This window comes from Ictidomys tridecemlineatus, unplaced genomic scaffold (assembly GCF_052094955.1).
Source record: "Ictidomys tridecemlineatus isolate mIctTri1 unplaced genomic scaffold, mIctTri1.hap1 Scaffold_75, whole genome shotgun sequence".
NCBI classification, from domain to species: Eukaryota; Metazoa; Chordata; class Mammalia; order Rodentia; family Sciuridae; genus Ictidomys; species Ictidomys tridecemlineatus.
Window position 1 is genome coordinate 282,521 of NW_027525461.1, and position 60,948 is coordinate 343,468.

Genomic DNA, 60,948 nt, shown 5'->3' on the forward strand with positions numbered 1-60,948 from the left:
CCATAATTGCAAATCCTAGGTTTGAAAAGAATCTGTTCTTATTCAGACTGGGGTTCCAGTCTTTAGTGACATGGAATGTAGACTAGAACAGTACTTTCTGGATATCTCAGTGTTCTTTATGTTTGCATTTTCACCATTTTAATTAGCCTGTAAAACCTCCCTTTTATGCCTCTGAGGGGAGCTGCCTGAATCCACAATACTTTTACTATGTATTTCCATAATACTCTCAGTCACTTAAGAAGGTGAGGGTGGGGCTGGACAAAGTGCACCATTACTAATTGTTTAAGAAAATCATCCCTTGCTTGAGCTGCATGGAATGCAGGCTGAGGGGGAAACCTGTGTGAAGTTTCTCTTTCCCACACAGGAGAGCATCTCTAACAGATGCTGTTCACAGTCACATGCACTTGGTCAGGAACTGCTGCAGTGAGCTTGGCCAAAGTCCTTTGGATTCTAGGCTGGGGGTATAGCATGGTGGTGGAGTGCTTGCTAGCATGCACGAGGCCCTGGGTTCAATCCTGAGCACCACAAAGAGAGAGAGGAAAAGGCATTTGGATTCTGCAGACAGTGAGGTGCATGGAAACCATGTGCACCTTGAAGCAAGCGTTCCGACTGAACCCTCCCTACCTGAGGCATTCTCTTCCTTGTCCCCCATAGTGTCACAGTGTCCCAGGGATCCCAGTCTCCCCATCCACAGCATCCTCTGTCCTGAGGTACCTTAGTCAATGGTCACCTTTATCACAAGGTGACCAAGGTGGTTGCTGGAGCCTGAGTAGGATGGTGGGAGATGGGGTCTGAGAGGTTTGCGAGACTTGGCCACAGAATGCAAGGACTGAGCCCATCCCTATGTGGGAGCCATGGAGAGCTTGAGCAGAGACAGGATCCAACTTGTGTCTCTCACATCATTCCTCTGGCCCTGTGGACCACCGTGCCCAGTGGGTAAGATACCAGTGTGCTCAGTGGGTAAGGCCCTGCAGCAGTCTATGAGCAAGACCATGACTTGGTGGGGAAGGGAGCTTTGTGCTCTAGTCACGGGTCTCAGTAGAGATCATCTGTTTTGCCCACAGTTTTGGAGGCTGTGGTGAGCAGGAGGAGTCAGGGAAGGGTCCCAGCCCCCAGAAGGCTGGTTGCCATGTGCTGAGGGAGAAGAGGGTGGGAAGGAACGTTGAGGGGCGGGACTCAGGAGCTGAGTTTGAGGCAGCCAAGTGACACTGGTAAGGGGCGAAGCGTGTGCTTGGCATATGGAGCTGCTTGGAGTCTGAGCCTGGGTGAATGAGAAGAGGAGTGTTGACTAGTGCTCAGGCAATGACAGGGACAGAAGAGGTCAGGGAGAGCAGGGAAGGAGTGGCAATAGGATAGGAATAGAGTCAAGGGGGAGTGGGATCCAGAAGTAGGTCTGTAAGACGAGCTGAGAACGAATCCTGATCTAACCACCTTGAGGTCGCGGCAGCCCCTGAGAAGGACAGCGCCAGTGTAGTCGCCAGTGTGGTCTTGGAGGTGAAGGCTGAATATCCACATTCAGGAGAAAATGGGAGACTGGACACGGTGAGCAGGGCACACAGTTCTATTAAGATTTGTAAATAGAGGACGAAAGGGCCACAGCTGCAGGATTGAGCTTTGCCCTTAAAACTGGGATTGAGTGTGAATGTGGCACTTAAATGGCTGGCAGTGGTGATTTCACAGCCAAAGGAAAGGTCAGGGGCAAGAGGGAGAATTGCTGGATCGGCGTCCTTGGGTGGCAGGGCAGAGGAGCTGCAGGTGGCTCTGCAGAGATTACCGGCTTGCCCGTGGTGGGAAGGCAGGACCTGCTTGCCCATGGCGGGAAGGCAGGACCTGTGAGCAGATGCTGTGGGGGCAGAGGTGGCTTGGAGGTGTGAGAAGTTCCCTTCCCGGTGTTCGGTTTCTTAGGGAAACAGGAAGTCAGTCAGTAGTAAGAAGGAGAAGCTGGCAGAGGTGGAGATTTGGAGGAATGTGGGCTGGGAAGGACTTATCTGCATCCCAGATTGCCTCATGCCTAGAATGAAAACAGGAAAAGTACCCTCTGGCCTACCTGGTGCCAGGGAAGCTCAACTTGATGTTCTCTGGCCAGCACAGCCTGGCGAATCTCCATGTGGGTGTCACTGGATTTTGTTGCAGTGAGACAGAAACAAATCTGTGGGACAGGCAGAGAAATTTAACTGCTTCTCCTGGTTCTATCAAGCTGTGTGAAATTCGCTTTTCCTTTTTACATCCTTGGCTTGCTTATTAGGATGGTGGGCAGCTGAGTCTGGCCAGCTAGATCCAGGCACTGTCCCTGGTCTGGCTGCAGTGATGGGTGGATGGGATATGTGGACAGACTGCTGGGCGTGTTAGGAGCCTTCATGAGAGGCAGGGCTGTTGGGAGTAGCCGACACACACTTAGTATGCAGGAGTTACAGGTTGTCCCCACACCAGGTGAGAAAGGCAGGGTCTCCTGGAGGTCAGCGACCGCCTGTGGAGGGTGAAGCCCACCCTGTGGCTGTGTGCTTTGGAGGCTGGGCAGGGAAGCAGTGCATACAGGAGGACTTGGGGAGCGTGTGCTGGGTGGCTGGGGGATGGTGGGCTTTAGCTTCAGACCTGGCAGCAGGATCAGTGAACCAGGTGTCAGGGACACTGGGAAGCCAGAGGAGACGTAAAAAAGCCTGACTGTGAGGAATGGTGAGGATGCAGGCCCTGACACAGAGTCTGGAGCACTGGGACCCAGCTGCGGCTGTCACAGCCTGGGGCAGAAGAAAGGCTACCATCACATTCCCGACACTTGACTGTGCTCCACACACTCCCCTACAACACAGCACCGTCTGGCCCATTTGTCATCAATGCTGAGCCAGAAAACCCTGGGTTTAGGTGTGGCCATTTGGGTGACTGGCCGGGGTAGGGCCAGTCTTAGCCAGATCACCAGAAAAGGGAAGGTAAACACAGAAACCAGGAGCTGACTAATGGCCAGGGCAAATGGCCAGGGCAGCCAGAGCGCCTTGGGGAGGACGATGGTCAGCAGGGGATGAGGGAAGTGGGCTCACTGGTCGGAGTCCCTTTCTCTTCCTGGAACTAGCCGATCGTCTAGATTTGGACTCAGTCCTGGCTTCAAGAGCTGCGTGTTCCCATTAGCCAGAGTGATGGGATGGTTCATATGAAAGGCACGAACTAGTAACCAGCTTTGGTACAACTAGGTCAGGCCTGGCCTAGAGTGCCTAAAGCCGGTTAGGCATATTGGATAATATTTCTGCTCAAAATCATTAACTGTAAACGTGGCTGCTTGGCCTCGAGCCCACAGCTCTGCAGCCAGGCCTTGATCTGGCTCAAGAATCCCTAGGAAACTTGTTTGTGACTTTAGAGCCTGGCTTTCCTTGCACGGCTTTCTGTGGAGACAACTAGTCAACAGGGCAGAGTGAGTCAGGGCTGCTAACTAGCCTCTTCCTGCATGAACTGGTTAACTGGCTCTCCTGGCTTCCTGCTTGGTTCTGAACTCCAGTGCCCGGGCCTGCTTTTCTGTTTACCCACAATAGCAAGGGACTTCTTTTGTTTGCTTTTAGTCTGAAGGAAGGGCTTGTTTTGATGTTTGGATCACAAATAATAATCTATTGTTCCCTATAATAATAATCCACCCTCTTTTAGCAGAAAAAAATCTGCTTGATGTAGTGTGGCTATCAGTTTATTTAAAAGAATAGCCAAAGTGCCCACTGTGTCCTGAGAATAAATATTTGGAAGATGGTTGGGAGGAATGGGGGAGTGCCCTCTTCTCTCTAGCCAGAATCATCCTTAATGCCTCAGTAAGGCTCTGAAACTGACCATCAGTCCTGGTGACAGTATCGATCCTTTTCTGCCTGTTATGTTTTAAGAATCATCAGAACAATGCACATATTCACTACCAACAGCTTGTTTTAAAATATCTTATTTTGAAGGGCTGGGTGAGTTTAAGCTAAGAATTTTAAAGAGCCTCAAGGAGCAGCCGAGCTCAGTGTGCCAGCGTGTGTTTTGCCCACTGAAGCTTTTCCATTAGCTGAGCCCAGGACATGGCAGCGAAAACATCCATCACTGGCTGCATGAACACAGCTCTGTTCTCAGGATCTGAAATCAGAGGCCACTGCAGGAACTATTATGGATTGCTGCTAAAATGGGAATCTTCACTCAAAAAAACAGACTCAAACTAAGTGAAGGTTAGAAACAAACGTATATGGCCCTAAAATTCTTAGCTTAAAACATATAGTCCAATGCTTTAAATGTAGGTGAAGAAAGTTCTGGGGGTCACAGTGCAAATCTGAGAGCTGCTTAGAGGAGTAGGATGTGCCTCACTTTGCCGCAGACAGGCCACGGGGGCAGCTGCCGGCTCTCAGTGGGTGAAGGAGAATTCTGGAACTCCATGCGCCAGGGACACCATGCCACAGAGGCCATGTGGGAGCTGAAGTGAACTTTGCCAGCTGAGAGGGGCCGTCTGAAAAGTCTACACACTGGTTCCAGCTGTAGAGCATCTGGCAAAGGTAGAAACAGGCCGAGAAAGGTCACCAGGGACTTGGGGGCAGTGAACCAGGGCCCAGCTGTAGAGATACTGTGTGTGGCACTGTGACAGTGGACACATGTCATCGTACCCAAAGAGTACACACAGAGTGGCACTCACATGAGCTGTGGGCTTTAGTCAGCAATGCTGTGATGGGCTTGCTGACCAGCTGAGAACAACGTGACTAACGGGAGCCAGTGGGGACATTTGTGAGAATTCTCCACTTCCTATTTAATCTGTAAACCTACAACTGCTTTTAAAACGTCTGTTGGTTCTGAAAACATAAATATTAGGTTTAGTAAAACTGATAAAACTTACACAGAGATGAAAAATTGTGCTCTATATGTGTAATAGGAATTGTAAAGCATTCTGCTGTCAAAAAATTTAAAAAAGAGAGTACCAAAAAAAAAAAAAAAAAAACCTTTGAAAACTTAAGACCATCAGCAGTTACTCTGTAGGAAATCTTTAGAATATCCTGCCAGAAACGTATAGTTCTGTTTTGCTTTTTTTTTTTAATCTTCTTATTTTTTTGGTGGAATATTTGTTTTGAAATGGCGGTCAAACCCAGGGTTTTGTGAATGCAAGGAAGACGCTTTGCCACTGAGCTACATTCCAGCCCCTGTTTTACTTTATTAGTTTTAGTTTTGGGACAGGTTCCATGGGTGTGTGGAGCTTGCTTGCCCTGCCCTGGCCTCCTGAGTCGCTGGGCGTAGGGGCGCGCACCACCCTGCTCTGCAGTGTGGTGTGACAGCAGTGAGTTCCTGTGTCTGTCTACCTCCTTGTGTCTTCTGTGTCACCTGGTGAGTGTAGGCGTGATAGTCACACTAAGCCTCACTCCTGTGCTTTCCTTCTCTCCAGGGACAGCTGGTGTGTCAGCCTTGGAGGCATATACACCCAAAGAAATCTTTGCGGCAAACGGGACACAAGGGAAGCTGCCGTGTGCAAGTTCAAGTCCACTAACGTGACTGGTGGGTTGACGTTCGTCTCCTGGAGCTACCAGCCCGAAGGGGCTGACACCACAGTGTCGGTAGGAGTGCCCTCTGCCCCACAAGGCCTGCCGCAGGCTTCTGTCCTACTGTCCTGTGAGGACAGTCCATTCTTCGACTGCCCTTTTCCAGAATGAGTGTGGTCCTGGTTTGCTGTAGGCTGCAGGCTGTACTCCAGGAGAACATGAGCAGCGTCTGTCCTGCTCCTGGTGCCCACTTCCCACGCTCCTCCACGGTCAAGCCCTGTTGTGAAGTCCTCTTCCCTGCAGGGTGGCCTGAGCTGACTGTGTTCCCTGGTTGTGGTGTGCCTGAAAAACACTTGCCCGGTTTCCATTTCGGCTGTTTTAGGCATTCGCCTTGCTCCCTTCCCACCTCCTCCTGAGCCCACAGGCTGACTGTGGGACAGGCATGTAGGATCATCAGGAAAGGTCCCAGCACGGCTTTCCTCTCACCTTTGGACGCCTGGAGAGGCAGCTGAGGGTGGAACAGGCAGGGCCTGTGTGGGGGGTTAGTTAGAAACTGGGCGGGTGCAGGGTGGGTGCTTATTAGACCTGGGCTAGTGGTCTGTAAAGTGGAGGTGATGCCCCAACGTGGGGCGCTGGAGGAGGAAGGTCATCAGGAGGACCTGGGGAGTGGGCCCTCAAGGCACCACCCCCATGCACCTTGTTGTGTTGCTGTTGTCCTGTCACACATCCTTGGAACTTCGCCCCTACTTCAGCAGTGCTACACATTTTAGGTTGTGAGCACTTTGCAGGGACAGAGTCCATCAAGTAAGAACACCCACAGAAGTACCGTGGTTTGAACATCGCAAAGTCCACGTGCTGGGAATGTGACCCGTGTTCCTGCGTCAATGGAGTGAGAGGAGCTTGGGTTCCATCACAAGGTGGAGCTCTCCATGGCCCTAGGGCTCCAGAGAAGAGGAAGAGGGAAGATCTGGCACTGGTCTATCTCACCAGGCAGTGCCCCCAGCCATGCCCTGATGTAGCAAGAAGTGCCCACACCTCCCCCTGGAGCTCCGATGGAAAGGCCGGCAGCAGTGACTGCCTGCTGGCTGTTGGGGTTGCCGAAGTCCGTGATCTCGGGACTTAACTTCTGGTGTTGAAAATATGCCCTCTGCCATTGCTGAAAGGACAGAGGATTGCCAGTCACTTGTCTATAGATCATGAGCTGCTCAGGGTCTCCTTTGGGGAAACTTCAAGTACATACAAGATAATCCTAGCGAGTGGAAGAAAAACACCATTCTGTCTGGCCAATTGGCTTAATTTTTGCATGTGGTATTGCCAAAGCCATGACCTCTGTCCCCCAGGTGAAAGCTGTTGCCCTGCACTGGAACCTAAACCTGGTTTGCAGATTCCAGGACTTAGAAAAGGAGGACCTCTGAGTGGCCTGTGTGGGAGGCGGGGAAGGATGAGGTAGAGTCAGGGTGTCAAATTCATTCAGCTTCCTCACAGGGCCATGTGGGTGTGCTTTTGGGTGGGACAGAGTGCAGAAGGCATGGCCTAGTGGTGTCTGCAAGGAGCTTCCCCTCAGGTAGCTATAAGGGTGAGAGAAGACTCCATGTAGAGGTCTCAATGACCAGGGATGGAGTCATTCAGTTGCTCTAGACAGGGAGAGGGGTGCAGCCATCAGCGTCGCAGGAGGACAGACTCCATGCATGTGTTCTCTCAACAGACTGCAGCAAACTTGTGAGGCCTTCCCTTTGCTATTCTCTGAACAGGGGGCTGTTCAGTCCACAGACAATAAAGCAGTCCAGCCACATTGCTATCCTGCCACTCAGGAGCTGCACAGGAGGATCATGAGTTCAAGGCCAGCTGCGACAGTTTGGAGAGACCTATCTCAAAATAAAATAAAAAGGGCTGGGCATGCAGCGTAGTGGTTGAATGCTCCTGAGTTCAACACACAGTGCTACAAAAGAGAGGAGAGGGGGACAGAGGAGGAGAAAGGGGAAGGAACCACCGTGCAGTACCCCAGTGCTGGAATTATCCCTGTTGTGTGGGTTGAAGAAGACCTGCATAATCCAAGGCATAATGTTAAGAGCATTGCTGGAGCTGGTGAGGTGCTGCACTCCTTGGGAGGCTGAAGCAGGAGGATCACGAATTCAAATCCAGCCTCAGCAACTTACCAAGATCTGTCTCAAAGTATAATGAAGCCTGGACTAGAACTCAGTGGTAGAGCAGCCCTGGGTTCAATCCTCAGTACTCCCCCCCACACACAAATAAGAATGTGCTGTTTCTGGTTCACATTTTTACCTAATCAATTTATACTCACAGTTAACTACAGAATGCAGTTACTGATTAAAGGATTCTTTATTTCTAAAATATTAGGATGCATTTAATCAGGGACCAGGTAGCCCTTGTTAGGGCCCAGCACACCTTGGATGGCTCTCCTGGTCTGTGGACCTGGGTCCCCGCGTCTGACGCGCACTTGCCCTTCCATGCTTCTCCTTCCCCCTTGGCTCCTGTGCTCTCTGGAGCAGTCTGTGTGGAGCTCTGGCCTGCTCCCTTCCCACCTCATCCCTTCATGCTCTGTTTCCCTCCTCCTGAGCTCTAGCCTTGTGCCATCCTTACCACCAGATGCCCCAGCTGAATACAGTGAAAACAGGTGTTTTGAGAGGAGATAGACCTGTCTTACAACTGGCAGCTTGAACTTTTTAAATACTGGTTGAAAATGAGACCTGGTTTTTCTTGTGAATTTTTACTGTTTTATTCCTGTCTTTCACTAGGTCATCTTCATCAATTCAGTTCACAGATGTGATTCCTGCTGTGTGTTAAGGAGTGCAGAGAGGCACATCTTGTCCCCTCTCTTCTAAGGTCACAGTCCAATACAGGACACCTGCCAAGAAAACCCACTGCAGAAGGCGGCTGTGGGCAGCATCGCAGAGCTGCTACCACTGCTGGCCCAGAAATGCCAGGCAAGGGCAGAGATGCTGTGGGAAGGGAGGCAGACTTCTTGCTGGAAGGGCTTCTTTCCTGGGTTGAGAGTTTGTTTATTGCCTGGCAAAGAAGGGAGTGAAGGGCTTTGAGCAGGCAAGACGTGACCATTCCTGAGAGGCATTCAGTAATGGAAGAGCACGAGCCTTGGCATCGAAGCTAGGCTTGAATTCCATCAGGAGGGCCTGTGACCTTGGGCAGATTGCTGTGTTTCTGCTGGTGAAGTTCCAGGGTGGCCATGGGAGTGTCAGTCGAAGAGGTGCACATTCCTCCTGTTTCTGCGTGGCTGGCAGCAGTGCACATTGCCTTGTTCTGGAGTTTCTTGGTAAGGTGACTGGCTTTGGAAGACCGATGCTGTTCCCCTCTAGAGGGAGGTAACATTTGCTTACTGCCCAGTGTAGTAAAGACGCTGTGACTTTGGGGTGAGAGCTGGGCTTGCCTTTTGCCCACTATTGAAGATTTGGACTTGAGGTTGGGTGTGGCAGGGCACACCTGTAGTCCCAGATGCTGGGAAGGCTAGGGAGGGGATCACTTGGCCAGTTCAGGACCAGCCTGGACTGCAGCAAGACCCTGTTTCAGACAACAGACAGAGATCTGGGCTCCGTCTTGGATTCCTCGCCAGTGATGCAGGCTCTGCATGTGCAGCATCCACCCAGGCCCCTCTGGGCCATCCCTGGGGTCTTGGAGGCAAGGGGAGCAGGTCAAAGCTTCCTGCTGCGTCCTACATAATAAGGCTCATCTCCGAGTCTTCTTCATGGAAGGAAGTCTTCCCCGGAACTGCCCTCCCACACCCCACCAGGAAATTTGTTAGTTTGCAAGTAGGTTAAAACCTCAGACCCTTCACAGTTTCTGATGAGTATTTGGGTCAGCTTAAATGCAGGGTATATATTGGATAAATAGAAATACTAACAGTTATTTTATTTCTGCTTGTTGGTGATCATTTAGCCATTTTATTTTTATTTTTATTTTTCTAGTTGTAGATGGGTACCATACCTTTAGTTATTTACTTATTTATTTTTAGGTGGTGCTGTGGATTGAACCTAGGATCTCACACCTGCAGGGCAACTGCTCTCCCACTGAGCCCTAACCCCAACCCTCATTTAGCCTAGAAGGTAGATTAGCCTCCACTCAGACTGGAGTCGACCAGTTGAGAGGCCACTCTGATGAGCATGACTCAGGTATTGCTATGGAAATGTGGAGACAGGACAGGGAACAGCAGATCCGGCAGCAGGGTGGGAGTCACCTGGAAGAAGGCAGGGATCAAGGACCGCTCCAAGGCTGGTGGCTCGAGTGAGTCTTTTCTGTCTGAGCCCATTTTGTGCTGGATAACATGTAAGGAACTAAGGTTATTTCCTATTGATGGAGGCTGGGCAGACCAAGATCAAGGGCCCAGCACCTGGCGAGGGCCTTCTTGCCATCCAGCTCCATAGCAGAGGGCCGAGGGGCAGGAGCATGTGCTCTTTTGGTTGGACCCCTTATCATGTCATGGGCCTGTCCCGAGGGTGGAGCCCGCACTTCCCAAGGCCTCCTGCTCGCCCCCTCTTGACACTTTCAGCACGAGTTCAGACAGCAGCCTCGGTAGAGATGAGATGAATAGGCAGAAGTTTACAGCAGGTGACAAGCTTGGAGGGCAGGGCAGCCACCCGTGAAGTGGTGGGCCATCAGGTGAGAAGTCTGAAGCACAGGGACACTGTTGATGCCAGGCCAGGACATGAGCACTCACAGAGTAGAGGTGGTTATGAGGTCAGGAGGTGGGTAGGGTTATCTGCCAAGTCACTGTCCCCAGCACCACGTCACTTGTCCAGGAGGAATGAGAGCACAGGCCCCCAGCACAGCTGCTTGGCTTAGATCTGAGCACTGGGACGGTCCCCTTCCCATGGTTCTGGGTCTGAAGGTCTTTGAGAAAGTTCACTGCCAAAAGCAGGTCTGAGGAGAGCATGATGACACTGGAGGATGGGGCTGGAGCTCAGCCTCCAGAGGTGGGCACCTCTGGCTTGGGTTTCACATCTGAGACCTGTTGTGGGCATGGCATTTCTTCCATGTGGAGTCATGTGTGGTGAAGGGGATCAAACCAGGGCCTCGTCCATGCCAGGCAAGCACTACTGTCGAACCTCACCATGGCCCATCCAGGCTCTGGGGATTCTGCCACTGAGTGTGGCTCACTCTGCTCTTGCTCCAATTGCAGTTCTTCCACTACTCCGAAGGACAAGTGTACCTGGGCAACTACCCCCCGTTTAAGGACAGAATCAGCTGGGCTGGAGACCTGGACAAGAAAGATGTGTCCATCAACATAGAAAACGTGCAGTTCATTCACAATGGCACCTACATCTGCAACGTCAAGAACCCTCCGGATATCGTTGTCCAGCCTGGGCAAATCAGGCTGTATGTGGTGGAGAAAGGTACTCGGCCATTCAGCGTTTCCACGGTGGTGGCCGTCCTCTATCCCAGGCTCCACTGGGAATAAGAGTGACCTGTTGGTTGTGTTTGGAGGGAAGGCTTTAGCCAGACAGCTGTTCTGCCTGTGTTTGTGGACCTGTGGCCCACCCCCCAGCCCTGGCTGCTGGGAACTGCCCATTGTCTGGCTGTGTCACTGATTCCCCCATTAGGAGCCTGTGGACTGATCCTAGGGATATTGGCTTTTCAGTGTTGATTGTACAGAACCTGAATTGATGGTGGCTAGTTGAAGAGGACAGTGGGAAAGAAAAAAATCAATGCTGTTCTGATGTCTTCTAGCAACAAAAATTTGACATTTCTAAAAGCAGTACAAATATTTCCCCCTTTTCTTTTCAAATAAGCAGGAAATTCATGTTTACTTTGAGTAGAATGATAAAGTCCACCTCTCAGTCTTGCTTTGGTTTTAGGACCAGGGATCAGAAGTGCTCAGTTCTGTAGTTGGTTCTTTATAGCCAGCGTTTGCGTATCCTCAGTTGGGTACCGGTGTCTGGCTGGGTGACAGCTGAGTGGACAGGGAAGGTGGTGCCTGGCTCGTGGGCCAGGCCCATCTGCATAGGGAGCTGCCTTCCTCCCTTCAGAGTCCTCACCGCTGTCGTCTTCTCTCTCCAGAGAGTCTGCCACTGTTCCTAGTATGTGTGGTGGTGGGCATAATCACTGCTGTGGTTGTGGGTCACCATGATCGTGGCCGTCCTGTACCGAAGGAGGAACTCTAAGCAGGATTACACTGGGTCAGAGACTCTGACTCGGGAGGTGGAGAGACAAGGCAGGGTTTGCATGTGTGTGGGGAGAGCTTGTGAAGAGTGACCTGCATTGCCTCTGTACCCTAACTGGCCTTCTCCAGTCAGTGCCTCTCCCAGCTATGGACAGGAGGCTGGCCCCTGCTCTGCAGGTCCCTTTTGGACAGGATGGGCTGCACTGTTTGGGATGGTCCACTCTGCGTTGGGATTCTGAAGCTGCAGACTTCACTTGCCCTACCTGAGTTTAATTTCTTAGCATTAACCTAACGAGAGTCTTCTTTCTCATTGGGTCGATACAAAACTCTGGTCAGGAAGTCCTAACAGTCCTAGCCTGGTGTGATGATGTGGGGCTCCTCCTTTTAGTAATTTCTCTCCCTACCCCAAACTGGGGCAGTAAGAGTTGACAATAAAATCTACCAGCAAGGGCTGGGGATGTGGCTCAGTGGTAGCATGCTCGCCTAGCATGCGTTAGGCACTGGGTTCAATTCTCTTTACCACATAAAAATAAAATAAGAATTTTGTGTCCACCTAAAAACTAAAAAATAAATATATATATATTTTTAAATCTACCAGCAAGGAAAAAAAGTTTCTGTTTGTGACTTCTCACAGGACACCTTTAAGCACGGTGTGTCTGATTGCAGGACCTTGCCTTTCCTGCCTGGGCTGGAGATCTAACCCACATAAGCTATGTAGAGCTTGTGTGGGGACTGGGGCCCTGTCACAGGCATAGTGCTGCAGGTGCGGGACATCCTGCAGGGCTGGCACAGCACTGCGTGCTGTGCACTCTCTTGCTGGTTGACAGTGGATCCTCGTTTGCGGACTGCTGGCATGGAGCTTAGGAGTGTTGCGAGTGGACGGGCTTGAGTGCTCCGGTGCTGGTGCGGCCCGCGTGGGATGCTTCTCTGGGGCTGGCTTGGTTCGCTTGCATGGCAAGAGTTTTCCTGAGCAGGCAGAGGGTTGGTCTCAGCACAGGACTAATCCAGGTGGTGGCGTGCCAGCTCTTGCCTTGGGGCTAATAAAGGCAGAGCGACGTTCTTTAGGACCCTGCATGGCATCATAAGTGCTGCTCTTCTCACTCTGTTTTTTTTCCCTCCCCTGCCTCCATCCCTTGGTGTGCTGGCCGGCTGCCTCTCCCCCACTCCTAAGGAGAGCTGACGTAGAAGACGCTTGGCACTGTGGCAGGCTGGGCTCCTCCTCTCCAGTAGACACGTGATAACTAATCACAATGCCTGTTGCTGTTCACGTTCCTTGTCCATTCAGCTGTCTCCCTGTGGCCACTAACCAGCTTGCTTCGCTAACCAGCAGTCCTCGAGGTCTGTCCACAAGTATGTCAGGCAGCTGCACACAACGTCCAGATGAAGTTGGTTCCTGTGGCTGTGAGTGCTCTCATGGGAAATGTGCACGCATGTGTGTGTACGCTTGTGTGCACGGATGAGTCTTTGTTTTCTTTCTTCTTACATGAGTTTTATCATCAGTCACTGAGCCTTCTTCCTGTCAGGGTAATTACACGACCTTGGCTCAGCCAGGCAGCCTCCCGTCCCAATGGACACAGTGTCTGTGGTGTGCTTCAGTCTGAGCACTGACACTTTAAATGTGCTCCTCCCCAAACCCCAAAGTTGTCAGAACACTGTCCTAAAGGATTTAAGCTGTGGGGCTGGGTTGTGGCTCAGTGGCAGCACACTCGCCTAGCATGCCTGAGGCACTGGGTTCGATCCTCAGTACCACATAAATGTAAAGTATTGTATCCACCTAAAACTTAAGAATGAATATTTTTTTTAAAAAAGGACTTAAGCTGTGCTGATGACACATCACTTAGGGACTGCTGATGACCCCTTCCAGGAGCTCCTGTCCCCTCTCTCTGTAGCCTTGCTGCTGAAGCCCTCTCACTGGGAGAGTTCACCTGCAGAGTGGCACTCCACACTTCCCACCCTCATGACTTCCTGGGTGGTCTCTTTGTCTGCTGTTTGTCTTTTCTGTTGCTTTTGGTGTGGTTGTGTTACCAGTGGTGAAATAGAATATGGGGAACCAAAGGATGGGGGAAGAAAAGCCAAGACTCACTCTGGATGTAGTTTTTAAATACATTCAGAGGACGTTTGCTTTTGACGATAGCAAAAGCAGATTGCATTAAGGTATAAGCTCACTCCTTTGGACCTTTGTCCCAAAGTAGGGTTTAAAAAGCAGCCCAGACTGTGTTGTGATCAGAACCCCCAGTTTTCATTTGAAACGGGGATGAAGGGGTGGCACCACACTGATTTCTGCAATAGATTCACCACTTAAAAGAACGAGTATCAGGTGGAAAACCGTCTTCAAGGTGGGTGACCCTCGGGTGCCCACTGTCCGCTGTCTGTTCACCTATATGCGCTGTGTCTAGCCTCACTCACCGTTCTGTGTTTGTTTTTATTCATTTTAATTTTTAATTTTCTTTTTACATTTGTTCTCCAAATTGCCATTACATCAGCTGCAACACATCAGAGAGTTTGTCTCCAGTTAAGCAGCTCCACGGAAGTCCTCCTCCAACACAGAGGGTCTGGTAAAGAGTCTGCCTTCCGGATCCCACCAGGTAATGGCCAACAGCAGTCCTTCCCCGGCACCGAGCTCCAAACTTTGGTCTCTTTCCCTTCTGGGTTCAGGAAAGAAGTAGAGCTGAGAGAGAGAAAGAGAGAGAGAGAGAGAGAGAGAGAGAGAGAGAGAGAGAGAGAGAGAGAGAGAGAAAGCAAGCATGAGCGTGCTCAAGGTCCACTCTCGAGAGACCACAGCCTTCGTGTGTGGAGGACACTGCCCTGCTGAGGTTTCCACCCAACAACACTAACACATTATTTGCTCAGAATGTGACTCCTGTGGCCCAGGTAGAATTAAGAAATGGCTTGCTCAGCTGAGAGAGTCTTCAGTGAATTGCCCAAGGAAAATCGAGCAAATTGTGTTCTGAACTGAAGTCCTCTAAAAGAAACTCACAGGAAAAGCCATCTTCCTGGGGTTGAGTAAAACAAAAATGATTTTCATGGATTCTGTAGAAAAACATGGGAGGCTTTATCTGGATGATCGTCAGGCTCAGTTCCCAACTACTGCAGAGATGCAGGAGAAGTGACTTCAGTTGGAATATGGCACAGAGTGGCCTTGTGGCATTGTGGGCAGCACCATCTGGCCATGCTGTGGCCTTGCCGGGCAGCTGCCTGGGTGCCTGGGACCACGTGGTGCTTCAGGGTGTGGAGCCGGCTGAGCTGGCCAGCTGCCTGCCCCACGGAGGTGCTAGTGGGACAGGGGCTTAGAGGAAGTAAAGACGGCAGCCGTGCTTGAGAGACCCTGTGGGTGAGGCCTGCACCTTGCTTCTGGCATGCTCCGTGGATGGAGTTGGAGAATATTATGCTAAGTGAAATAAGCCAATCCCCAAAAAACAAAGACCAAATGTTTTCTCTGATAAGTGAATGCTGATCCATAATGGGGGTGGGGGGAAGCATGGGAGGAATGGAGAAACTTTGGATAGGGCAAAGAGGAGGGAGAAAAAGGGAGGGGGCACAGGGGTAGAAAATATGGTGGAATAAGATGAACATCATTACCCTAGGTACGTGTATGAACACACAAATGGTGTGACTCTACTTTGTGTACAATCAGAGAAATAAAAAGTTGTGCTTCATTTGTGTATTGTGAATCAAAATGCATTCTGCTGTCAAGTATAACTAATTAGAACAAATTAATAAATAATAATAAAAACAAAATTAAAAACTCAGAGATTCTTACTCTAACCAATGACTTTGTCTTTTGCTTTTGTAAATAATTGTGTATAAACAGTCCCATCTGCTTCATGCAAGAAACTCTGGAGAATCTGGAGAGCTTTTTTTTAATATAAATTTTCTTCTACCTATTTTACCTTTATTTTGTTTATTTTTATGTGGTGCTGAGGATAGAACCCAATGCCTCATGTGTGCAAGGCAAGCACTTTACTGCTGAGCCACAGCCACAGCCCTGGAGAGTTTTGATGACCATTCCTTTCTTAAAATAGTTGAAGCCCTTATGGGCTGCATAAAGCTGGCTAGTACAAACCCACAAATACTTTAAGTTCAGAATCAGAGCCATATGTGAGTTGTATGAGATGATTTTCAGTTACCTATTTGTAAAAGATGGTATTTTAGTCAGCTTCTGTCACTGTGAGGAAAATACCTATTGAAGAAATGCCCTCTGCAGAAAGAGCCCCAGACAATGGTTTTGAATTATTTTTGCCATTAGAAAGAATATTTATAAAGGAAAAATGGTAGTTCACTGCCATTAAACATTTGAGCCATCCAGTTCCCTTCATCTGGATTTCATGCTCACTGAGCAACTTTCTGATATTTACCTTCCTTAGAGGTTTGTCTTCAGTGGAAGATGATGTGAGAAGAGACAGGCATTCCAGACACAGAGGCAGTTCCAGTCCTCTTGTGAATCAATAAATTGACATGCTGGTTTCATGCATCAGCTCTTCATGCTTAATTAATTAAAGCTGAGAGATGGATCTGCACTCAGTCTTCTAAAAATCCAGTTCTTAAACCTGCAGGGCCCTGGACAGTAGTGGTGCCACCCTGTGAGGTCTCTCAGAGATGCCAAATACTCATCCTCTGATGTACCTCACCTTGCCTTTAGCAAAAAAAAAAAAAAAAAAAAAAAAAAAAAAACTCCTCTAGCTTTATATGTATCTGCTGACTCTGAGAGCATTAATTATGAGGAACCAGATATGGGTTGGCAAATTGGCAAATCCCTGCTCATGATTAGAGAAAGAACACTAGACAGAAGAGGATAATACAACCCTCCTCCCTCAGCAACTAAAACAAGTCTTAATGTGTTTTGTGTATGAGGATGTTATATAGCCCTGGTCCACTTTCAATTAATTTTAGTTTAGGAAATACATTTGTGTCCCAAGATTATGAGTATTAACTGTGTTTTCATAGCTGTCAATTTTCTCCACATGAAAATAAGTATAATAATACTTACCATGCCCTCATTGATTTTCTAATCATTGGTTCATTTAACAAATATTGAGTGCCTGCCATATGAGAGCTACTATGCCAGGCATGGTGGTATTTGAGGAAATAGAGATGCATGGTTTCTGCCTTCTAATGGGGAAGACATAACTTAAATTAATTGCATTAGTCCATTAATTGCATTAGTACAAACCCCAAAATACTATACACTGGGTGGCTTAAACAACAAAAATTTATTGCTCACAATTTTGGGGGCTGGGAAGTCCAAACTTGAAGTGTTAACAAATTTGGTTTCTGGGGAGGACTTTTCCTGGTTTGTAGAGGGCTGCCTTTTTGCCATGCCTTCACATGTCCTTTTCCTTGTGCATCCTCAGACAAAAAGAGAGAGAAAAGCAAAAAGAACTCCCCGTTATCTCTTTTTATAAGGGTACCAGTCTCCTAGGATCAGGGCCTTACCTTCATGACCCACTTAACCTTAATTACTTCTGTCAAGAAATTTTCACCAAATACAGCCACATTAGAGATTAAGGCTTCAACAAACGAGTTTGAGGGAGAGGATACACAAACATCACTGCTGGCAAATTATTAAGGTGGTCAGGATTGAAAAGAAGAAGCTAAGAAAAACCCTTTGGGGAGAGTTAAATGATATCACCTACCTGGTTCTTTGACCACTCCATTTCTTTGGGTAGTCCATTGTCCAAGACAAGGAGATGTACAAAACAGCCCCCCACTAACTTACCTAATAAGTTCCATTAAACTTTCTTTCCTACAGAACTTCATTGTCAGCAAAATTTGCAAGCAAAACTCCCTAAAAAAATTTTTCATAGTTGCCAGTATTGAAAAAAAAATCTGTAGCATGAACATCATTCAAAGATGCTTGTGTATTTCTGGTTTCAGAACCTGCTCTGCCTCTGCCGCTACCCCTGATGCCCCCTGAAGAAGGCAGCCAGGGTGACCTTGGCCACTGGAACTACACTGTTCTTGCTGCCACTAGAAGCTAGCAAAGCACATCTCCTTCAATGATAACTCCTTTTTGTTTTTATTTTATCTTCCTGTTTTGGAGACCTTAGAATAAATTTACTCAGGACTTGACTCAAAGAAATCCAACACTTTTCTACTGAGAAGGATTTTCTTGTCTATCCAGAAGACTTTTTTTTATCTGAGGGATTGGAGAATGCTCTACCCTCAATTCTCAGGAATATTAATTCCTCACTCAATTATGTTCACCAAAATTTCACATTGAGGTCCTACCCCAGTTTCTCAGAATGTGACCTTATTTGCATGGAAGGTCTTTAGAGAGATGATTAAGTAAAAATGAAGAGTAAAAGTAAACAAACAAGCAAAACTGGTATGAACCTTAATCCAATATGACTGGTGTCCCTACAACAAGGGGAAATATGGAGACAGACACACAGACAGGAAGAATCCCACAGGACTAAGAAGACAGCCATCTACAAACTCAGGAAAATCCTTCCCTCAGAACCCTCAAAAGAAATCAGCCCTACCAACATGGCAATTTCAGATGTCTAGCCTTTAGAACTATGAGACAACCCATTCCTATTGTTCAATTCATCCAATTTGTGTGGGCCAGTCCCAAGGCCAATGCAGAAAATAATCTGCCTTATTTGGTGTTGAGTAAACAAGTGACTCCTGTCATTGCCTGTCATGCCTGCCAGCACATGTCTTTCTTGAAAGTGGAAGTATTCTCAGTTTGGGAAACAGAAGACAGCAGGGGTTTGGGGCAGGAGAATCATTCTTGCAAAAGATACTGAGCTTTGGCAGAGTTGATAATGACAAACACACCAGGCAACTCGGTTACCTTCTGGTTCCTGGGGACCCTGTGCACCAATGTGTGGTTTCCTTGGTGACAGGAAAGCTGCTGGAGAGACAGCAATTTGGGGGACATCTGACTGGTTCTGATGCTAACTGGTTCTCACAGCTTTGATTGGGATGGAAAGATTTAGAGTCCCTACTGGTTTTTACAAATTAAACCCTCCTCTTCTGCTTATAAACATTGATTTATATTAGGGGATTCTCCTGTGACCAGCAAGTTCTCTACCATAGAAGTTGACTTGGTAGAGCTTCTGGCAGGATTCTGAGATTGGGATCTTTGGAGCAGGCAAACAAGGTACAGCTACACCCTAATGTGTTTCTTAGGTGGTGCTTCTGAGGGCATGCATCAGGCAGATCAAGCTAGGAATACAGGAACCACACCAGTTATTTCAACAATAAATTTAATCTAGGCAATTGGTTAGGCAGGTACTGGAAATTGAAAAGGCAAAAGGGGAATATCAAGAAAAGCAACATACTGTAAGAAGCAGTCTTGCTTCTGGAGCTGGAGAACAAAGGGATGAGATTGGAGTTTTAATTATTTAGAAGCTTGGATGAAGGGCCCAGCAAAGCTGGGACCCATACCTTCATGAGTGGTGACTGCCTAGTACTTCTGTAGCTGGAGCTCAGAGCAGAAAAACTAGAAACAGAAACCCATTGTTTTTGGAATAAACTATCACTGCAAGGTTTAGAAAAGCAGAGATGTTACCCACCCTCACTCTAATATGCACAGAGCTCTTGAGTTTACTGTCCTCCATTTTCATGCCTATTTCTAAGAATATTTTTTCTTTCTTTTTTTTTTTTTTGGTACTGGGGATTAAACCCAGATGTGCTTAACCACTGAGCCACATCCCAAGCCATTTTTATATCTTACTTTGAGACAGGATCTCGCTGAACCTGGCTTTGAACTCACATTCCCACCTCAGCCTCCCAAATCACTGAGATTAGAGGCACATGCCACCACAGTCTGCTAAAAATCTTTTACTACAGAGAAACTCAGATAAATGCAAACATAGGTAAAATAATACAGCAAGCTCACATACACCTATCAGCAAGACAGAGCAATCATTCACATTCAGTCTTGTTTTATCTAACACTGCCACCACCCACCATATTAGTTGAAGAAAGATCCACAAGTGCCATTTTGATTCCCCCATTAATATTGCAGAGTATAACTCTAACAATTATTATTTTTTAAAAGTATGCCATACCACCACCACCATGGCGATCTGCATAAGGAATGGGGAATATTTTGAAAGTTGGATGCTACAGACCTGGTACTGGAAAGGGCCTTGTGGGGGGCAGTTGTGGAGAAGTGGTTATCCTCATTATTTCCAGCTCCCTTCCTGAACCTGTGGATATTGATATCAATGCACAACACTTTAAGCCATGTAGGAAGTCCCACCTTGGGTCCAGGGGCTTCTGGCCTTCTTTTTTCAGGGAGAAATGCTTGGAAGTCACTCTTTGTTGGAGGAGGCCCTTTTTAAGGGGTTCTGAGTGATGTTTTCACCACTTTGGCCAGTTTGGAGTCTAGGTAGGGGATCCTGTCAATAGGAGAAGTTTGGGGACTGTCCTACTTCAGGTGTTGAAGGATCAGATCCTTGGATTCAAATGCAAGAATCTGACTAGCTTTTTAACTGTGTGTCTCAACTCAGTGCCTCGGTAACCTTACCTTTGAGACCAGGACCCAAAGAAATAGTGGGGCATGCCCAGGGAGCCTGGGGCTAGCACTGAGCAAGGGGAACAAAATCCTTTCCCACTCCTCCCCACAGAAAGAGAATGATGAAGTTCAAGTAAAAAAGGGATTATCAGAGATTAGCCAAGCGACTTTTGCTTCTCAAAAAGCTGGGTAGTTTTATCATACTATGTGCAGCTGAAGACCCAGCCACAGAAGGGACCACTGATAACAGAGATTCTGGGTCCTTGTCTACCATGCTGTTACTGCTGTTTACCAGTGACAAGTCCTTACTTCCCAGATGCAGAAATATAACACCAGAGAAGCACACAGAGGAAAGTTTAGAGTAGAAAGTAGAAGCTTTATTAAAGGACAGCAGAAAAGACTTCTCCCAGAGGAAGAAGGGGACCTAAGAGGTAAAATCCATGGAAGGGAGAGGTCTTCCCTCTTTTTATAGCTAAGGTCTCCATTCAGCTTTCCTGAATTCCTGTCAGCATTCCTGTCCTTTGTTCTGTTATCTTGCAGTGTTAGAATGTAGGCTCTGGGCTTGGGAACATTAACATTTCAATTTCCCCAAGTGCTGCTCTGCTTTTCTGGGCTCCATTCTCAATATGACCTTCATTCTGGCCTTCATTTTTGATTTTACTCGATATTAGACCTGATTTAACCTAATTACACTACCTACCTATCTTCAAATCTGGCTTCAATGCCACATTGCTCCTGGTGGCTTTCACATGGTGGGAACCCCAATCTTTCCCTTCCACATGAGAGGGCCTGCCAACATGCATGTGAGGTGGGGGTGGTGAGGGAAAACTAAGGACAGAAGTGGTGGCAGGCCCATAGGGAGGGCAGAGGAGTTGGCAGTTCTGAGACTCCAGGATGATCACATGCATAGTCCTGGATGCTGTGTGAAGGTGGGGGCCACACTTATGATCAAGCACAATAACCCATGCTTAAAAGTGTTCCTCACTTGGTTTAATAACTTGCTGTCACCATTTTGAAATTCTTGAAGTTTTTAAACTAGAGACCTAGATGTTCATTTCACACTGCACTCCACAAGTCAGGTAGCCAGTCCAGCCTGGCAATAACCCATCAACTGTGTGAACTGCAGCTCCCCTGAGCATCCCAGGTGAAGGACAGAAAGCTGATCCAGCCAGGGATGTCATCTAGCACAGCTATTTACAAGGAGACAGAAAAGTTGAGGAACCAGCAAGTAAAGGGTTCAAGAGATCAAGCTAGATTGTATCTGGGATGGGAAAGGAAGCAAAGCCAGCAGCAGACTGGTGTATTAGAGGAAAAGGAGAGTTTCTAAACAACTTGGGAGATGCTGTCTCAAAATTTAAAAAAAAAAAAAGAAAAGAATAGAAAGAAAATGCTGGGGGATATAGCTCAGTGGCAAAGTGCTCCGGGATTAAATCCCCAGTACCTGTACCACCAAAAAAATCCTATTTAAAACTTCATTCCCAATGTGCTCAGACTATCATTTACTTTTCCCATTTATTCCTGTAATCAAGATGTTTTGTGGAGGCCATTTTGTACCTGGCTCTATGCCAGGCTGCTAAGACTCAAAAGCACACAGCCTATGCCCTCACAGCACTGCTCAGCCTCTAACATCCTACCACCCAGGGGTGCCAGGCTGCCAAGGATTCCCACTACAAGGGATTCAAGGGCTCTGCCACCCTGTGCTCTTGTCCTTGGCTTCTAGGCCCAGAATCAAGAGCTTAAATGGCCTCATGCTGAGTGTGGAGCAGGGCTGCCCAGACACAGACAGCACTAACACAGTGAGAACTGTGGAAAACTCCCCTCCCCAACACACCTACCCAGATGCTTTCCATCGCCTTGTCAGTTTTGGAGTGTCTGGGCTCAGACTTCATGTTGGTGGCCAGTGCGAGTTGTTCTTCAGCCTTCTTCCATTCCTCCTTCTTGGCATAGAGGAAAATGATGTTATACAATACCTGGAAAGGCAGAGGCCACTACAGAAATCTTGAGGCTCCTTCCTGTCAAAAGCCAGCAAAGGGTATGTGTACTCACAGGGCATGGCACCTGGTGACACTTCCCCTCCCAGCTCCCCTGGGTGGCACATTAGTTTTGCAACCCAGTTCTGTCAATCACTAGCCTGATGCTAAGATAGCATCTCATGATGGGTCACCTCAACATCTGTATGTTCTTCCAACAACCAAAGGGGGCCCAAGGGGACAAGAGCTCAAAGGGACTGTGTGATTTTAGTATGGAGATGAGTGACTTGTCCAAAGCCCCTTGAAGAGGCAGAGAGAGGACTGTGACCTCCCAGTCCATAGGACCCAATGTATAAATATAAATAAATAAATAAATATATATATATATATATATATATATATATATATATTACTTTACAATGATATAAAAGTAATATGTATTCAGCAGAAAAGGTACTGCAATTTTTTAATTTGATCTTCTCTTGGTCCATCGATATGCACTACAACAGACTTGCAATTTGGGCAGCGGCAGTGAGCCCCAGCTCCCAGTAACCAAGCAATCATGGGGGAACAGCCCCCACCCTGCAATGGACTGTGTTGCCAAACTGTGAAGGTCAGTAAGTCAGGTGCATGACATGCATTTTCAACTTAGGGTATTTTAAATTTAAGATGGGGGCACTGGGGCTGGGGCTCAGTGGTAGCACACTTACCTAGCATGTGTGAGGCATCATATATAAATAGATAAGTAAATAAAATAAAGATCCATCAACAACTAATAAAAAAATTAAAAATAAGTAAATAAATTTAAGATGGGTTGATCTGCACAGGTCTGGAAGCATCTGTATGTGCTCATCTACTCCTAATCGTGGGTAGAAAGGAAAGGAGAACTCAAGGGGGTTCAGAACATCTTGTTTGGTTCTCAGCCACCTTCTCTTGAAATCTTTACCCACAACAATTTTTGTGACTCAGTGACTAGAAAAATCTTGAGACTCCTTGACATGAATGCTGTGATTTCTCAGAAGGCGAGGAGGTGAAACCCACGTGGGACGAGATGAACGGAATCAGAAATAGGGAAATGCCTGTGACATAGAGGGCTTCAGGTCCCCAAAGATGGAGCTCCACTTGCAAGGAGACCCTCTCAGTCAGCATTTCCTGTTCCTTGGGTCATTTCAACCCCTGCTACAGAAAGGATGTCCCTTTCATGGAGTTCTGCTGGGATGTCACTGTGACATGATCCTTTCTCTAGTGCCACTTGACCCCCTAACCCTATGTTCTGTGTAAGTGGTAATGGGATGACTTGCAATGTTGAGATAGTTTCACCACCACAACTGAGGGTAGGGTACCTCTGGCATCTAGACGGTAGAGTCCAGAGGCAAGCATCACCCAGTCCATTGTAACAGCAGTTCTGTGGCTGAAAAGCTCACCTCTAGAACAGCCAATAACAAGCCTCAACTTCCCAGTCTGTGAGAGGTAAAGAAAAGCTGCTACCCTGCCCTGGGGCTGAGATGTCCCTAGGGACCCTGGGCAGCTGTGGACTCTTATTTTTAGTCCTGAGTGACCCTGGGTAGACTTGACTTCTTTTGCCTGAGAAACTGTCAGAGGAAAAGGAGGGTCTAGAGTCTGTTGGTCTTGTAGACACCAGCAGTTGTTGGAGGGGAGACATAGGTGTGATTAAGCCAGAAGGTAAGGAGGGCTTCAGAGGTAGAATAGATGGGAAAGCTGGGCCAAGGCCTAGAAATGCAGAGCCTAGTGGAGGATCAGGCAAACTCATACTGTTGATGATGGGGCCAACATGGGGATGGGAAAGCATGGGAAAACGGGGGTGAGGGGTCTAATTGGTAACAGTCCAATAAGCAAGAGAAGCACAGTCCCTGTTATTCAGAAATCTAAGCAGGAAGGAAGTACAAAATAAGTTGATCACCAAGGACAAGAATCCTATCTACCATGCAAGGACTTGGGGACAAGACTGGACTGGTAGGGCTGGGGATATGGCTCAAGTGGTAGCGCGCTCGCCTGGCATGTGTGCAGCCTGGGTTCGATCCTCAGCACCACATACAAAAAAAGATATTGTGTCCACCAAAAACTAAAAAATAAATATTAAAATTCTTTCTCTCCTTTCTCTCTCTCTCTCTCTCTCTCTCTCTCTCTCTCTCTCTCTCTCTCTCTCTTTCTTTAAAAAAAGATTTTCTTTTAAAAAAAGATGTTGTGTCCTCCAATAACTAAAAAATAAATATTTAAAAAAAGACTAGACTGGTAGAGACTGAGGGCTTACCAAAGCCCTAGAGGACTAGGGAACAGACAGGTTTCCAGCACAAAGACCAGAGCACCAGTTGCCAAAAAGAAGGTAAATAACAAGACTGGGGTAAAAATTGCATCTCCCACTCTGCACAAAAGTCCACTTCAAGTAAATCAAACACTTAGGAATTAGACCAGAAACTCTCCAACTCCTAGAAGAAAATGTAGGCTCAACACTCCAACATCTTAGTACAGGCACCAACTTTCTTATCAAGGCTCCTAATGCACAAGAAATAAAACCACCTCAATAAGTAAGATGGCATCAAATTAAAAAGGTACTGCCCAGCAAACAAGCCAGAACAATGAGAAAGACTACAGAATGGGAGAAGACCTTTGCCACTAATGTCTCAATCAGAAGATTAATATCCAGAATGCATAAAGAACTCAAAAAACTTAATAACACAAAAAATTCATAAATGGGGAAAAGAACTAAACAGAAACTTCTCAAAAGAAGAAGGACAAATTACCAAAAAACACATGGAAAAATGTTCAACAACTCTATCAATCATGAAAATACAAATCAATATTACACTGAGATTTCTTCTTACTCGAGTCACAATGGCCATTATCAAGAATACAAATAATAATAAATTCTGGTAAGGGTATAGGGGAAAAGTTACATTCATACATTGTTGGTGGGACTGCAAATTAGTACAATCACTTTGGAAAACAGTATGGAGATTCCTCAAAAATCTAGAAGTGGAACCACCATATGGCCCAGTTGTCCCATTCTTTAGTATCTAAACAAAAGAATTAATGTCAGCATATTATAGTGGTATAGCCTCATCAATGTTTAAGGAAACACAGATCACAATAGCCAACTTATGAAACCGGCCCAGATGCCTGTCAATAGATGGCTGGATAGAGAAAATGTATTATATGTGCACAATGGAGTTTTACTCGGCCATTATAAACAAGAATGAAATTATAGCATTTTCTGGTTAGTGGATAAAACTAGGTCTTCATACTCAGTGAAATAAGCCAGACTCAGAAAATCAAGGGTCAAATGTTATCTCTCAAATATGGAAGCTATTATTATCATCCTGGTTTTACCAAAGGGGGGAGGCAGATTATATCACTTGCTCACAAGCTCCCAAAAAATAGAAAAATAAAATAGTGAGGGGACCCCATAAAAATAGAAGTGAGATCAGTGAAATAGAATAAAGGGATTGGGTGGGGGGAGAATGAATGGGAAAAGGGAGGAACACCAGAATGAAATTGACCAAAATATCATATATACCACAGTGAATTTCACCTTTATGTATATCCATAAAGCACTAAAGTGCTAATCAAAAAAAATATAAATAAGTAGAAGACCAGTAGAACAGAGGAAAGGAAACAGGAAAGGGACAGGCAGAGGAAAAGCCTAGAGATGGAATTAGCGCCAACTATATTTCATGCTTGTATAATCATGTCAAATGATGCCCAATATTATGTATAACTATAATGCACTATTGGTGGGAGGAACCCAAGTGGGCTGCCTGGGAAGGCAGTGAAAAGGCTGGTACCTCCTTTTCTGGCTCCTTCCCAGGCACTTACTGCTCTGCCCATCATTCCCACTGGCCACATCACTCTCCCAACATTTTGGTCTCCCCTATCAGTCTGAATGTTCCAGGAAGGGTCACTTGTTTACCTGCTGATACTCAATGCAAAGCAAGCCACTTGGAACATAGTAGGCCTTTAAAATTGTTGTCTGGCTATCTGGGTCCTAGCTGGCAAGACAGCTCAGTGGTCCCTCGGCTAGACAGCAGGTGGCTGTGGATAGCTGGGAGCCTGTTGCACACTCAGGTACAGACTGCCGGGGTTCTAACCTTGCCTCAGCTATTGCTAATTGGGCCATATTGTGAGGAATTCAATCCCACTGCATCTAATTTTTCTAACAAGATGGGAATTTATACTTTTTTTATCTTATTATGTGCCTTTCAGTTGATGTATAAAGAACATAGGATAGTGCTAGACATGCAACGCACTTGTTGTTATCATCTGATGACAGATAAAGAACATTCTGTATGTGCGCATATTGTAGCTGTCACAGCCAGCAGCAGAGGCTTAGCATCTCCCAAGGAGCACGGGAAGATGGCAGCCTCCCACAACCCACCCTCAATTAACATTCCTTAAATGTTTGCACCATGGCCCAGAAGAACAGAAAGGAGATGCATCCCTGAGGCAAGTTGCACATCCATGGGGGAAGCGGTGTGTCAATCGTCAGGTCCCCATCTCTTTGCTCAGGGCTGGTGCAGCTGTAACTAACCCGCTCGCCTTCCAGGAAGGGGCGCCTGCTGTTCCCTGCACCTCCGAGAGGCGGGCGCCTCCTGGAGGCCACCGCTATATCTGCGGGGATGCCCACCTGCATTTGGGGTGGTGGCCGGGTGAGGAAGATTGTGGCCCAGGAGGAGGGTTCATTCATTCTATTTTATGCATAAACATTTATAGACACTGCTGTGTGTTAGGATCGTTATTTCTGGGGGGGGGGAATAAAACGAACATCTCATCTCTCGGTGCATTCATGGCATGATGGAGAAGATAGATCATCAACAGGTAATTCAATGTGCATCACAAAGAGCTGGGAAAGAGATGGATATCAAGGAGGAAATAACTAACCCCTTCATTCCTCCAAGCTTTGATTTGTCCTGGTACTAGTTCAAGGCACCAAAAAAATAAAGACAGGAACTAAACAGTCATCCTGCTCCCGAGGAGCACATAGTCCCATGGGAGTACAGACAGGCAAACTTAGAACTAAGAGGCAAACTTAGAAATAAGGGACAAGGCAAGAAGGGACCAGCCAGGCATAGGAAGAGTGGTCAGGGGAAATACTGCAATATTTTGCAATGAAGCCTGGAGAGTGTGCACGATTTCTCCAGGTTAAGATGTGAGAAACAGTATCTTCGGTAAATTTGTAAAAGCAAATGGAAATATATGGGTTAGTGAATGGCGGGTTTGTTCTGAATCTAAAATACAAGGAAGGGCAAGGATGCCAGGCAGGAGAGTTGGGGGACCTACAGGACGCATCAGAAATTCTAGAGTAGAAATTCACACTATGCAAATTCAACCTGAAATGCAGAGTGAGGGCTGATAAAAATATAGACCACTCAAACTTGATGCCCACCACGTGCAGAACACTGGGCACCATTACTTATTTTAATCTTTTTAATGGACTGAGAGGGTAAGTACCATTATTATCCCGAGTTTACCTGAGTTTAGGAGGGAAACAGATTACATCACTTGCTCACAATCTCCCCAAACAGGCATCAAGTATTTGCTAGATCAGGTCAGCCAGATGCTGAGCAGGAGCCCTTTCATGCTACTGAGCTAAGGAAAGCCAGGGAACTACAGACAAGACCCCTGGGGCAGGTGGAATCACATCACCTAATGACTTATCTGGATGTGGAATGTGAAGAATAGGGAAGAGTCAAAGATACAATTATAATGACATTTGTTTTTGAGATAATACATTTTCAGACCTGAGAAAAATCTTCTGGGCCTTTGAGAACAAAACCCCCAGTTTTAAAACCACACTTTCAGCCAGGTTCAGTGGCATACGCCTGTAAGCCCAGTGGCTGAGGCACGAAGATCAGGAGCTCAAAGTCAGCCTCAGCAACTTAGTGAGGCCCTAAGCAACTCAGAGAGACCCAGCGTCTAAATAAAATATTAAAAAGGGCTGGAGATGTGGCTCAGTGATTAGGGCTTTGGAGTTCAATTCCTGATACAAAGTAAAAAAAAAAATCTTCAAGGATCACTGCAACTATGTGCAACTGTATCATAGCCCCTGTTCCTCCTAGTAGAAAGGATGAGTGGGGTGTGCTCCTAGGTGTATTCCCCATCACACACCCTTGATCCTGTCCTGTACCTACTCAACCACATTACTTCATCAATTTTTCTCTGTCTCTCCTTCAGGAACAATTTTTTGTCTTTTCACTGAATCATCTTTATAATCATCATATATGTGTATGAAAATCTTCCCCATAGAAAAATAAAAACCTTGACCCCAAACCTCAAGCCTCCTCTCACCACCATATTATATCCATCCTCTTCAAAGCACTTATTCATACTCAGACTCCACATCTTTTCCTCTCATTCTTTCTCAAACTCACTTCAATCAGTTTCATTCTCATGACTCTGCCACAACTGCTTCTATGGAGTTCATTAAATGACTCCACATTGCAAATCTCAGGGGCCATTGAGAGTCCTCCCCTGAGGTGACCTGCCAGCAGTATTTCACACAGGTGAGTCTCCTCACTCAAGTGCCTTGCAGCTGCCTACCCTCTTCTCTACCTGCCCTCCCCTCCTCCCTGTGCTCACTACCTGGCTGCGGTCTAAAAATTCCCCACTGCCTGTTTCCAGCCTGATCTTCTCTCTGAACTTCAGGCCCATCTGTCCCACTGTCCACCCCACATCTCGGCTAAACACTGAAACCAGTGTGTGGTCTGTGTGAAATGACCTCACTTCTTCACTCTGTTCTCAGTGTGGACAGCTATGGAGGAGCATAGCAAGAGCATGGCCTGAGCCATGAGGACGCTGCTAGAACAGTGGGCACACACTCCTGTTGGCACCAGAAGTCATCAATTGCTTCTCGGTGCCACCAGTGAGTGGAGGTGAGGAATTTGCCAAGAACTTGTGCAAAGGGCCCAATAAAGTATCTCCAGATGACCCCAGCCTGGGCTGGCATGGGCTTTCACAGAGTGCCCTGTGCTGATCTGTGAGCCCTGAACCTATGGGGCCTCAACCCCATTGCCTCATTGTGGATGCAGCTTCCAGAATAAACACATGGCCATCAAACCTACATCTCCATGGGGAGACCATGGGGGCAATATTCAGGCTTCTGACAGTGAAATATGTGTGTCATGACACCAAATGCAATTGAGTTGACCGCATTGTGACCTGTTTCAGGATGTTCTGGATGAACAGGGAAATCCAATCACTAGTTGCCCTCTCTCCCACATCATTTCTCTCTGCCCCACACTCCATCATTCCCATAAGAATAATTTCTCCCACTTAAAATAAAACGACTCTGTTGACCTCACATGGCTCTCACCGCTGCCTCTGTATTGCAAATCTCCCCTAAACACTCAACTGCCTCTCATCTCCTGTCTTCTAGAATCCATGCCACTTGGGTTTTTCTTCCCACCCACACTGCAAACTTTTTTTTAAAGAGAGAGGGAGAGAGAGAGGGAGAAATTTTTAATATTTACTTTTTATTATTTGGTGGACACAACATCTTTGTTTGTATGTGGTGCTGAGAATTGAACCCAGGCCGCATGCATGCCAGGCGAGTGCACTACCACTTGAGTCACATCCCCAGCCCAACCACCACAAACTTTTTTTAACCCAAGTAAATGATGGCTGCCAAAGGTAACAGCCCCTCTTCATCCAGCATGCACTTGACTGTGTGCAGCACTTGGCACTTGAGTGTGCCCATCCTTCATAGCATGCTCTCCCACTTGGTTGGTCCCCAGGGTGACCCTCCCGCTTCTCTCCCTCCCTTGTTGGCTTACCAGTTCAAAGCCAGCCTCTGCAACCTAGTGAGGACCTAAGCAAGATAGTGAGATCCTGTCTCAAAATAAAATCAATAAAATTAAAGTGGCTGAGGATTAGAGAGAACCACACAGGGTGTTGCTAGGTTGCCAGGGTCTTGCTAAGTTGGCTGGCCCTGAACTAGTGATCTTCCTGCCTCGGCCTCCTGAATCACTGAGTTTACAGACATGGGCCATCCCTGGCTCTTCATTTATAAATTTATAAAAATTTAAGATTTTTTAATTTTTGTCTCTAGCCTTAACACTCCTGAACTTCCTTCCCACAGACTCAACTACCTATGCAACACCTCCACCTGGATAGCAAACTACCTCCTCACTGTAAGGTGTCCCAAACAAAATTCCCCTTCCTTCCCTTTCTCCCTCCCTGCCTTTCTCTTTGCTTTCTTTTCTTCTTTCCTTCCTTCCTCCTTTTCTTTCCTATATTTTATCTTTGACTTACTCCTTATAATAAGGGATTTCAAACATCCACAAAAGTCCATAGACAGACTGGTGTAGCAACTCCCCCACCCATCCCACAGGCTTGGTGACTATTCACTCAGGACCAATCTTGTTTCCATTCTCCACCCCATATTATCTTTCCCAGACATACATGTTGCATCATTCCATATATATCTTTTTTTTAGTTTGCATCTCTAAAAGACAAGTCCTCATTTTTAAACATCATCATGCCCTCATTGTCCTCATTAAAAAAAAAGACAATTTCTTAACATCATCTAATAGCCAGTCAATGTTCCATTATCCATCTACCTCATAATTTTTTGGAAGCTTGAATCAGAATTCAAATAAGGTCTGCACAGTGTGATTAATATATCTGTAAGTCTTTTAATCTCTAGATTCTCCCTCCCATTCCCTTTTCTTGGCAATTTATTTGTGGAAACTAGGTCATTTGTCTTATGGTGTTATCCTTTCTTTGGATCTCACTGAATGCACCCCACAGTATTGTTTGGTATGTCACAACCTCCTCTGAATTATCTGAAAATTGGAATTTGGATTCTAGAGGTAGAGACAGATCCTTCTATTGAGAGGAAAATAATGTCTCTTTTTTTATCATATTCAGAGCAGTTTATGCTCATTGCCTGGACCCATTACCTCATTAAGATGGTGTGAGATTCAAATTCTACCATTCTTCTTAATTCATTAGCTGGAAGATTATTAAAGAAAAATGCCCCCTCAAATACTATTTGATTATCCTAGGTATAGTTTGCACATAAAAGGCAGAATAAATGCTTATTCTTTCCCTTTACTATCAATCATTTTTCTCAATACTGAGTTGGTTTGCCATCATTCTCCAACAAGCACCAATTAAAATATCTATTTTAGCATCATCATAAACACATGGATTTAAACACATTTGATGACATTGCAATTCATTGCAGTTTTATCCTTATTAATGCTTACATATTCTTCTTTCTTTCTTCTCTCTTTCTTTCTTTTGATTTTTTACTGGACCTAGGGCCTTCTACATGCTAAGCAAGTGCTCCACCACTAAGCTACATTCCCAGATCATTATCCCATCCTTATCCCATCATTATCCCTCCCTTCTAACTGGCATTAGTCCTTGGGACCAGACCCTAATCGTCTTTGAAAGCTTCCTTGCTAGCTAGTATTTTCAAATACCCCAGGATCCTATGGTCCATTTCCTGCCCCATACTTCTGGTCAGCAAACGTGGGAAAGAGTACTGCAAGATCACAATATGAATGCTGGCATGATTGTTGTGCCATTCATTTGAAATAGATCTCTTGATTCTGTCCTCAAAGCCTACTCCTCCCTCACTCTTCCCCATGCTCATGGGTGGCAACTCCCTTCATCTAGTTACTCGGGCCAAACACCGTGGAGTCAGCATTGAATCCCTTTCCTTCACACCCATGTCTGCTCTATCAGTAAATCTGCTGACTTTGGCTTCATATAATGTATACATCTCGGCCACGACCACTCCCTGAACTGTGGTCTCACCTGCTGCATTGTAGGAGCCTTATAACTGTTTTTTCTGTCTGTTCTCTACAGGGCAGCTAATTGGCTCTTTTGAATAACATGACTGAGACCTTTGCACTCCTTTGCTCAACATGATTTGCTTCTACTTGTGCTTGGAGACGAGTGCAGACACGTTATGACAGGCTGTAAGGCCTGCATGATCTGGTCTCAAACCCTTCCCCCACCCTCGACCTACATGTGCTCACTGCCTAGCTGCTTCCATTCTCTTCCTCAACAGTTCTTGCCTTTCCCTCTGCCTGGAGAGCTCTTGCTCCTCTCTCTCTCTCTCTCTCTCTCTCTCTCTCACACACACACACACACACACACACACACACACACACACACACACCTCTTCCCCACCTCCTCATTTCTGCTGTCTTCACTTTATCAGAAAGGCCTTTCTTCACTCCTGTATAAAATAGGTCTCACACGGCCCCACACCAACATCTCTGTTCTTTTACCCTGCTCTTTTTGTCTTGAGAGCACTAAGCACAGGGGACAGCTGTGCCCATTCTCTCACTACTAGGATACAAGGCAGGAATTTGTCCATTTTGTTCACTGCTGTACCCCGAGAACTAAAACAGCAGTCCTGGAAATTGTTCAACTGATGTTTGTTGACTGACTCAATGAATGAGTGAATTAAGGCAGAGGAGAGAGGGAACATGTGGGGAAGAGACAGATGTGTTAGCCAAGTTTCCATCCCTATTACAAAATACCTGAGAGAATCAAAGAATTTGGGCTCAGAGTTTCAGAAGTTTGGGTCCATGGTTGCTTAGCCCTGTTGCTTTTGGACCCATAGCAAGGTAGTCCATCATCGCTGAAATTTGGGGCAGAGCAGAGCTGTTTGCATCATTGGTAAAAAGGCAAAAAGACAGAGGAAGGGGCCTAGATCCCAATATCTCTTTCAAGGACAGACTCCCAATGACCTTCTGCAAGGCTCTGCCTCATAAAGCTTTCACCTTCTCCCAACAGCATTACAGACTGTTGGCCAAGCCTTTGATGCATGAGGGGACAGTGGAAGACTTGGAGACCTCTCATTTAGCCTTTGGGGCAGTGGTGGCATTGACCCTTAATGAGATGTTGCCAGTGGGAAAGATGACAGAGCTCTCTCCTGTTCCAGACTTACCTTCCTGGACTTCAACAGAAGAGGCCTCATCCGGTTTTAGCAATGAACCATAAATAAAACCATTTATTACAGAGAGTTGTGGGAACATGATATAAAGATGAACAAACAGTGTAGAGGAGAGAAATGAGCCATCTTGATTTTCTGTAAATATCAGAGAACAAGAGAACCCAGAAGTCTCCCTATTTAGCTACTCAAACAAAGTTTAGCAAGGCCTTTGGAAGCACCCTAGCAGAAGGCAGGGTGTCCAAGTGCGTATTTCAGGGAGCACATCATAGTCAGCCCATCTCTGCTTTCATTAGTGTTCAGGTGAGGAGTTTAAATCACTGGTTTACAATAAACCTAAACAAAAGGGTCATTTTCTTTTATACTGGCAACTTGTCTGGGGAAATTTGGCCATTTATTTAAGACCATCAGCTGTCTCTAGTGGGAGACTGGATCTTTTGAAGGCAATCTATGCAGGATGGGGTCGCAGAGGCACTGGAGGGGACAGGGGAGTTTTGTGGATGTGGACAGTGCCTTGAACATGCTGGCCAAAGCTCTCTGCCTGTTCTTCCTTCCCCTCACCCCTGGTTCCCCCGCCCTTTCTTTAGAGGAGACAAACCTTCTTAGCAACTTCTTTCTTTTCCCTCTCTCCCTCCTCCCTTTATCCCCATTCCCTCCTCCTTTCATTCTTTCTCTCTTCCTCTCCATCTCTACTCACCTCCTCCCTTGAAATAATGTCTATGACTTAAAAAAATGGAAATTCATGATTTTAAATTAATCTGCTTGTTGGGGAAATCTAAATGGAAAAGATACATAGCAATGTCCTGTCTTCCAGGTGCATCAGAGGCCATATTGAAGTTTAGGATCAGGTTTAAAAGCAGAGATGGCTCTGGCTGAGGAAGCAGTTCCGAAATACAGCCACACGAGGGCGCCTCTGGGGCGGAGCCGCTGATAAGGAACAGGCATTAGTCAATTGCAGTGCCCAGTGCCGCCTCCAGGGGCACCATCTCTCTGCATCCCTAGACATGTGTAAATTACATTACTACCAGTGCTTCTGGCGCGCCACCCCCTGGCTCCGTGAGATCTCGAACAGGTCATCAGGATTCAGAAAGCAGTGATAGCTCAATGGGCTGAAGATGGGAGGCCTTCTGCCAAGTGGCTCTGATGTGTGTCATCTCCCACTCCATCCAGGGGAATACCTGAAATTGGACAGCTCATCTCCCTAGTGAGGGAGCGCTTAGGACTAGATTTAATTTGATTTCAGTACAGTGACATTTCATCCATCCCAGTACTTGTGCAGCAACTCCATAGTCACTTTATGCATAATGTATTTGAGCTGAGTAATACACGTGCACAAACATCTTTTCCCCTATATTTTCATTCTGTGGAGCATGGGTAAATGGCCTTAGAGCGACATCTGAGGCTTAGAAATACAAAAGAATGTTGCCAAGAATGGGGTCGCCAGTCCTACAAAGCAGAGCCTGTCTCCTGGGGCAACTCCAGTACCCTAAGGTGAGGCCTTTCCTAGCACTCCTGAGCAATGGGAAAATGGCAATGCTCAGAAGCCCTGTGCTGCACCTTCTTCAGTCCCCAGGATCAGCAGCAGCTGCAGATGGTTCTGGCATTTCCCACTACTTATTAAGATGGAAAACATTCAATAAAACAGAGCACATGTTTGTCCCTTGGAGGACCTGAGGACCCAAAGCTGCCAAGGATACTAATTCCCGTTTATTTCTACACGTTTTTTGGGCATGTTTCTTGTCTGCTTTCCCTGGAAATTGGCTTGCAGCCTGGAAAGCAGACAGCATGATTTATGAAAGAACTGTTTTTCTTGCTAAATAAAAGCAGGGAAAAGGCCACATCATTTTCTGAGCATGCAGTGAGAAAGGCTTCATTCCTCATAGCCCACTATAGTGGGTGGAATACTGTACCTTCGGGCCAGGTTTGTGAGGTTTCCTGTGGTGGCATCTGAGAGTCTGGATCACATCCATAGACCCAGAGATTTCAGGTAACACCAGCTGCAAGGTGGAGCTTACAAAAGCAGAATATAAATGTTCAAGCTAGTTGGGAGCTTACAACCCCTTGTTTTATAGGGTTGAGATGGAAGGTCCGGAAGTGTAGGTGCTATGATTGGATATGGTTTGTCCCCCTAAAGGTTCATGTGCTGGAAGTTTGGTCCCTGGTGAAATGGTATTGAGAGGTGGTGAATCTGCTTTAGTGGAAGGTGATTAGGTTTAGAGGTATCACCCTTGGAAGAGATTAATGCCTTCTGGAGGAAGTGGACTAGTTCCCAGGAGAATGGATTGTTATAAAGCACTAACTGTGGTCCCTTCTCAGTCTTGCTTCCTCTCTCTTCACTCTATCTCATGCACATAATCGACTATGTGATGCCATCTGCCACATTGTGACACAGCAGAGGCCCTTACCAGATGCACTCAGCCAACCCAGCTGCCAGAACTGTGAGCTAAATAAACCTCTTGCCTTTAAAAAGTTCACCTCCACATGAACTAGGTGATTAACCCAGATGGTCTGCAATGGCAAACATTACTCCCTCCACTGTTTGGCTGGCCCAAGGAATTGAGTGGCATGTGAAATCTCTGACATTGTTTTCAAGGCTGTCTGAAATCATAGACAAGTGAAGACTACCACTACCTAAGAAGAACAAACTAAAAATATCCTGTAATTTCACCATCAATGAACTCAGAAAAAAATTCTGGAATATATCCACAGTCACTTTGCCTCTGTACTTTATTTCTCTCTCTCTCTCCCTCCCTCCCCTTTTCTCCCTCTCATTCTCCCTCTCCCTCTAATTCTTTACTCAGTACCACAGAAAAACTGTTGTTAAGCACAGATATAGAAGGGTTATGAAACTGACCATGTGCCAGGCCACAAAGGATTAATTGATAAATACCATAGAATAAAAAATAACAAACATATCATTTTCTCAGACTCTAATACCAAAAAATTAGAAATGCATAGCAAAAGGATAGTTTGCAAAACATATTGCTGGGAAATAAATAAGATTAAATTTTAAAATGTAAAAAAAGAAAACATATAGCAAATTAGTATGCACTCAGAATGTCAATGAAATGGTAATCATTTAAAATTCCTGGGACTTAAAACAGTAGATGGAGGGAAATTTATAACTTCAAACAAAAACTGTTAATTCAAGAAACTGGAAAAAATTAAAAGGGCAAATTTAATAAACAAGAAAGAAAAATAAATAAAAATAAGGACAAGAAAATCAATGAAGTAAAGGAAGAAAAGACAAAAGCAAAAGCAAATTCTTTGAAAACTTCAATAAAGTAAAATTCTAGGCTGGGGATGTGGCTCAAGCGTTCTCACCTGGCATGAGTGCTTCCCGGGTTCGATCCTCAGCACCACATACAGATGAAAGATGTTGTGTCCACCGATAACTAAAAAAAATAAATATTAAAAAATTCTCTCTCTCTCTCTCTCTCTCTCTCTCTAAGAAAATAAATAAATAAAGTAAAATTCTGCCAAGGCCAATCAAGAAAAGAGGAGATGAAAGCCAAGCACAGTGGTGCGCACCTGTAATCCCAGCAACTAGGGAGGCTGAGGCAGTAGAATTGCAATTTCAAGGGCAGCCTCAGCATTTTAGCAAGGCCTTAAGCCACTTAGCAGATCCTGTCTCAAAATTAAAAATTTTTTAATAGGGCTGGGGATGTGAGTCTGTGGTAAAGCACTCCTGGATTCAATTTAAAAAAAGGGAGAGAAAGAAATTGCAAATAGATAAGACTAATTGAAAGGGGAGAAACAATTATAGATATGACAAAGACAAAAAATGATGTAATAACAATAATCCCTTTGAAGTAGCTTTGTTAGATTATCACACCTAAATCTGATTGAGGGTCAACATTTAAGAATCAATTTGCAGAAATACAGAGGACAGGAAAACATGTCAAAGTGGAGATGCAATCATGGACAATTCTAGGCCATGACCCATGACCCAATTTCTTCAAAGGAAGAAAAATAGCTAGAAGGGACCAGAGATATTAGAAGACACATCAGCCAAGTGCAATGGATAGACTTCCTCAGATTCAGATTCAAACAGGCAAGCTTAAAAAAAAATGACATTTGTGAGATAATTGGAAGCTTAAACACTAATTGGGGTTTCTTGATATTGAGCAATAATTACCTGGGGAGGAGTGGTGGATAGACTAAAAAAACACAGTTCTTAACTTTTGAAGTTCCCTGCAAGAGCATTTTCAGTTATAAAAATGCCCTTGATAGCCAAACTCAGTAGCGTACAACTGACATCCCAGCTATCCAGGAGACTGAAGCAGAAGGATTGCAAGTTCTAAGTCAATCTGGGAAATTTAGCAAGACTGAAATAAATAAAAAATGAAAAAGGACTGGGGATATAGCTAAGGGGTAGAGTGCCCCCAGATTCAATCCTTAGTTACCCCCCTCCCAAAAAATGCCTGTGATTTGCTTTAAAGCATTAAGAGAGCAAGGCTGAGGGCTGTAAATACAAGATTAGCTGTGAGTTGATAACCACTGAAGTACAGGAGATCATTAATCTACTTTTGATTATGTGCTTAAATTTTTCTAAAATAAAAGTTTTCAAAGTATGATGAACAACGATATGCTAAATATTGTGAAAATTTGGATATTGTGATAAGTTTGTGATGCAATATGAAATGTCAAAATATGGAATACATAGCCCCAAACCCAATTTACAATCATTAAACTTAATGATTTTTTTTACTCTATAATTTCTGCTCTTTCTAAGTCACCAGTTAATGGAATTTTTTTATTAGCAGCCTAAATGGTCTAAAACACTAAGAATGAAAAAGAAATTCCAGGAATTGTTACCAAAAACCTATAACAAACTTTTTTTGGGGGGGTACCAGGGATTGAACTCAGGGGCACTCGACCACTGAGCCACATCACCAGCCCTATTTTGTACTTTTTATTTAGAGACAGGGTTTCAATGAGTTGCTTAGCACCTCGCCTTTACTAATGCTGGTTTTGAACTCAAGATCCTCATGTCTTAGCCTCCCAAGCTGCCGTGATTACAAGCATGCGCCCCCACACCTGGCTAACAACAACAACAAAAAAATTATAAGGAAAATTTCAGTATATTTCCTTGCCTCTCAGGTATAGTTTACACATTTAAAAAAATAATAATATAAGATGCCTGGTTAAGTTAGAATTTCAGATTAAAAATTATTTAGTATAAGCATATCCCATGCAATATTTAGGATAAAATACTGGGTATCCTATATTTTATCTGTCAATCCTACTTTGAGGGAACATTCAGTATCTGAAGACATTCTCATCTAAACTGGGGTTGGGGTATTAATGACATCTGCTACAGAGCCTACAATGCCAAAGATGGTACCTCTCACACACACAACAAAGTAATGATTCTAAGGTTAGAATCCTATGTTATACACTTATAATAACCGACCAAAAATATAAGAACCACACACAGCAACTATGAATGATATGGGCATTAACTTAATTCATAAAATCTTTATAAACTTTAAAACTCTAACAAATAACAGAAAAGATTTTATAAATAACTAGAGATTTTTAATGCTTTTGTGAATATGTTAAAGGTTAAATTTAACTCCATGATCAATAAATACAAAATTCAAAAATTTAGGTAGATTATTTTCAGAGGTTACTTATTATTCTAAATTTTACATGAAGTAATAAAGGGCCAAGACTAGCATAGTCAACTTTGAAAAAGAAAAGGGAATACTAACTCTGCTAGATACTAGGCACACTACCAAACCTTGGTAATAGAAACAGAATGTTACTGTCCCAAGAACAAACAAACGGGATTAATTAGAGAGACGGAACACTCAGAAATGGAACCTTGCAAGCCTAATATATTTTAGAAAAGTTGTCCCAAGCCAGTAAGAAAAGATATAAATCACTAGTAACATGGAAAAAAAAACTAAATCCTATTTAATATTATATAGAAAACAAACTTCTTCAAGGGATTCATTTATCCTTTAAGGCAAAAAATTACCAATAAATAAAATTAAAGAAGACCATTTTAGTCAGAAAATTTAGAAGAACCAACTATACAAACAGTAAGCAGGTGTGGTGGCACACACCTGTAATCCCAGCATCTTAGGAGGCCAATTTAGGAGTGTCAAAAGTTCAAGGCAAGCCTCAGCAACTTAGCAAGGTCCTAAGCAACTTAGTGAGACCCTGTCTCAAACTAAAAAAATGAAAAGAGCTGAGAACGTGGATCAGTGGTTAAGAGCCCTTGGGTTCAATTGCCAGTACCAAAAGAAACCCCGAAAAACTGTATAAACTGTAAGCAAAAATGATAGGTGGATTTGATTACTCCAAATTAAAGGCTTTCTAGTCCACAAAAGACACCATAGACACAATGAACAGGTTAGAAGATACCTGCAATATCTAAAGCTCCCAAAGGATTGATACCTGCATTAAATAAGGAGTTCTAGTGCATCAGAAAGGAAAAAGAACACTGGTTGAATACAAATATTAAAAGGGAGTCAACTAAGGGAAATCCAAAAGCAAACACATATAAATAAATGCTGAAATCCACAGTAATGAGAGAAATGTTGATTCAAGCAACAATAAGATTCAACTTTACACTAATAAGATTAATTATGAATAGATGTCTAGACAATGCCAAGTGTTAGTGGAGATTTGTGCAGGTGACTGACAGCAGGGACAGCCTTTCAAAAGGGTAAGCTGGTAGTGTGGGGGTCAAATGTGGCAATTGCACATCCTATGATCCAGCTGTCCTGCTCTTGGGTAGATGCCCAGAGAGATGATCACAAGGATAATTATGCGGTCATGTGCAAAGAAATTAATTGTAGTGACACTCATTGCCATGTTTGTGTATCCAGATTTGAGTCAATGCACATGACCACTTTTAAGAAGATGAATGGGAACACGGAGTGAGTATATGCACACAATGGGATATTTGTGGCAATGGGAAATAATGCATTAGCTGAGCACATGACACCCCTGGGCCTTTGAAAACACGGTGCTTTGTGAGGTGGGAGACAGAAAGAGACTTTTAGCCAATAGAATTAGTATTTTTTAAAAAAATGCACACAGAGGCTGGGGATGTAATTCAGTGATAGAGCATTTGCATAGCATTTGCAAGGCCCTGGGTGCCATCCCCCCAGCATCACAAACAAACACACATAAAATTAAAAAGCATCAAAGCAATATATGCTTCATAAAAACACATACAAAATAAGTTTCACATGGAGCACAATGGTTGGCATTTGGAAGTGGAGAATATTAATTAAAAAAGAGAGTGAGGATGAAAGGAAACAAGAAAATTAAAAAGCAAGAAAAGTTTGTGCAATGATGAGAAATTACCCTGAAAGGATATAGCAGTGGCCTTCTGCTCCTGGAGGCCCAAGCTGTAAGAAAACAAAGCAACCAAGAAAGAAAAAGTTGTATGGTCTTGGTTGAATCTAGAAAAGATATTTCTAAGATGTGAGTAGGTGGTGTACGGACCTTATACTTGTTGGAAGGGAATAATTTCCCCATGGTGAGGGATGGAGCATGAGCATGGAGAATCCAGGGCTCTGAGATCCTCTCATGCAGGAATTGATCTTAAGAAATTTAGAAAATTATATGCTAAACATCCTGTCTAGTACTAGGATTTGGGGAGAATTAAGGGTCTATGCCACTCCAAACCCACACCCCACAAGGGAAATGACAGAGAAGCTCTTCTGAGGCTTTAAGGGAACCCACAGAGACCCAAGGGCAGGTACCAACATTGCACTGAGTAGCCAGGCTAGGAATGGCAGATAAGGCCAAGCCTCCCAGATGCCCAGAGGGGTGGGAAACCTTTGGGGAGCTGCTGAGGAGGGGGCTGCCTGCCTTTACCACAACAAATCATTGAGGCAGAGGGGAGACTCAGGGAAGTCCACTACACCTGCTGTCATATAGTATTGTATTTAACAACAATAGGATCATAATATAGTCATATTTCTGAGCATCATGGAGGATTGATTTCAGGACTCACCAAAGATACTAAAATTCATGAATGCTTAAATCCATTATATAAAATGGTATAGTATTTGCATATAACCTCCACATATCTTCCCATACAGGAGAACGTAAATGTCTAGGAAAGTTGAAATACTTAATATAATATAAATAGTTGTTATATGTATTGTTCCAGGAATGATAAGAGCTTACATGTGCAAACATCAAGGCCTAAGTACATTTTTAATTCTCAATCCATTGGATCCCAGGATGCAGCTCCCTCAGAGGGCAACTGTTCAGGTTCTAACACACTGGGGGCATGAAGCAGCATCCTCTGAACATTGTCCTTGTTATTAAATATTCTTCTATAATGCCTATAATATTCTTTGATAACTCCATATAATGGTCTAATCAAAGATCATAATGTAGGGCACATGCCAGTTACTTTGCTAATTGCTGGGGTCCAAGTCATCCCACCACCCTGCTCTTTATCCCATTTCCCAAGGTCCCTTTACCAACTAGGTTCAGCCATCAGGAAACACTGCAGAACACTAAAAGGTGGGAGGGAGAGAAACCCTGGTAACTCTACATTCCCCACCCAGTTTTGTGGTTCCAGTTACTGCCTCTTCACTCCCCCTGACCCCAGCTTTTGCACTCTGATCTAGGCAGCAGGCTAGAAGCACCTTTTCCTTTTTTTTTTTTTTTTTGGTTTCAGGGATTACATCCAGGGGTGCTTAACCACTGAACCATATCTGCAGTCCTTTTTGTATTTTATTTAGAGACAGGGTCTCACTGAGTTATTCAGGGACTTGCTAAATTGTTGAGGCTGGCTTTGAACTTGCAATCTTCCAGAAGAAGCTTTTTTTTAAGTTGTCAATGGATCTTTATTTTTTATTTGTTTCTATGCAGTGCTGAGAATCAAACCCAATGCCTCACATATGCTAGCTAGGCAAGCGCTCTACCACTGAGCTACAACTACAGCCTCAGAAGCAACTTTTCTTGATGTCATAATTTCTGGGTTGCTTCTCTGTAGTATCTGGCTTCTCCATTTTCCATCACCTGTTTAATCACATCACTGAATTATAATGTTTGAAAAAACTAGAGACAAGTTTTTACTATCTGGACCCTGAAACAGGGTGAGCCAAACAGTTTATTTTTAGCTATTATAAACCATATAATAGTCAAAACCTTAGTTCCCAATGTGTATTTCCTTAGCACAAATTTCTGGAAAATTATGTAAAACATATATATATCACCTATTTCCCCACTGAACAGGTTCTACCAATTTATACTTTGACCAATTTACCAACTTATACTCCCATGGTCTCAACACTTTGTTAAAAACAATAGGAACTAATTTAAATTTTTCCTTTATCATTGGCTCTATTATTCTCTTAGCCTTGATCTTTTTCCTTTCTCAGTTATTGTCAAGCAATTTTCCACAGAGATGTGGAATTCCAGGAGGAGGGAGGGGTGCTAAGGATTATTATTATTTTTTTAAGTTGTTTGAGAACCAATGGGAATGGTTGTGACCAGTATGAACAGTCCTGGCTTCTGTATCTCAGGAAGGCCAAGACTTGGGCACAAAACTTTACAGTTAATGTAAAAAAAAATCCCAATCCAACGGGGTCCTCTCTGCCAAGGAAAAGCTGAGGGGACTGTGTTTCTAACACAAAAAGATGACTCCTTATAATTTAAAACAGGGAATAGGGGGAAGCAGAGAAGTCCCTTCCGAATTCGGGGGTTCTATCGCTGACAAGCCTCACAGGTGCGACAGGACACGGCAGTGATGAGCGCGGCCCCCTTCCTGCTGCCGTCCTCTGACTCCAGGAAGGACACTTCACATTTAGGGGCCAGGTCCTTCACAGTCTCATGCATGACTTTGGCAAAACTGGAAAAAGGGAGAGAAAGACAAAAGAACAAAGCACTTTAATAATGACAGATTTGTGTGCTCAGAGGTGAGAAGTAATGTTGGCAACACACAAGTAATTAAGAGGAGGAGCACAACAGCTACACTGTGGGTCTATTTATTTGTACCAGAAAATTAAGCCTGGGAGATGCTAATAATCTGTCCAAGTTCCATATCACAGTGTACCCATTTAGCTCTTAACTCAAGGGAGCTAAGATTTCACTCTAGAAAAAATGCCTTGGAATTCTGGTGAACTGTGCTCTTAAAATGAATCAGTGAAAGAAGTTCAACAGTCCTGTGAGCCACCTATGAGTCTTGCAGAAGTGTGTAACCTCCTCTGCAGGGGAGGACCAAATCCTGTGCATGTGGTTTCTATATTTTCCAAGGGTTATTACTTCACATCAGACCTACACTGACTCCAAAATGCCACTGAAGGCAAGAGGGGCAGATGTATAGGGTTTCTGTTAGGACATTACAGAGATCACAGATCATCTTCCTATGGGACTGGAAAAAGAGACAGTCACCATCCAACCCATCCCAATCCAAGAGGGTCAGGATGCCCTCTCATCTGTGAAGCTTAGGATGCCCAGTCCCAGGGTCGGGAGCTAGGTTTCCATCCCTGCTACAGTTTGGATCTAAATGTCCCTCATGTAAGAGGTGGGAGGTTTTTAGGTCACTGGGGCTATGCCCTTGGAGGGAATTGTGGGACTCTGGTCTTCCTTTTTCTTTCTTTTCCACTTTCCAGTCACAAGGTGAGCAGTTTGGCTCCACACACACTCCTGCCATCATGTGCTACTTTTCCACAGGCTCCAAAGCAGCAGGGCCAACCAGCCTTGGACTGAAACTTCTGAAACTGTGAGCCAAAATAACCCTTTCCTCTTTATAAGTTGATTATCACATGTATTTTTTGACAGGAAGAGAAAGCTGAATAAAAGTCCCTTTCCCAACCCTCATCTGGAGCCAAGACTCCTATTTTTACAATGAGACTTATCACTGAGGAGAGGGACGTGGATTTTTGGAGGTCCCTCCCCCTCTTTTCACTAATAGTGCAGACTCAAAGAGCCTCTTAGGTCATTAAAATAAATGTGGTGACAGCTCAACTCATTATATCATAATAGCTAAACTATGGAACCAACCTAGGTGCCCTTCAATTGATGAATGAATAAAAAAATGTGATTTATATTAAGAAAATACATATACATATATGAATATTACTCAGTCTTAAAGATAAATGATGGTATTTGCTTGTAAATGGATGGCGCTGGAGAATAAGCTAAGAAAAATAAGTCAATCCCAAAAAACCAAAGGCTGGTGATTTTTCTGATATGTGCATGCTAATTCACAATAAGGGGGTTGGTTATGGGGACAGAAAGAATAGTAGAATGAATCAGACATTACTACTCTATGTACATATATAACTATAAAACCAATGGGATTCTACATCATGTGCATCCAGAAGGATGAAAAATTATGCTCCAACTATGTGTGATGTATCAAATTGCATTCTACTGTCCTGTATAAATTAAAATAAAAATTGAAAAAAATCAAGTAGCTGCTATGTAGATAGTGTATAATACTGTCCAAATATATTGAAACTATGTTTATAAATAAAAATGTTGATATAAACATTTTGATTTAGGAAAAAAATACACAAATGTATTTGTGGGAGAGGTGGTCTCAGTTTAATCCAGGATTCTCCACCCTCATTTCACCCCGTGGGTACTGTGCAGGCTGGGCACTGCTCTACTCCTTTAGCTTTTAGCTTAAAGGCTTTCAGAAGAGAGTATATGGGCTACTTCCTCACTTCAAAATAAATTATACAAATAGACAAGTGAGAGAAGACAGAAGCAAAATGGTAATAAGAAGGGAGAAAGGAGAAGACAAGGGAAACAAGGAATACAGTTGAAAGAAAGGGGAACTTGATATTTCCATATTGAGGGCACAGCAAAGGGCCAGGCAGCAATCCCTTTCAGTGTCACAGGCCATAGGGTCTGTCTGTGTCTACTCCTCATGGGTAGTATGAAAGCGGCCATCGACAGCACATAAACACATGAGTGCCACTCTCTTCCAATAAAACTTGATTTACATGAGCAATCATGGCTATTGATTGCCAATTCCCTGACCTAGATCATAGGGGGAGAATCTTGCTTGAGTTCCAGCATGTTTGCTAGAACATTCACAGCAGCACTGTTTGTAATATGAGTCAAAATCTAGAAATAATCCACATAGTACACACTTGGGAGGCTGAGGCAGGAGTATTGCTCAAGACCCAGCAGTTTGAGACCCTGGACAACATAGCAAGACCCCATCTCCAAAATAAATAAACAAACCATAAATGCTGTGTGAGAAAAGCCAGTCACAGAAGAAGCCATGTGATTCTATTCATGGCAAGTTCAAAAATCATGCTCAATTTCTAGTATATGTTTACTAAACAATATAGATGTGTAACATAGAGACTCGGGAAAAAAAAAGCAAGAGACTGAGTTGGGGCAGCCCTTATTTCTAGCAGAGTAGGGAAAGGGTGCAATTGCAGGGCGGGGTGGGGGGCAACACATGTCCAATACTGAACACAGGCTTGATTCTGGTTCTGATTACTGATCTCCAAATTACAAACATTAAAAACAACTATTTAATAATAATTTTCTATAAAGTTAAAAGGGGAATGGGGACAAAGACAAAGCGATAAAGGTCTGGGGTCAGGAACTCACTGAGGATGTAGAGGGTCCCATCCACACCCACTGTGACTTTGAGGGTGTCCAGCCCACGGTTTTCCTGTATCTTGTCCACAAAGACAGCCATGCCTGAAAGACAGAGCTGGGCTGCCCGCCATGCCACCACGGTGCACACCTCCTTGACGATGATGCTGTCGTCACAGGTGCTCTCAAGGCCCAAGTGGTGCAGGATGGCACAGACTTGCAGCAGGGCCAGGCAGTCTCTGGGGTGGAAGGGAGACGGTGAGTGGTCAGTCAAGAGCAGAGAGGGCTGGAGACCCCTCTCTGGTTGGCTCTTTTATCCTGAGAGTGACAGGAAATTTTAAAAGAAGGTCCTCATTCTACTTTGTGCAGGGAAGGTAGAACACTGTCACTACAAAACATATCCAAAACCAAAGGAACTTCATTGTCTACTCATTTGGAAATAATAAAGACAGTGGCCATGCTGGCATGTGGCATTTCTAGCTGTAGAACACGTTTATGTCCCTTCTCTCATTGCTGTCCCTGGGTCTTCAGGAAAAGCATTAACTCACTAGCATTACACTCCTGCTTGATTTCCATTCCCCACACTGGGTAGTCTGCATTCTGCTTGTGTCCTTTTTATGAAATAGATGCACATAAAATTGTAGTGAGAAAATAAACCCTATTTTATAAAGAAAACTATTTTAGAGACCTAGAATCATCTCCTCACCCATCAACTGAGCAGACTCTATTCACTGGTGCAGATGCCCTTGGGGCCCACTCAGGTCAGTTACCCAGTTCCTGGTCTATGCTTTGAGAGTAACCATAGCATTAATTTTTTAAGGGCTCTGAAATTCACCATTCTAATTTGGAACAGAGTTTTCTGCCATTAGACCAGAGGACAGAGGCTTCAGTCTAACAAGACACAGCATAGCATGATTCTGCCCTGCCTGATGTTTACTTAGTCCTTGATAGAGTGAAGCCTGTCCTCTTTAATCAATCCTCATTGCCTGATTGTTGCAGCCAGCAGTGAAGAAGAATCCCCAAGCCAAGCATGGATGCTTCATCACATTATTTTCCTCTGCACATTTTAATTTACATCCTATAATGGGGTATCTTTCTTGTTCTATTTGACCTAAATATACAACAATATCCCTGTTCATGTCCCCATGCCATGCTCAGCACCATCTTTCATGTGTGAGCCACTAGACTGACTTGTGTGAGCCCTGCTCTGATCTCACTTGAGCTGTGAAATCCTTCAGCTTGTCTGTCCATGAGAAATACATAGGACATGACCGCATCCTCCTCCAAACTCTAAATCAACTCTCACCTCTCAATCTGAGACAACAACTTTGTTTCAAAGATTCCCCTTGTCTTGAGCTGCTCTGAGATGTGACCGCGGAAGAGCAGCCCACGCTTGGTGAAATCGATAAGGATGTTACGGACAATCTCGCCCAAGTACATGCCACTGATCAACTTCTCAAACTTGTAATTCATGGAGGTTAAATAGGAAGGTGGTGTGATGTGTTGAGACAGAACGGAAAGTGGAGGACAGCATGGCAGGAAAGGAATGCCACTTAATTCACTTGAGCAGGATTCCTAGTGTCCTCTCACACTGATCCTCCACCTTCAGCAAAACTGAGCATGTGCTGTCTGCTCACACCCTCCCCTCACCCGACCACCATCACCACCACCACTCATGGAGCTTTGTGATGCTGGCCCTTGAGCAGTTCTGGCAAGAGAGGGTGCTTGACGCTGGATGGCTGGAGGAGGAAGAAAGGATTTGCTCCTGTGTGGGTGCCCCAGCAATGCTGTTTTACCCTGGCAGCAGCAGTGGTCCACTCATCATTTTTCCCTCACAGACTCAGCCCTAGGTTTTGATCCCACCCCCACCTCCGCTTTCCCGAGCCTCGAGGTGGAAGCAGCTTCCTCATGTTTACTAACTCAGAACTTTCTAAGAAACCCATTGTCATCTCAAGATAATAAGCTTCCTTGCAAATGCTATGGTGGAGTCTCCGATAACTTATTGCTGTCCAGTTCTGGAATACAAGGCCCTCACCTAGTTGGGTGCCTACCTCTGTTTGCCCAGGTTGAGCGAAAGATCATCCACAGCCTTGTCAAATTCCGTGCGGAAGTCGTCCAGGCATCCATTGCCCTAAAGCCCCCCCCCCACTCTATGTTGACGCACATCTGCCCCTCTTCTCCATCCACCAGCTCCACATTTCACATCTCCTCCATGTAGCAGGCGTTGCTACCCATGCCTGCCAATCACAGGGACACCAGGTCTCACTCAGCTCCAGCCTCCCACCCATCCAAGGCTGTACCCCCCGCCCCTGTGGGGAGGATGGTTGATAATGTTACCAACAATGAGGCCAACCTCACAGTGAGGGTCTTCATAGCCACAGGTTATCATAGTTCCAACTGTGTCATTAACCATAGCCACCACGTCCAGGTCAAACTCCTAAGAAGGCAGAAGCAGATGCCTAGTCCACAAGTGAACCCCAAAATTCTCCCTTCAGACATTTGCAAGGACACTTACATGTATATAAAATACATCTCAAATGCTGTGGCTCACTCCCTTATTTCATACTAGGCTTGCTCAAGGCTTGCATGAAGACTTCCTTATTGTGCTGCTATTAAGATTGCCACTTCCCTGCTCACTTTATCTGCTCTCCTTGTCCAACTTCATTTATCTTAGCCCTTAATAACAGTTGCCATTGGATTATGGGTTTATGTTTGAGAACAAACGTTCTTTTTTGTTTTGTTTTGTTTTGTTTTGCTGTCATTCCTGAATCCCCACACCCAGAACAGAGCTTTATGCACAGTGGACACTCAACCATTGCTGAGCTGAGTGATTACATCAATTTTCCTGCCAGCCAAAGCAACTGCACTCAATGTTGGCCCTCACAGATCACTTCAAGCATCAAGGAATCAATGCATGGGGTCTCCTTTACCTCTCGCCTGTGGATCACTTCCTTCAGCAGGGTGACCATGTCCTCACCCTCGCATCCAGATGCCTTGAAGCCTTTGGTCCACTTAAGGAGGATACTCTAAAAAGCACAGAGAAGACCTCAGAGAAGGGCTGCTGGGTCATTTCTGGGCTCTCAATCTTTTAAACTAGACAGATTCCCTGGAGTAACTAGCCATCTCACCTACCAGTGATCCTCAATCTAAGGTTGTTCCTAAGGTTGCTGCTTGGATTTACTGAGTACTTTCTGTACACCAATGATGGTGCATGATATATGCTACACCATTTAATCCCCACAGCCATCTTTGGAGAACATTTATTATGATCACACCCACCTTTTACAGGTAACCCAGGGACCCAGGTGACTTGCCTAGGCCTAGTTTGAAGCTAAAAGTAGGACTCACCTCCAGACCTGCTGACTCCAAGTAATGGCTCATAAGCACTGTGCAAATGTCCCAATACATGTTTCCTTTACTGGGCAAAGCAGTTTTGCCCTGTACCTGTCCTTCACTTAAATCAGAAGGGTCAGTACATCTCTTAATTTTTCATACTTCCGTATCCAGTGAACGAGTACCTGGACACAGCTGGGGAAGTGTCTAGGCCTCACATTTCTTAGTGAGAAAGCTCTCTAAGGCTTCTCAGAGTCCTCTGTGGGCCCATCTTTAATGTGGCCCTTGACCATGTCACAGGGCCATCTGGAAGTAAATGCCCGGTGGCTTTTCACGTGGGAGAAATCTTTGTTCACTGGAGCCCTCTGTGCTGCCGAACACCAGGAACCAGTGTCAGCAGTCCCAGATCCATTTCCCAAGAGGCTGGACCCATCAGTGGACTGTGTGCTCACTACCTCCCACTTGCATGGTGTCCCCAGGCCTTGCTTGGTGGTTCATGCCCATCACCTTGGCATCTCATCCACCTGGATGTGTCACACCATGATCAGATCCCAAGAGACTCAGAAGAACAAAGCGCATTCCTGTGGAGCCTTGGTTTACACACTCACATCCAGACAAGGGTGTGCTCACCTCCACCCATCTCTCTCATCTGCACATTAGCTTCATATCTCTGGCAAAAGTTTGACGCGTTAAAATTTATAGAATGTCCAAGTAATATCACTTCAGGTAATCCTTATAAAAAGACACCAACAGGCCCCAGCAGCTGGGGAGACTTGCCCAAGGCCAGTGGCGAGTAAGTACAGCCAGAGACCCTCAGGCCTCCTGAGCACCTGCTAATACCTCATCATCAGGATGACCTCATCAGCTAACAGATAGAATCGTCTTTCCCTTTGTTTGCTGTTCATTTTTATGATCCTAGACATAACATGTGCTCTTTACAGAAAATTGGAACATACAGATTAAGATCCAGCAGGATGACTGTTCTATTCAGATAAACTACTTCTATTCAGATAAAAACAGTTATCATACCCAATAAAATATATAAATACATGGTATGAAAAGATAGTGTCTGTTTAAAATAAAATAAAATAAAAATTTGTAGGAAAAGTCTGGAAGGACCTTGTTGGAATATTATTTTTACTTTTCTATTAATCATTTTTTCTTCTTTTCTATATAATATAGATATTATAATTCTCAAAAATTTAAGAATAAATAAATAAAACCTCTCCCCATCAAGTCATTCTTCTAATTTGCTCCAAGTACTCCTCACCTCCTCCAGGACTGCACTCAGATTATCACCTCACTGCGTCTTCAGAGCTGTAGTATCCCATTGCCATGGTCCAAACAGCAGCTCTTACTTTCCTGAGCTTGCTTCAACAGCCCAGTTTGGAAGCATCTAAGGCAGGAACCATGCCTTTTGCACCTGGAAACTGCATCCACAGCACCATAACCCTGCAGCATGCATGCAAGTTTCTACATGACTGGCTATGTCAGAGAGGAACCACTGTTCAAATAAAAATACTCTAATATCGAAGCCATCAGCCCAGATCCCAGCATTGCCTACTCAGCTGTCCTCCATCTCTTTATGTACTCTTATCCAGAACATCTGGGAACACCAGATCTTCAATTCCTCTTTCATTCATCCAAGGCAAGTTGAACAGGAATGAGAGGCAAAAGTGAGTCTAGAAAGACCAGAGCATCCACATTTACAGGAGACAAAATAAAAATGCCTGAGCCTGTAAAGCCTCAGGAGCAGGAGAGAGAATTTGAGCTCATGGGCTCAAGACATCAGAAAAACAGAATTCAAATAGTGGCTTGGCTACTCCCAAGCTAGATGACCTGGAGCAAGGCACCAAGTACCTAAGTAGACCTTATCTTCTTTACTGAAAATTAGGCATATGAACACTTAACATAGATGGTTGCTGTGAGGATTGAATGAGATAATGCACATGGGAAGCTAAATGTATTATGTGGCATACAAATAAGTGCTTAAAATATGTGAGTTTCATGTTTTGTTTTAGCATCACCATCATCATTCTTCCAAAGAAAGTTGGATCCTAACTAACCCATTTAACCTTCACCAGCCTCAACCAACTTATTCTTATCAATGTGCCCTTACTCCCCAAGGGTCACTAGTGCCCTTCTTTCACTCATTAAGGTCAATAAAGCCCATAGGAGAGCCCTGTGGGAAGGCACTGTTACCTCATCCAAGCTGTTCTGCTGGCAGGGGAAGGAGAAGTTGAAACCCAGAGGCAGAGACACACCCTTCATGCCCATGTGCTCCAGAAAGTTAGTGATGCATTGGATGATGTGGTCAAAGAGCTGTGGGGAGAAGTTGGAGCACTAAGAAAGAGGCCCTGGCCTAGATGGGCTAGCCCCAACAAGACCTCAGTAGGAGCTCAAGGTTTCTATCCAGAAGAAATGAAAGCTCAGGCACAAACCCAGAGAGCAGCCTGGGCCTGGGGCGCACCAACCTTCTCCAGGTCCATGGGTGAACAAGGAAAGAGCTGTCATTGAAAGCAAGAAGCTTCCTGGGCCCTCCTGGAGGCTCCATGCTGCTCATCTCCTCGCCTGTGCCATGCATGACCTCCTGTGGGATGGATTAGATCTTGTTGTGCATCTCTACTCCTCACTGCTTCCCATTTCACACACGCACTAGCAGGACCTGGAAATTGGTTCCTACAAGGTCCAAGGCCAAGAAGTCCCCTTTCTCTGGAAAACAAATCCAAGGAGGTAATGAGCTGGGGTGACAAAGAGTGACAGTTTATGTACCTTCCCCTGACAGGGCCCACTCTACAGCTTCAGCAGCCTCAGGGGGTGATGGAGTGTGAGCTCTATTTAATGATGAAGAAAAAAAGATGCCCCAGGATGAGATCTCTGCTGGCTCCTTAGTGACTCTCAAATGAGTCCACATGCTGGGGGCCCAGAAGTCAAAGTGAGCACTGCAGAGCTCTGGGGATGCTGATAGAGTACATTTAAAACTATCTAAATATGCTATTTGTGCCAAATCAAATACCACCTTAGGTTAGATTCCAGACTAGAGAAGGAAAAAGAGAGTGTAATTCTTTAAAAGAATTAGAAGGAAAATCTTTTAAAATGAGAAAAACTTCCACCATTAGGCAATTTCAGTGTGCCACAAGCCTCACACACAGTCCCCATCCAACACTTAGGCCATCCTAAGGGATACAGTTCATTCCTTTCTTATGGATGATCAAAATCTGGCTGAGATGGACAACATTACTTATGTAGAATCACATCAGTAGAAAAAGGGAGAAGGATCAAACCCTAGTCTCTGGAACCTATACTAACTGCTACATTGGCCTGCTCAGCAATCATTTTCTCTGATTTGGGAAAAGACCTTGATTTATTAGGTTACAAGACCTACAAGAGGGTTTATAGTGATAAACTCAACTCTTCCAGGGTAGTGCAAATCAGTCATGAATGCTGTACAGACCAATGGGCATAGCTGTGTGCTGGTAAAACTTTATTAGCAAAAGCAGGTAGTACAGTATACTGACCCTTGAACCAGACCAAGTAATGGTTGTGAGCAGTGGCTCTGGTACCTAAATTCCTGGATTTGAATCCCAGCTCTGACTTTTGCTAGTAGCGTGAACTTGGGCAAGTTTCTTAACTTCTCAGGCCTCTGTTTTTTGCCACATACAGCAGTTGGTTAATACACAAAAGTAACTACTAATCTTTAATAGCTAACAAATGTTAAATAAATTAATAGGCATTAAGTGTGTTGATACATAGTAGGTACCAGTAAGTACTGTTTGATTTTAGCTGAGGTATGTCTGGTTGACTCTAGTATTATAGTAATATAGCTTCAAAAACAGGTGGCAGTTCAAATGTCCAAGGCTAATGCTAACGGACCTCCCCAATCATCGATGCTAGGACAAAGGCCTGCCAGGAGAGCATCTCTGCTGCATACCTATGCCATCGGGGGTATCACACACGTAGGTGGGCAGCATCTTCACAGGGGAGATGGAGTGTGTCTCCTTGTTCATACCTCGCTCCATTTGAAGCTCCATCCTCCTCTTGACCTCCAGCAACTGCTCATGGCTCAGTTTTAGAGGCTCCAGGGTCTTCTGGTGGGCTCTTTGTTGATCAGCCAGTCGGTAAGCCATCGCAGTCACCATGGCTGCCCCTTTGCTGCTGCCACCCTCAGAGCCGAGGAAGTGAATGACACAGTCAGGCAACAGCCGACTTACAGCCTTGTGAAGACGCTTGGCAAAACTGTAGCCGCCCAGGTGAGATAAGAGACAGGTGTCCACATTTAAGGTCAGTGGTATAAATGGTTGCACAATGGCTCACTGCTTCAGCCCAAAAGTTGGGCCTGCAAGAGCAGAGGCTGCCCTCAGCCTTCTCCCTCCACATTTTCCCATGTTAGGAATCCCTGTATAAAACCTCAGATGACCGCCCTGGTGGGGTTTATCCCCCACTGAAAGGAAAGGACACTTCTTGCAAAACACTGTTCCCTATGTGCAGTCACAAAAAATCTCCTCTGCCCAGGAGATTGCAATCAGCCTCTGCAGTCTAATAGAATCAGGTGGCTCTAACATTACCCATTTTTCATGTTCCATAACTCATTTTATTTGAAGATGTAACTTCTTCTGCACTCTCACCTCTCTTTTGCCAATTTCTTCCAACCATCTCAAGGTATCTGAACAGCTAAAGATAACATGTTATGTTTGGCAAGAAACTCTCCAGGTGATGACTGCTTTGAGGTATCGCTCTGGTAATCCAAGTGTGGTCCGTGAGCCAACTGCCTCATTGGAGGCTGTGAGATGCAGGATCTCAGGCTCACCTCAGACCTTCTGAACCAGAATCTGCCTCTTAAGATCCCCATGTGATTCATGTGCACATTAACTAAAGTTTGGGAGGCACTGAGCTAGGAGATTAGGGGACCTCAGAGCTGAGACCTTCCACAGTGACCAGCTCAGTTAATGATGCCATATTGACCTGGCACTCATGTTAGGAGAAATTAAATGAGTGCAACAAGAGGCATCTTCCAGGTCCCAACTGAAACTTGAATATCTGGATATATATAACCCAAGGGATCAAAACATGCAGCATGGCATCAATTCAATACCCAAATCAGAGGCTGGTAACCCCCAGGACTGAGGTGGTCCCTGGCAGAATACATAGCACATATGTATAACCACCAAGAATCATAAGAGTAAAGAATGAAACTCTGTCTTATAAAGAAGAGGGTGGCCAAGAAGAGTACCCAGCATGCAGGGGAGCTCTGAGTCATCATCAGCCTTCAGAAATCACCTCCACCCACACCAGGAATGACATCCTCCAGTAGCCACTTGCTCCATTGGGAACTATAATTCTACAAAGACCCCCGACACCTTGGGATGAAAAACAGAGCTGCCCGATGGAGTCACCAGGTCCCAGGTACTCTGGGACCTCCTTCACTCCTGGGCCCAACATGCTGACTCACTGAAGGTGTTTCTTGTAGATGGAGCCATCAATCCCAAAGGTGGAGCGCACCCTATCCTCACCCTTGCTCTCCTTGATATGCTGCAGCACAGCAGCCAGGGTGGCTGCACACAGGTTGGTTGAGCGTGTGGACACAATCTGGCAGATCCCTTGAGTGGCCACACAGTCCTCCTGCAATGGATTCAGACCCAGCCACACCATCACCTGGTAGGCCTTCCGGATGCCATCCTTATCGCTGGGAATGAGAAAGATAGTGTGTGTGCACTTGTCTTACCCACTGTGGCCAACAGGAGGAGGGTGTGGGTTGGCAAGGAAGCCCATCAGCTCCAGCAAACCCCATCTATCAGTGAGGACACAATTTCTCTTATGACCTTGCTACCTGTTTGTGAGCAGGGTGGGGACAACAAGGAGGGAATACAATGCAACATCGTCACCTTGAGGTATCTTTCCCAGACATCACATACACACACACACACACACTCTCTCTCTCTCTCTCTCTCTCTCTCTCTCTCTCTCTCTCTCTCTCTCTCTCACACACACACACACTCACATACAGTGCTAACCTGGCTCATTTTTCCCCCAGTAAGTAAAACCAGTATTTCTTTTCTGTGTGCTAATATGAAGATAAGACCTGGTTCATGGACCTTCTGCACTCTTTTCATTTGCCATTTGCTTGTCTTAGGGTAAACAGACAGAATCTCTGCCTCTATAAACAGTCACCTCTAAACATGTGCCAGCTGTGCTGCCCATCTGTTCTCTCTAAAGCAGCCAGAGTTTGTCTGTGTCTGAAGATGGTGGGAAAAGGTAGGTGATTTGACACCATAAGTGCCCTTCTCAGGGGAGCCAAATGCCTCACTAGATTGAGTACTATCATCCCCTTGGGGTGTAGCAAGTTTAGCCACTGTTTAAAGGTTCCACTCAGAACAAAGTCCTTGGAATGCTTTCACTGCTCCTTTTGGCACTGAAATCACCTCCTCTCTCTACCTGGTTCCTCAACTAATAGGACCCCCTCTATTCACATGAGGAAATAGCAATAATGGAAAACTAGCCCCAGCTATCAGGATACTATGGGCCATCCTCACTCCCACCCCCGGGCTGGACTAAGAGTGGGTAAATATATCTGTGGGCATCCAAGCACCTATTTTTCTGTTTTGAAGTAGGGCTCAGGGTAGTCCCTTTTGAGAACTGCTGATAAGAAAAGACATGTCAGAAATTCAGGAGAAGAACAAGGATATAGATGCAAACAAGTGTTAAGGTGCCCCCATTAATGCCTCCAGGATTTAACCCAGGGCAACAGCCCAAGTCCCTGCATGTGCAGGCCAACTGTTTCTAGAACCCTGAGTCACTTCATTAGCATCACCCTCAAAATCCACAGGAGCACAGACAAGTAAGTAGAGTGAATTCACAGACCCACCATGGGTAACCTTCAAGACCCTATTGTGGCCAGGTGACATGGAAAATGCCTATAATCCCAGCAGCTTGAGAGCCTGAGGCAGAAGGATCATGATTTCAAACCCAGCCTGAGCAACTTAGTGAGGCTCTAAGCAACTCAGCGAGACCTTATCTCTAAACAAAATATTTTAAAAAGAACTAGGGATGTGGCTCAGTGGTTAAGCACCCCTGAGTTCAATCCCCAGTATCACCCCCCCCAAAAAAAAAGGCAATCATGTGGACCTCCTGCTCAAAGAGTCAAAAGCCAATGCCTCATCCATGTTCTCCAAATGCCTCTCCCCATAACCAGACACTCGGTTATGGGGAGAGGCATTGGGACCAGAAACTTACTCTTCAATATCTGAGACATCTTTGGTTTCAAAGCTGCCTGTGGTGAGCAGTTCTGGGCTGAGCTTCCCCTGGAACAGCAGATCTTCCTTGGCCATCTTCACCAGGATGAGCCTTACCAGCTCCCCCATGTACATCCCACTGATCATCTTCTCAAACCTGCAGGGAAATACAGACCAAAGCAATAATACCCCCCCACCGTCCATGAATGCACAACTTTCCTAGGGAGGCAAGACACAAATATGTGAGATTCAGCATGCTTTAGAGGACAGTATGATTAAGGATTAACTTTTTCAGGTGTGTGTCAACCTGACAGCTGGGGGGCTGCAGGAACTGTGGGATTAGGACTGACCCTCAGGCTGGTGAGTCTTGAACAATGGGAAAAAACAGGATTTAAACAGATGAAACAACCAAGTGTATAGAACATTCTGGACAGACTGAATTTTAGGTAATTTAATTTTGTGTAGGAGAATGTTTTTTAAAATTTCTTCTCTCAAAAAAAAAAAAGCTTCTTTGAAATAGAATCTCACGTAGAGACCCAATATTTTTTTTTCAAGAGGAAAAAAAATTCAACCTGATTAAACATAGGCACAAGCCTCTTTAAGGCAATTTGTGGATTCCTGAGAAAATGGTGGGGTGGGGAGACAAGTTGGGGCAGGAAGATAGAGAGGCAAGATTACAAAAACAAATTAGAACAGCTCTCAAAGAGTCTGGGGGTAAACACAATGGAAGTTTCGGAGCAGGCTGGTGATAGAAGAAACATGTTTTAGAAAGGCAGAGATCAGCTCCCAACCTGAGGCAGTTTGGTAATTTAATTTTGCAGCACTAGGTGACACTGTTTTCTTTAGAAGTCTTTCCAGTGACGACTATGTGGCAGAGGAAACTCAATCTCTTTTGGGCAAAGAAGACCCATTGGTCTCTCAGAAAGCCTCTGGGTCTTAGAGAGAGGAGGCTCCTAGGGCTACTGGTACTGTCTAGGACTGGCTTCAGTGACAAGGAGGCCCAGAGCAGGGGTGTGGAAGGGACTTGGACATTACCTACAAAGAGACAACTTAGGCCAAGTCGGAAAGCATTGGAGCTAAGGGACAGGTGGCAGCATTTGTTCCGAGCACAAGGCACATTGAAAATGTCAAAGCACCAACATGGGCACCTGCCTTGGGAGTAACCTGGCTTCAACAGTGAGGATTCCACATCTTCACATGTGAAGCTGGTTGTATAGAAGCTAAGGGAAACACCCCCAGGGCAAGCGGGTCTCTACAGTGTGATGTCATCGCTCATGATTTTGGGGCTACCTCAGCTGACAATTTGAAAGATGACTTCCCAATCTTTTTTTTTTTTAATGGATAAACCAGGAATATGCTGTCAAGACCTGGTGGGGAATTTTGTCTTTTGATACTTCAAAGGGTACAGGGCTCTTTGGAATGACATGGGCATGTCTCATTAATGGAGGCAGGCATTGAGTGAGTGACTTCTCAGCTCATAAACCTCTGGCCACCTATGGCAGACACAACTGGTATGTTCCTAAGTTCAGGTAAATGGACTCACATTTCAACACGTAAAAAAAAAAAAAAAAAAAAAAAAAAAAAAAAAAAAAAAAGCTTATGACTTAATGAAACCAAGCTTTGAGGAAGAAAGGACTCCCCAGTAAAGCAAAAGGCTGCCCACCACTGACCTGGTATATAGGGCTAGTTTTCCTTTCTAAATAGAGATCTGTGCGAAAAGACTTCCCAAAACAGTCCCAACACCAAGAAGACCATAGAGATGCTGCATTGCTCAAAATGTTTTGTAACTATGTTTAGTGCTTGTAGCAATCCAGTCTCAATATCTTCAGAGACATTTGGCAAACGTGAGAATGAAATAAGGTTGTGTAAGAGTCGAAAATAACATAAAACCAACTCTGACCTGGCTGGAGTGTAGAAGATTCAGGTCACAAAATGCTGGGGCCTTTTATCCGATCTACTTCGAGATTATGGTTGGGCCACAGACCAGGGGTGGAGCCCAAAAAGGCTTCTGAGAAGCCAGCCTTTCCATAAGCCTTCATCAGTCTGCAACTGAAGCAGGAGGCCCTGGGACTCTGTGGGTTGGCAGTGAGCAGCGATATGATATAGCCTGGTCCTTTGTGGGGTGCAGTGGTTGAGAGCTACTAAGGGGCTTTTAAGAACTAGGATATGGCCTTCCAAAGTGAATGTGTTGAAGGATGATTGGGTTTATCACTCACGCTGGTTTTAGAGCCCTCTCAGCAATTTATATTCCCAAATGTTCCCATAATTGGTGGGTACCTTGGCAAACTTTGGGGGACAAAGTAAGACTATAGAGATGACCTGAAAACAAATGCCCTGTCCCTGAGCAGCCCCAACCTCAGTTCCCAACACACACCCCCAACCCCTCCCCCCAAAGGCCCACTCACAGTTGCTTCCCAGGGTTCAGTGAGCCCATGTCCATCTCTCGGTCAAACTCCGTGCAGATGTCATTGAGCACGCCATCGTCCCCAAAGGCCCCCCACTCCATGTTGATACACATCCGCCCCTCGTCGCCCTCCACAATGTCGATGTGGCACATTTCCTCCATGTAGCAGGCATTGCTGCCAGTGCCTGACCAAAGCAAGGAACTGCTCAAGCACCTCCCTATGCATCCCTCCCCTGCCCCCATCTTCCTATCACGCTACTGTCCAAGGCTGCTCCATATTAGGATCCCTTCCTGCAGACTCCTGGACTACCCAATATATGATCCAGAACTCTACTACCCCCAGCTCCACAAGCCTTGGCTTGGCCCTCCAAAGACACTACATTGTTATCTTCAAATATAACCCAGTCTACAGGTCACTCCCTTCTTTTCAGCCCACTCCCCCAACTGCACATCCGGCTCTCATACCCAGAGCTCACTCACCCACAATGAGACCAATCTCACAGTCTGATCATCATAACCACAAGTCATCATGATCCCAACCATGTCATTCACCACAGCCACAATGTCAATATCAAAGTCCTGTATGAATGAAATGGAGGGTTATGACCTTCACCATCACATAAGGGATGGATACAGGATGTGAAGATGGAAAAAGAGCAGCAAGACACACAGCTCAAGTGCAACAGGCTTACTAACCCAACTCAGAGCCAAGGAAGGTGCAAGCTGGAAAGCTAGATCCACACCCAGGTGAACATCGGGCAACTCACTCCCACCCTGCTTGTTCTCATTGTGGAGAACCATTTTCCTGACTCCAGCCCTGTGGTCTAGTTTGTAGCCATTACTGCACTAAGAAAAGTCAATCTTGTTGGCTTCTTCTACTTCTCTTTCTTCTCCCTCTCACCTCCCCTCTTCTTCCTTCTCTCTCCCTTTTTCTTTTTCTCTCTCTCCCTCCCACTCCTATGACAGAACTTTATCTTGTCCACTCTCGGCCCCATTGTACTGTCATGTCACCATTATGCCAACTTCCTTACTTGAAATGATATGAAGTCTTCTTCAGGACTGAAGGTTTTTTCTTGCACCAAGACTAAGATTACTTTCCACCATGTTAATCTCAAAACCCCAAAGGCATCTGATCATATATAAAATTACTGTGTAATAGCAGAGAAGAAGAATACCTCCCCTTAAGCTCTACAAAAGCTTCTCAGGCTGAGTTTGAGCACAGACTTCAGGGTGAATCCCAAAGGGCCTGCACACCTGAGGTCCCACCAATCCACACTCACCCCTCTCTGCTGGATGGCCTTCCGGATCAGAGCCACCACGTTTTGCCTTTCACACCACTGGACTTGAAGCCCTTGGTCCATGAGACCAGGAAACTCTACTACAAAACAACTAAGGAATGAATATTGATTTTCTACAATTTAAACACAGGCCACATTTTGGCAGGCATCATTAGTAGAGCTCTCTGATGCCCAGCTAAAGTCATGATTGAATTTGTAGACTGTCTCCTGACTAGCGGAGGAAAAAGAAACTCAGGATCCTCCCAGGTTCAGGAAAGGAGATCAAATGAGTGATTCCTTCAGGATTTACTACCTCTAAGAAATAGAAGGAGCAAACTTTAGACTTGCCAAAATAAGATATGTATATCCTTGAATCATTAACTCATGAAGCAACCTTCTTCCAAGACCTTTAATCAAAACACTCAGGATCAAAAGAGTTCCTAGCTTTTCATTCCTGTCGCCCTGGGTGGGATTGGGACACTGTGCAATAGGTGTGAAATGCAGAGTAACAAAGAGCACCCACCTCCCCGATACTTTTTCACCCCTCAACACCTCCACACACGCACAGTCACCTGGAGCCCAGAACTCTAAATACTGAATCCTTAGCTATAAAATCCCTCAGTGCTACTGCCGACACCACAGCAACAGATGGCCACCACGGCGTTCTTCCCAGTCCTCCCAGCTCCAGAAGCGAAGCAATGCAGCAAGTCTTCTGAAGAACCCATCTTACTTCATCTAGTTTACTCTGGTGGCAGGTGAATGAGAAGGTAAAGCCCAATGGGAGCGTCTTGTCTTTAATTTGGAGCTTATCCATGAAGTTGGCCAGGCATTCAGCACTGTGGTCAAATAGCTAAGGACACATGATACAGGAAGATGAGCAGGCAGAATGGCAAAGAAATTAAGACCTTGGGCTCACAAAGGAATTAGTTGAATTTGTACCAGATCCTCTTACTCTCTGAGTCTTCATTTGTTTTTCATCGAAGAAATGGGAATGGTAACTAGACTGCCCATAAAAAGTTCCCCAAATGATTAAAAGAGTCAGTTCATATAAGGGCTTAATACTAGTTAGTACTCATTAAAAGCTGTCTTCCATTTAGACTATTTATCTAAACATCTGTCAAAATAACCCTGAGAGGAAGGGGTAAATCGTGGCCAAAGTTATCAGAATATCCTCACACGCCCTACAAATAGGACATCCTTTGG

At 45.1% G+C, this 60,948-nt stretch overlaps 2 pseudogenes; one reads left to right on the plus strand and one right to left on the minus strand.

Annotated features, from left to right (window-relative positions):
• LOC101971995 (myelin protein zero-like protein 1) overlaps nucleotides 1-15,245 on the plus strand; it is a 20,948-nt pseudogene extending 5,703 nt beyond the window's left edge.
• A 27,345-nt stretch (nucleotides 15,246-42,590) lies between these two features.
• LOC144374573 (hexokinase-2-like) lies at nucleotides 42,591-60,589 on the minus strand (annotated as a pseudogene).
• Between the last annotated feature and the right edge of the window lie 359 nt (nucleotides 60,590-60,948).